Source organism: Scomber japonicus, chromosome 12 (genome assembly GCF_027409825.1).
Source record: "Scomber japonicus isolate fScoJap1 chromosome 12, fScoJap1.pri, whole genome shotgun sequence".
NCBI classification, from domain to species: domain Eukaryota; kingdom Metazoa; phylum Chordata; class Actinopteri; order Scombriformes; family Scombridae; genus Scomber; species Scomber japonicus.
This window is the reverse complement of record NC_070589.1, coordinates 27,686,105-27,758,193: the sequence shown is the minus strand read 5'-3', so window position 1 is coordinate 27,758,193 and position 72,089 is coordinate 27,686,105. Positions and strand designations below refer to the sequence as shown.

Here is a 72,089-nt window from a genome sequence, read left to right as displayed (position 1 = left end):
TGACAGCCAGCCGCTCTCAAACCTCCGTCAGGTAGCGGAGCAGCTGAGGGAGCGTCATCCCATCGTCCTTATGTATATATACAGTCAATGGTTCACATTTACATCATCTATAGTAGCTGTGAGATTTTATCTGTTCTGTCTTCTACACTGAACGACCTATCACACAATTAAAAAGGTGATGTAATCCATATAAAAGAGCTCTGTGATTGGCTGAGAGCTGGTTTGGTCAGTCCTGCTGCAGGCTTATCTTTCCTGCAGTTCTCTAATAGTGGAAAAAAAAAAAAAAAAAAACTAGAAGCAAACAGTGAACCTTTTCTTTCCGCACCTGCAAAGTAAACATTATTCTTTGGAAAAGCTCTGCTCTGGAGGTATAACTGGCTGCTAAACTGAGCCCTCAGTGGCAAGGGGGGATTTTTGGGGACTTACAAATCACTATAGCGGTTGCAGTGCATTTCCTGTCCTGCTTGCGCAACATTTCCCTTCGTTCAACTCCTCTTTTAATGTTAACGCCAACGTGTTCGAGGTAAATAACAGACCAGACTGACAGCTATGGGTTAAAGGTGATAAATTTAGACTGAAATACATCATCACCTCACATCAAAAGAAACTACAATACAAACATTTTCCGTCCATGTTGCTGCTGCAATATTGTAAATTTCCCCATCATGGGACTAATAAAGGAATATCTTATCTTATTTTATCTATGTACTCTAAAGCAGAAAACTATTTCTTTCATTATTATTAATTAATCTAGCAATGATTTCTTCAATTAATAGATGAGCTGTTTGGTCTCTAAAGTGCTAAGAAATGTCCCAAAGCCCGAGATGCAGCCTAAAATGTCTTGTTTTATCAAGTCCGACGGTGCAAAAAGCTAAAGATGCTCAGTTTACTGTCATAGAGGACTAAAAAAAAGCAGAAAGTATTCACATTTAATAAACTGAAACCAGAGAAGTTTTGTATTAATTGATTATAACAGTTTTACCCTTAACTTTAACCCTTAACTCTTAACTTTAACCCTTAACTTTAACTCTTAACCCTTAACTTTAACTTTAACCCTTAACTCTTAACCCTTAACTTTAGCCCTTAACTTTAACTTTAACCCTTAATCCTGTACTGCAGTAAAGATATCACTTCTCTAATGTGTGTGTATATGTGTATGTGTGAGTGTGTATACGTGTATGTGTGAGTGTGTATACGTGTAAGTGTGTATAAGTGTATGTGTAAGTGTGTATATGTGTATATGTAAGTGTGTATATGTGGATGTGTCCTGCCTCTTTCCCCCCTCTCATCAGCATCATACCTTTATCTTACTAAATAATACTCCAGCATTCAGTGTATTGTAAACCTGGCAGCGTGCTGGTACTGAGCTGACCCCCTGCTGGGCCAAACAACTTTTCTAGGTGAGCATTAATATCAATTTACACTGTCAAGATGTCTTTTTCCTCTTGTGAGTTAAACTGTGCAAGTCAACTAACAAGACACATATTAATTAGGACCTTTTTTTAAAAAACACTCTTATTCTTCATACTGAACAGAATTAGCAGGTTAAGTACTTGGGGGTGGGGGGCAGTTGTCTCTTTCACTTATCCTTGCTTAGATTAAGCTTCAGCATCATCAGCAGCACTGCGTTTTAGTAGACTGCACAAATCTTTAGAGTATAAGTCTGTAAAAATCAGAAGAATCGCCTTAATTTGATGTAACAGTAATAAGATTTACAGCAGGCTGCCGGGCTTTGAAGGTTGAGTCTGAAGAGTTAAACTATCTACAAGCTCCAGGACATAAAGAAGAGGCTTTTTCTTTATCTGAGGCGCTGGGACTGATGGCTGATGGGAAGGGAGATGTATGTGTGGGTCTGCTTCAACTGATATGTGGTGGAAAAATCTGCCGTTGTCAGCACATGCAGGAAACACACCCTCTCCCATTTTCTCCTGCTTCAGCAGACTTAAAAGCAACACCTTTGAAGGGTTTTTTTTTTTTTTTTAATGACACAAACGTATGAAAAGGTTTCCACTGAAATATAAACAGAGTCAGACAGAGTGAGACACGACACATGACTCTTGTTAGCAGGCTGTTTCCATCCAGATCTGGCCTGCCAGTGATTACTTTAAACGAGTTATTTTCATCAGAGAGAGAGAGAGCTAATTTCTCTTCTATAATGGAGGTATTTATAGAGAGAGAGAGAGAAGGAGGGGAAAATAGGTTGGAGAGATGGTTATCAGTCTCACAGAGCTCATTTTCAGTGTACACATTACTGCCAAGATGTCAACTTTTTACATGAATATAAAACAAAACACGCACTGATTTTTTCCCCCAGCTACATAAACCATAAATCTCACACTCAGCAGCTTTCATTGGAAATACAGTTTGCAAAAGAAACTACAGGCAGTACTTTTACCTCCATTCAGGGTCCGAAATAAACACCCACTAAGTGTCAAATGCAGGTAGACTTTCTATTTGAAGACACTCTACCAGAAAACAGTCATGTAATAAAATATTTGGTATGATGGTTTCCCTATAAAGCGTAGAAATGTGCACTATGTGGTTTTTTATGCATGTTTAAATAGCATCAAGAAACTGAAGGAGCACTTGAGATGGTCTGAGGCGAAACGAGCGCCAGCCACAAATCGTCTTGAGCTCACTGTTCACGCTAAACTGTCACTTACTGCCAGTCTGCTGCTAGTAACAGTAAAAATATGCTTTTGCTGGTGGATTTTTTAATGGATGGGGACTAAGCATGGGCCGGTGTGAGATTCTGGCGGTATGATAACCATAAGCAAAAATATCACGGTTTCACGCTATGGCGGTATTGCGATTCCAGCTCTAAAATGTTCCTAAAAGGAAGAAAAATAAAGACAGACATGTTAATTTAACCTGAATATAAACTGTAATGACAGTGTGAGGGGTCGTGATACTCTACGCTGCAGCTGCACCACCTGAGGGATTTCTGACCAGCACTTCCTGTCTTTGACCAGACAAAAAACAGCTCATACCTCAGGAACGGTATGACAGAAAATTTGGCGGTTTCGTTTATCGTGGCTTTTTCAAATCGCGGTATAACTTAAACACGCCTACAGGTGAATCAAAAAGTTCAATTCAAACGATGTCTCCTCTGTTTCAAAGTGTCAAAAAATGTCTTAAAACATCCGCACATAACTAAAAAACTATCACCATGAATAAGTGAGGATGTGACAGCCTATCATTACGGCTACAACTTTGTGTCCAAGCATATGAACACATACGAGGACAAATACTCTGAATACCTTTAATAACTTCCTTCTAAGTCTTCACTAGAAATTCCAACACAACAGCATTTCTAGTTTTGTTTGGTTTTTTGTGATTTAGGTGAACCGACCCTTTAACACGAGAAACTGATGCAACCACTTGTAACATCAGAAAGAAGCTAAAAACAGTCAAATAGTGCATTGTGACCTTCACACGTATAGTCACACCAAATATAGTTCCCCCAGTCCCCGTTTCCCCCCCGAACTGCTTGGATCCAGCACAGCCTGCCCCAGTTAGACACCTCTCACTGCTACTTTCCATGAAACTCAGCTCCCCCGAGGTCCGCTATGACTGTAATAACCACAATCTGTCACACTTCAGCACAACATGAGAGCAGTTTGAGCATATTAAAAGAGGAGATAAATGAGAGCACACACCATAAATAAAACACACAAAAAATAAAAGTAAATTAAGCTGCAAACAGTGATGACCAGGCCTTCGATCCATACGTCAGTCCAACAATGTATGTTGGAGTTATGAGGACTTCCTGTTTTTATGGCGAAACCTCAAAATTCCCCACACCACCACGCCAACGAGGTCTAACGGAGGTGAAAGATTTTCACACCTTTTCATCTACAAGGTCTTAAGATGATACTGAGTGAATTTGATATTGGTCAGATTAAATTTCTAGGAGTAGTCCTTTAAAGTACGAGGCGTGGAAATCACGAAAACGGCGGCAAAATCGAAAAACCGAATCAAAGTGGCCAACTTCCTGTTGGAGTTAGGGTTTGGGTCCAATATACTTTTTGGTGCGTCTTTACATGACAGATGTGTGTACTAAATTTTGTTTGTCTACGTCAATCTGGAGCAAGGGGCTACATTTTTTTTATTTTGCAGTGGGTGTAGTAGCAATATTTGGCCATCACTTCCTGTTTTATAGCAAAACATCAAAATTTGCCGCATTGCCACGCCCACCAGGTATGAAGGAGGCGAAAGACTTTAACAACTTTTCATCTTTAAAGGTCTTAAGATGATACTGAGCAAATTTGAAGTTGGTCAGATTAAATCTGTAGGAGGAGTTCGTTAAAATACGATGTGTGGAAATCGTAAAAATGGCGCCAAAACCTAAATGAAAATGGCCGACTTCTCGTCAGAGGTAGGGTATGGGTCCAAGAGACTTTTCTATGCGTCTTTACATGATAGATATGTGTACCCAATTTCTTTTGTCTACTTCAATCTGGAGCGAGGGGCTCAATTTTTTTATATTTGCCATTGAAACATTTAAGGATACCCATTTCCACAAACTATAAAATATCAAATGTTTCACCAGATCTGGCGTGTGTATCAATTTTCATGAGTTTTCGGGCACTTCTAGGCTGTTAAAAATGCCTTCACACTGTTGGTGCTCGGGCCCTAAAAAATGTGATGCTGTGATGCAAGTTGACCCTCGACCACAATGTAAGCCAGAGCAGAGACTCGTTTGATCCGTCTCAGTGTGACATAATCTTCCTCTCACGTTTCCCTGTGTGAACTATCCAGTCACTCACTTACAAGTAAATAAACCAGTTCACCGGCTTTAAGTCGCAAACAGGCAGAACTGTCAGCGTAGTCAAAGAGCGTCTATGATTTATTGTGCTCAAACAATCATGTGATTAGCTCACTGACAAAGAATCAGTTTTTAGAGCTGAAACTAACAACAAATGTTTTTTAATAACTTGAATCTTATAGTTTATAAAATGTCGCAAAATAGAAAATTAAATGTCCCTCACTTTTCCAAAGAACAAGGTGACATCTTAAACTCACTTGACTTCTCCAACTCAAAGTCCCAAAAACCAAAAAAATGTGTAATTTACAACAGAAAAATCCTATATTGAAGCAAATGTACTGCACTCATGTACTGTAACATATAAACATGTGTTTTATCCCCAGCAACAGCCCACAGCCCAAAGACAATCACAATCACAACAGACTAAAGAAACCAGAAAAATATTCACATTTAAGAAGCTTTTCCTTCCTTCAGTCTCAAAATGATTCATCGATTTTCAACATAGCTGCAGATTCATTTTGACCTTCACATTCTCCAATTAAGCCAATAAAAACTGAATACTTTTAGCTATGACATGACATCTCTTTAGTATCTTACAACGTCTAAGGAAGCAAATTGAATGATTATTTTCATTATTGAGTCATCTGTTGATTATTTTCTCGATTAATCGAAGTCATTTGGAAGATAAAAAGTAAAAAAGAAATAGTGAAAAAACTCACATGATCCCAGACCCCAATATGCAACCCAAAATGTCCCAAGCAACAGTCCACAGCCCAAAGACACTAACATTTAGCACTATTTCTTCAAAAAAAGTCTGAAAATATTAATCAATTTTCAAGCTAGTTGCAGGTTCATTTTCTGTCAATCCACTAATTGATTAATCAACTAATTTCAGCAGGTCTAATAACTTCTAAGCTCTCTGTCATTATTGTTTATCTTATAGGCTACTATAAACATAAATGAATAATGACTTGACCAGCCTGCCTGTGATTTAAACTACACGTTCTACAACTCTGAAGTCTTAAATCAGAAAGGAGGAACTACTAAAAATGCAATCTTGACCTTTAAAAACACTCATTTATCACTTTCAGAAGGTTAAATTATAGGTCACCTCCTTTTCCTGCTGCATCATGACAGGTTCATTTCACTAGTGACAGACAGCTTGTTAAACCTAATTTAACAGTGACTTTATAATATAAGCAGTCTCCTCATGTCAAGGCTTTAAAGTCATTGTTTTTAACACACCCCCTTGGGAGATTTAGCTTATGCCTAAATGGGATTACTTGATATTTGTGCAGCATTCCTCTGAACTTCACAACAGTGGGGAGACTTTGGACTATAAGGTTTAACTTATATCCATGTTTCATCAATCTAAACGTGTTGTTACACCTCTCAGTTATGTGTGTGTTTCTCAGGAGCTACTTTGTCGCTAACCTTTTAGCTGGCTAATTAGCTTTCTGGCTGCTACATGTTTAAAAAAAGATCCACACCTTTGTAGCGTCTCCGTATAATGTGTGTCCGATAGTCCTTAAACACACCTTCGAATGCTCCTCGGTGGCGTTCAAATCCTCCCGTAAAGTTCCCAGCCGTCGCCTTTTACCACCACTAACAACCACCGTGTCAAAGTATATGTAGTTATTTTTCCACTTGTCAGGGTTTTGTAGTGTGAGAGAGAGTGAGAGAGACTGGTCTTGGTCCTGTCCCGGCCGGTGTAATCCTTCCTCCCGGTCACTCCCTGCCTCTCTGCTCCGCCAACTTTGGCAACTACCTTCCAGAGCAAAGATCTTATGTAAAATGAGGAGGCAACACTCTGATGTCCTTTTTTTTCTCCTTAACCTTGAGTAAACGCTGGTGTTACCATGGCAACCAATGAGGCAACGTAGCTTTATTTATATAGTGCATTTTTAATCCGAGGGACAAAGGTGTAACTTTGGGTTGAGAAGTAGGGAACGACACAAAAACGACACACAAAAAGTAGAGAAACAAAAACAAAAACAAACTATAAGTTAAAAGACAGGCTTCACATCATCATCCCATAAAAAGCCTTCAGACTAAAATGAATTTAGGGACTGTAGTGATACAAAATCCAGGGAATAATTAAGTTGGTCATAATGATATATTAAGATAAGATACAATATATTTTATTTGTCATTCAGATTATACACTCTCCAACACTGAGTAGGCTACTGTACAATGCATAAATATCGCTTTATTTGAAGATTAAGAGCTTTTACGTGAAAAGCATAATAAGCAGTAGTGAGAAGTAACTAAGTACAATTACTCAAGAACTACACTTAAATATTATAAGGTATTTTACTTGAGTATTTTCATTTGATGCTACTTTATACTTCCACTCCACTCTATTTCAGAGGGGATATATTGCCCTTTCTACTCCATTATATTCATTTGACAACTTTAGTTACTTTTCAATTTAATATTTTACATAAAATAACATATTTTGATATTATACAGGTTGTTTAAATTGTCTGCTCCTTTCTTTTTTTATTTGATTTGATGTTGTCCTTACTATGTAAATCCCAGGAACGTTGCATACATGTATATAATCTCAGGAATTTCTGTATATTGCACATTTATACATTGCAGATTTATTTACACAGACATGTAGTATTTTATATTTATTTATTTTTACAACTTTTACTCTTATGCTGCTACTTTTTTCTCCATGGTACTGCTGTGTCAATTTGAATTTCTCCAAAGATACTGATACTACTGACAATCAAGTAATATCTACTACACTTAGCTAACATTTCCATTAACACATAAAAAGCATAACCATGTTTGCGTTGAGTGAAAACACATTCAGAGTGAGGACTCCTGTCTAATTTATACTCTTTGTCTGAGCCCTCAGGTGTTCAGGGCGTAAACAGGGAGTAAGCGCCACCTAGCGTTCATGACTTGGAGCTACAACTACATAGCTGTGAATAGGTGTAGTTCCTGATAGGTGGGAAGCTTGAGTTAAAGGATAGTTTCTCATATTTTCCAAGTCAGTCTTAAAACAACGATAAGGGGCTAAAATGAACAGTGAACTAGGTTTTTCTTGCTGTAATCATTCCTCCTGTTCATACTGACCATTAGACAATCCCTTCATATTCCACTTTCAATATAAGTGATGGAGGACAAAATCCAATATATATGTAAATATAAAAAATAAAAAATACAATATTACTCTTGTAAATAATGCCAGAATTATTTTATTATATATTTTTTTATTATTATTGTTGTTCTTATTCTTTTTCTTATTGCTGCTTTTCTATTTTTACTGTCCACTTGCTGCTGTAATAATGCACATTTCACCATTGTGGGACTAATAAAGGAATATCTTATCTTATCTGAAGTGATGGAGGACAAAATCCACAGTCCTCCTCCTGTGTAAAAATGTGTTTAAAAGTTGATCTGGAGCTAATATGATTCAAATAAACTAGATATCGTTCAACGTTGAAGTGTTTTTAGTGCCAAAGTCTTTATTTTTATTACTATACTTTCATCAAGGCTCAACAGGGAAACACAAAGAGAGAATTTGATGCTAAAAAAGACTGTAAATGTGTCAGATATCAACTTGATATGACTAATTCAGACTGCTGAAGCCTCACATAAGCTTCACATGAACTTTTAAATATATTTTTGCACATGAAAACTATTAATATATATATGATAAATTAATTAATGTGCATTCTTAACTCCCACACAAAACTCCACCATGATAATATTTTCGGATTGTCGGCTGTGCCATAGCAGTTTGGGGAGGAGGAGGGGCTGTGGAAATAATAGTGACTGGTTTCAGCCAGGGGGAAAGATTTTATAATGCCGGGCAGACGAAAATATTTAAGAAAATACAACCTGTTGCTAGGAAACATGCTAGATTTGTAGATTTACTCTGACATCACAAATGGAACCACATCCACCTGAATGAGACGTTGGTTGCCAGGTAACAGAATGAGGTTGGAATGAAACCCAACATTAAAAAACAAAAATTCACAATATATTTTTTAACAAATATAATATAATATATGATATAAATGTTTTGAAATCCACATTTAAAAAACCAACACATTTCTGAAATACTGTTTCGTTAACTCCAGATTAAATTTATTCATTACAGATGTGTTTTTTTTCTATTTTAACAACATTATTTTGACCTGGTTAAACCGATGACTGCATGACTTTAATGACCATGTAAAAGCTGATCTCACTACACTCGAGGACTAAGTCTTTCCAAAACCACAGACTATTCATTTGCCGCTGTGGACCAACAACCTCCTCTCTCTACTCAGGAAGGCCTCCTACAACATTTTGGATAATAATTGGAGATATTTTCATGCTCCAAATCAGCCAGAAGAGCATTTAGTGAGATGGGTTTATCCAAAAAGTGTTGGATGGGTCATTCAAGTTCTTCCAAACCACCCTGGGGAACCCACTTCATTTATAGACCTGGATTTGTGCACATGTTGAAATGGCTAAACTTAATTGTTGCCCAGTTTGAAGCATATTATCGTCTAAAATAAAACTTAACTCTCTAAAATGAAGATTTCCCATCATTAAAGTAGGTAAAGTAGCAGCATGACCTAAAATAACAGCCTGAAACCAGACATACATATTAGTGTTGGCTATATAACATATAGACTTCATTAAATAACTTTTCTATAACATTATCAATATCAAATGTGATTATGGAAAATGAAGATAACTCTTCAAAATATAATTCTACGCTACAAAATTAGCCAAAAAAACAGGAAAAACTGCCCCAAAACCAGAAGTACATATTAATATTGGCCATATAAGCTTATTTAAATAGCTTTTCTACATTAACAGTAACAAATGTAATTAGAAAACTTTAATTAATTTGCACAATACCTCTTCAAAATATAATTATATGCTACAAAATCAAGATTTCCCTTAAGTAGAGTAGGCAGCATGACCCCAAATACAGGAGAAACAGCCTTAAAGTAAATATCAGTATTGGCCATATAACACTATAACATTAACAGTAACAAATGTAATAAGAAAAAATTAGTTAATGACAATATGTCTTCAAAATATAATTTTATGCTACAAAATAAAGATGTCTCATCTCTGAAGTAAAGTAAGCAGCATGACCAAAAAAAAAAAAAAAAAGAGGAAAGACTTTAATTAATTTGCACAATACCTCTTCAAAATATAATTCTAAGCTAGAAAATTAAGATTTCCCTTCAGTAAAGTAGGCAGCATGACCCCAAAAAACAGGAGAAACAGCCTCAAAACCAGAAGTAAATATCAGTACTGGCCATATAACTTAATTAAATAGCTTTTCTATAACATTATCAATAACAAATGTGATTACTGAAAATTAAGTAGAGAGCACAATACCTCTTCAAAATATAATTCTATGCTACAAAATTAAGATTTCCCTTCAGTAAAGTAGGCAGCATGACCCCAAAAAAACAGAAGTGAATATCAGTATTGTTCATATCACATATAAACTTCATTAAATAGCTTTTCTATAACATTAACAGTAACAAATGTGATTACAGTAAATCAATTAATGAGCACAATACCTCTCCAAACCTAAATTATTTATAAGTTGGAGCTGAAGTTTGACCCACTGTGATAAAACAATGATGGAGGGAAACAGAAATCACAGAGCAGCCTGAAGTGTTTTCTCATAATTATTTAATCACACATACATTTACATCATGCAGTCAATCCAAAAACTGTGATCTCATTAACTTCCCATCTCCGTTCATATCAGAGCCGTGCTATGTTTGTGCCCCAGTTCTCCAGGAATGATCCAGTACTTCGTCCACTGATGGATCCTCAAAAAACTGTCCTTTAAAACTTGACCAACTATTACACAGTAATAAAAAAAGTAGCTACACTTTGTTTTTTTCTTCTTTTCCAAATTTAGAATTAATGCAAAAATTCAATTTAGGTTAAACACCACAAATCGTCTTTTGCTGTATTATTTGACTATTTATTTATTTTAATTTTTTTCCTCATTTCATATCCAGTTTTTTTTGGTGGGAGGTCAAAAGGATAAACATTTTTGAGGTCCATGCTGCAAAGTTTTAGCTAATCTAGATTACACAGAGGGAATAAACCATCTCGATAGACACCAAAACACTGTCCTGTCATAGATAAAGGGTAGAGAGGGGGTTAGGGGCTACTACTCCTTCCCCCCCCACCCTGCAGCTTGTAGAAAGTAATTATTACGAGTTAAATTATTAATTTTTTTGCCGTCAACAACACACAGTTTATCATTTACAGGGCTTTTGGAAACTTTCTTTTTTCCCCCTCCTCCTTCTCCTCTCCAGTCAAAAAAATAAAAAAAAACAGCCACATGTGGAGTGTTTTACTTTAGTGTGGATATTGTGAAGAAGTGCTATTAAAACCCAATTTTTTATATCGTGTTTCAAGATGACAGGTTTTTGTTTTGTTTTTTTTAAGTATGACATCTTACTAGAGAGAGAAAGTCATACTCCCCCCTTCTTCTCTGTCAAGATAGATTTGTTCCACTAGTCTCAGTGAGAGGGGGAAAAAAAACAAATTTTCAAGCAGTTTCTTAAAAAGCTGAAACATAATTGTCCATTTTCTATCTTTAATATCTACTTCTGTGCTCACATACCCATGAAATGACCCAAAAATAGATGCTTTATCGTAGAAAATGGACAGATCAAAAATTCCTTTATCGATGTTTCGGCTTTCCAGAAAGAGCAACGACTAAAAAAACCCCACTGAGAATCAAAAAGTGAAGTGAAACAGGAGCTGAGAGAGAAGTTGGAGGGGGGTGGGGTGGGGGGGGGGGCTTTGACTCCTTGTGTGGCAGGATTAGCGCTGCAAACATCACACCTGTCAGTCGAGTTGATTTGCTGCTGTTGTTTTTTTACAGTGTATTTTACAGTATATTGCACTTGCACAAGATGTTTAGTGTTCTCGTGCTGGGATATTACAATCACAACAAGCTTTCTTTTTGCAAATGCACCAGGGGGAGGGGAAGGGAGAGGTGGGGAGGTGGGGGCTTCACAGGGTTAAAAAAAAAAAAAAAAAAAAGAACAAACTGTGGGGGAATTAAAATGGGATTTGGGGGGGGGAAATAATCATGAAAAACACTCTAAAAAATACATTAAAGACAACAAAAAAACCCACAAAATAAATCCTACACCGCTGACTAAGACCTCCGTTAAATAAACCCCTTCCTCCTTAAGATGATGACAGAAGATTGTTGTGCAATTTTTTTTTAAAGACCCTGCTCTCCTGACTGGCTGATCAGCGGCAAAGGGTCCCGATCCATCGACTGACACACTCACCCCCCCTCCTCCTCCTCCTCCTCCTCGCCCCCCCTTCTATTTGAACACGATCTATGATACAGAAACTGATACAGTACATAAAACCCAGCGAAACACGTTGCTTTCTGCTAAATTACAACCAAAAAAAAAAAAAAAAAAAAAGGGGAGGTACGATTACAGGTCCTAAAATCTATCTGAAACAACCAAAAAAACAAACCAAAAAAAGAAGGGGGGTGGGGGGAAGGGGGGAAGGAAGACAAGAAAAGAAAAATATATATATATGTGTGGAGAAGCGAGGCACCCTTGAAAAGAATTCAATCAACTTGATACGGCAGGGAGGTTTACTACTACAAAATAAAATAAAAGTAGGTCCTAGATATTTGAGCGAAAGGACAGAGGGGGGAGAGGGGAGGGGAAGGGGGGGGGCACAGGTTTTTTTGGGAGATGAATGAGTGAGTTTAGGACAGGACGAGCATTACGTGTGTGCTATCTCAGTCTATAAAACGCCTTGAAGTCTATGTGCTCCGATGTGCGAGAGGAAGATATATAAATAGCGTTCCATTTAAACACAGCGTTACTTTACCACCGAGAGTAAAAACAGTACATTTAGCTACGAAGAAGCATTAGGCTATGCTTTTTTTAAAAAAGTGGAAGTGTGTCGTGTTAACCGGACCATCCTCTTCTTCATCTTCTTCTTCTTCTTCTTATCTTATCCGTCTTATTCCTCTTTCTCTACATTCTTTCGCATCCTTCCCCATGAAGTCACCAATAAACGAGTATAGGTTTTTTTTATTTTTAACTTAATGATAAAAACAATTGGCCTCCACAGGTATTTAGTTAAATACATCTACAGTACACTGTCGCACGTCTTGGCTTCTTTTTTTTTTTTTTTTTTTTAACTTTTAAATCCTTCTTTCTTTCCTTTTTTTTTTAGCCGTTCCCCCCGTACAACTCTTTCTCTCTCTCCAGGGAAGCGTGTGTGTGTGTGCAGTAGTGCCAATTTTACAATCTGTACATCAAGACCGGACAGAACAGTAGTGCTCGACGCCATCTAGTCATTTCAAAACCTTAACAATTTTATTTCTTTTTTTTTTTGTCGTTTTTTTTTATCCTTAAAGAAGCATGTAAAATCTATCCAGAGAAAAGTGTGGTTAACAACCGATAGTAGTAATGTTGAAATGTACAGAGGTTAGCCTATTGGGGGGGAGGGGTCAAGCTATTTCTTGTGGTAGGGTCTCCTTTTATTTTTATTTTTTTTGTTTCTTTTTTTTTTTTTTTTTTAATATTGGTTTTTAGGTGTTTTGTTATTTTAGTTTATTTTTTCTGGGATCTTGCTACCGTTACATTCAGCTTGGCACAGTGCAGAAACTAAACTCGCACGACGACGACAAGATGACGACAGACTGTGCAAAAAAAAAAAGAAAAAAAAATTCAAACAACCCCGAAACCGAAGCTTTTACACATTCGAGTCGTGTGCGGTTTCGCTCGCCGAGGCTGCGCTCAAGACTGCGTTTGGTTGGTTGGTAAATTAAATTTTTTTGTTTTTTTTTAAATTATATCCAGTAAGAGAGAGAAAAAAAATAGAGATAAGTCATAGTGAGAATTGGTTGGGGGGTTGGGGGGTCGTGTAGGGGAGAGTGAATGGATGGGTGGGTGTTGGTGGTAGTGGTGGTGTTGTTGGGGGGGAGGGGGAGGGGGGGATTGGAGCTGTACAGGCCAGGAATATTTATAATATATATATATATATATTTATAATTCAGAGACTCCTTCGTGGCTCCGGAGCAGCGACGAGGAGCCTGTCCGCTGTAATGGAATGACAGGTTGTCGGGATGGGCGGGGGGGTGATATTGGCTTCTTCTTCTTCTTCTGTGATGTCGTCCTTCTGTCACTCTGATCTTCAGCTGCAGATGGAGACGATTAAAAAGGTTAATGTTTAGCAAATGGTCTATTTTGTGTGATCATACAAGCTGCATAAAGGTAACAAACACAGTCGACTGGAGGAAGCTTGGATTCATAAGATAAGATTTTCCTTTATAAATCCCACTATGGGGGAAATTTGCATTATTACAGCAGCAAGTGGACAATAAAAATAGAAAAGCAGCAATAAGAAAAAAGACTAAAGAACAAAAACAATAATAGTACAAACAACATATATATAATAAAATAATCGTGACATCATTTACAATCATACAGCTGCTTTTTCCACAAAGTCACTTATCTACAAATACTGTGAATTTTATTTTGTACAGCAATACATCATCCTCTATCCTTAGACCTGTGATTCAGATGAGGAAAAACTCCCCCTAAAAAAAAAAAAAACAAAAGACAGAGGAGGAATCTCTCTCCCAGGATGAACAGACACACAACAGATGTTTTGTGTAAAGAAAACCAGAAGATTATCTCCTAATTATGGAAAAAGTGATAAAAGAAATACTTCTATGTGACATTTTAATCATTCTTTATCTCGGAGATGATTGTCTTTAATGGAGCTTCTAATATTTTCATCATCATTATTATTATTATGATGATTATTATTAGAAGTAGTAATAGCATTAATAGTCTTACTGTGTTCTCCTATTATAAACCTCTTAAACTCTGTTAACTTCAGCTTTGGAAAAGTGGAAAAGTTATTATAAATTAAAATAGTAGTAGTAAATCAGGTGCAGTAAACCATGACATGTAACGCAAGCCCACATCTGTAAAATGAAACAGATGTTGCTGTTTCTTAAACTATTATGACACCCAAATGCCCTTCATCTTGAGATTTAATCAACTTTGTTACATTATTTAATAAGAATTGATCCGAACATCTTTTTTTTTTTCACAGCTGCATCTCATTTCTTTCCACCAGTTCAGATACAGCTTTTTTTTTCTCTTTCTTCTCTAAAGATGATACATTATCTTGTTAACTCGCATTAAAAAAAAAAGTCCTTCCACTTACTTCTTGTCTGGCTTGGCTCCGCTTCCTCCCCTGATGGACACCGTCTGGCTGTTCTGGTAGAAGCCTCCTCCGCTGCGGTTGATGTTTGGGTGGGTGGGCGACGCCACGGGCTGCTGCCCAGGCCGGATGGGTTTGGCTGAGGAGGGGGAGAAGGAGAAGAGGAGAGAGAGTGAGGATGTGAAATGAAATCTTAATAGTATAGATGACGTGATTCTGGCTGAAATCGCTGTTTGTCGCTTTGTAATCTACAGTTTGATTCTTTCATTATAGAAAATTTAAATAAACTGTTGTGACACAACTTATTAGCTTTAAATGCAGCTAGATGTAAACTGCTGCTTATCTCAATGTAAAAACTTAAATTAAAGGGTCTATACACCATTTTTCCCATCAGCCACTGCGCTGTGTCACAAAGCAACCTTGTCCAATCCTCCAGTGCTCACCTATCTGGGCCGAGTGTCCCCTCCTGGCCATGTTCTTGGCCCTGACCGCCTCCTTGATGCGGTCCACTTCCTGCTGGTAGCGTTTTCGGTCGCGGGCGGCGTTCTCCTTGGCCTCCTTCAGAGCAGATTCCAGGGCCTTGACCCGCTCAGCTGTAGCCCGAAGACGCTTCTCCAGTTTTGGAAGCTCACAACGCAGGTCTGCATTATCACGCACCAGCTGCAGGGGGACGGATTATTATTATTAACACTCTGACAGTCTGACATGGGGGGAAAGAAGAGGAGGACACAGGCTCGAGGAAAGAGAAGAGTAGCAGGAAAGATAAATGTGGAATAAAGGATGGGAAAACTGTATAAACTCTTACTTGTTTGTGAACTTTGGTGAGCTGCTCAAGATTGTTCTCAAGAAAGGAAATTTTCTGTTTCTGAGCTGCACTCCCACCTGTGTCGTCTGAGTCCATTTCAGCACTCTGCACAACAAATAAAGCAAAAGCATTAAAACTGCCACTGTTAGCAATCATGTAGTTTTTGTGCCTTTAAAAAAAAAAAAAAATCCCTTTTATTGTAAAACAAGCTTTTTCTTTTCATGGCAGGTCACCTTTTTAACCCTTGTCGCGAGGTCCTGTACGAACAGCTTTCGCAGGTTGTGCAGAGTCTGAAGCTCCTTGGCCTTAAAATGAAAAAAAAAGACAAGAAATCAAAATCAGAAAAAAGTTGAGATTGAAAGAACAAATTTATGAACTCTCTACCTTTACACATCACAGAAATAAAAGGGAGAATCTGCAAAACATGATGAATAATGAAATAATCTGTTGTCATGAATATATATTTAACTCCTCACTTTGTAGATGGAGAGGAGCTGCATGTGTTTTACATTATATTACATTATTATATTTTTTGTATTAATATCATTTTGTATTCATTTTATTTTATTTTTCTTTCTTGCGGACCTCATCATGTATTTTCAGTATGAGAATGGAAGAATAGCTATTAGCATTTGTTATAGCTAATGGAGGATGCTAATGCTAATAAACAAACAGAACAAGCACAAAGTTAAACTGATAACCCTTCAGTTGGCAGATCTGTCCATGTTTATTTATTTTTTAATTGCTGTTATTATCTATATTTGTAATTATTTGGTTTGTTCTATGTCATATTATTTTCTGCAGCATTATTTAATTTGAACATTTTTTAAGTTGGAGGCTTTAAATAAGAGCATTTGGGTTTTCGGCCTCTCCCTGCTCCGTATATTATCTGTCATTTTTTGGTGTAAAGTTTAACAAAACAAAATAAACTTAACAGATGTGAACAGATGTTCCTCCTTTTTTATGCCAGTCACATTCAAAATGATTTATTAATTCCAATTTTTTTCTTTTACTTAAAAAAAAATGAAGATGAGACTTGTTTCTTTTTTTTTTAGCTCAACAATACAAAATCAATTCTACTTATGGCAAGATCCAATAAAATGAATGAAATCAAATAGTACTGGATGTGGTTAGAGACTTAAACACAAATCCAGGTTGTAGTCTATATCTAATTTAAGGTTGTAAATGTTCTTTCCTTGTATCGGGTGTCTTTAAATCATCAGTTAATTTAGATTAACTCACCACTGTCTCCTCCAGTCCCTTCAGGTCCTGTCTGGCCTGCTCCCTTCTGTCCTGCATCACCCTGAACACCAACAAAAAGTACAATTAAAAACTTTTACACATTTGAACAATACTGATAAAAACAAAAAAGTGACCAATATATGTGTGTGTGACTTACGTGAGCTCGTGCAGTTTGCGGCTCTTCTCCTGGTCGGTGGATTTGAGTTTCTCATGCTCCACTCTGAGTCTCTCCTGCTCCAGCATGATCTTCTGGTTCAAACTGAAAGGAAAAGCATTCATGGTGTTAATATGAACACACACTGACTGGATGAGTGTATATATTTTGTGTCAATAATGAATATGTGGGAGTTTTTCTTGTATTGTAGGAACAGTCCTGTATTTGCCATTGTCTTCCTTATTATTTAACATTTCCCTTTGTCTGTCTATTTAAAGTCTTTCTGTGGTAACTTCACCACTAATTAGAGGAGTGACTGAAGCCAACAGCAGCAGCAGCACGTAGAGTAATTATATACAGAGAGTGAAGAACTCTTACTCCTGCAGCTCGGTGATGAGTTTCTCTTTGTTGTCCAGCTCGTCTCTCAGGCTGCTGATCTGCCTCTGGTGAGCTTCGCGATGGGAGTGGATCTGTTTCTCCACCGCTTCCTGTAAAAACACACACAAACACAAACACACAATAAGCACTGCGATAACTGACAAAAACACATTCAAACACACGGAAAGAAACATGCAAAAATGTCCCAAATAACATAAAACAGCTACACTTGGAATTTGCATGTTGGGATTATTTACACAATATTTTACATTTCTATATTTCTATGTGTGAGAACAGACACTAATCTGATTTAACAAGCCTTCTTTGTAAAACTTTAGTGTTCAGTTATATCCTGGTTAAAAAGACTGAGGCACGTACCTTTACTTCATTGGCCGTCTGGATCTCGTTCTCCTTCTCCATTGCGTGAACTTTCTCTGTAAAAACACAAACATGATTCGCCGTCAGTATCCACTGAAATCTGAGATTATAAACAGTAGTTAGGGTTGGATGTCGATTACAAAAATGATGTGTAAGAAAAGAAGCCATGATATATTTAAAGTGTTAAGTGTAAAGATTGAGGGTGTGAGATTATAAATCATTTTTTGGCAAATTTGTGATTTCTGATATTGGGCCCTAATAAAAGTCCAAATCTCATATATGAAACTCTTAAGGACTTTTCATTTTAATTTGATACAGGAAGTAGTAGTATTCAGCAACTAATGGTGTCACTTCGTCGCTCACTCAAGTCTGTCTCTTGGGGATTTTGGTGTTTACACGGCCCTAAAGTTGCAGTCCTGCCAAAACAGTGACTTTATTGGATGTTATTCGCCCCCAAAACTTGCTTAAGTCCTCCATACTGCAAATACTACACTGCACTTTCCATTCACACACTGTACTTCATTTTCAGGAAGCAACTGGAACAAAAAGTGTTTCCAACTAATCTCCAGTTCTTATAAATTTTGGAAGCAGAAAATCTCTGCTTGAAACCAAACACATCCTTCAAGTTGGCTGACGTTGTTGAGGTTAAATTAAATCCCTAACTCTAACCCTAACCCTGTTTTTCTTTTTATTCTACAGCTCGAATTAGGATTCATTGTAAGGCTGCTCAATTAATCGAAATTTGATGATTACAATCAATTTAGGGGCCAAACGAGTTAAAAACTAATAAAATCGAGGGGAAACTATTTTTAATAATAATAATGAGATAGTGCTCGATAAGAAAGGTTTTATTTTGAAAAGCTAAGACCGGAAGCTGCTGCAGAAGAAGCTGAAACACACAGCGAAATGTTTTAACTGTAAATAAAAGTGCAGAGTTTCCAGCCTGCGTCAGACGATGCTGAGTTTACTGACTAATTATTAAAAACCAGGAAGTGTTGTGTGAACTGTCGTCATGGTAACCAGCTCAGCTCTAATATCTCTGCACATTTTCTGCTGTGTGTTGCGTTAAGCGGCAGATAAAAGGCTGCTGCTGGGAGAGAAAAATTAATTAATGCAGCATGTTTCTAAAGTTAAAAAAAATTGTTTCAATAATCGTGATTATGAGTTTTTCCATAATCGAGCGGCCCTAATTCATTGCCTATTAGTATTTGAATGGAGTTTCGTGGCGTTGTACCCTGAGCGCTGAGCTTGACAAGTTCCTCATTCAGAGAGTCCACGTTCTCCTCCAGCTGCCTCTTCTTCTGCTCCACGTTCTGCAGATACTCTGTCAGCGACTTGATTTTAGCCTCGTGCTGGAAACAGAAGACATTGTGTTTATTAATACTTTTTATATGGATACAAAAATAAAATGATTATTTCTGTACACACACACACACACACACACACACACACACACACACACACACACACACACAGGAGGATGAGTTGTGTTACAGTTAGAGGTCACGGTGTGCTTGGTGGTTCATTTCCTGCGTACCTGAGAGATGCGCAGCTGGCAGGCGGCCAGCTCTTTCTCGTTCTCGTCCATCTTCTTGTTGCTTTCTGACTGGGTGCCCTCCAGCTGCTTGCAGCGTTTCACCATGGTCTTCACTTCTGATTTCATCTTACTGATGTAGAGACGAGCCACCGTGAATTCCTCGTCTATCATACCGCTGCCGCCCTCGTGTTGCTGGAAGGACAGAAGAAGAGAGTTGAAACACAATATGGAGGAAGAGATGAGCGGGAGGGAAGATGAAGATCAGAATATCTATTTAGTTGTTCATGCATTTTCTAATAAGTCGTCTATTCTCCAAATAAGTGCTATCAAAGTTATTCTCAACATTTCACCAATTTTAAACACTTCTGTCTAGGTTCCCAGGAGCTTAGGAGCTGGTGTTGCTACGGTAACGCTGCAGAAACCTTTCCAGTACCTTGATATCGTTGCTGCCCACAGCGATGCCGATCTCAGCCAGGTCTTTGAGCAGTGAGGACATCATCTCCGTCACTCTCTTCTTCTGGTGGTTGGACATCTCCTTCAGCTTCTGGAGCTCAGAGTCCAGGGATGACAGGATGGACTGTGGGGGAAGGAGGAGAAGATTTTACCACCAGATACAGATAATATATTCTTCTACTGTTTTGTATACTCACACTGCTCATCTTTCTCTTTTACTTTATCATTGACACAGGTTGACATAATCCCAATAGCTACATTATTATGTTGTGTCTTCATATTCTCTGCTTTATCCAATAAAAAAGGAATTCTCATGAATCCAGGACTCTTTTTTACCTTTCTACAATCAAGTGATTTATTATTTCTTGCTTAACTAGTTTGACAAGAGACACATCATGAGAATGAGGTTATATAATAAACCGCAGCGTCCTATTTTACTTTACAGTGAATGCCAAACCTGGACTGGTTTTAAAAAGTGAAACAGAAAAAAGGAGCTGTAGCAGCAGTAGATGTGTGTACGTGAGCATGGCTGCATGTGAAGCAGTCATCTTTAATCCTGCAGATTATACAAGTTTAATTATAGTGGTGCATGTGTGAGTGCTACACTATAACGCCGCCAAAATAAAAGGACAGACAAAGGACACATGGCCAAAATTAAAGCGCAACAGTGTCTTCGGGCATGCTGACATCTGTCCTCAGCTCACCGATTTCTGGCTGAGTTCCTCGCTGATGGCCTCGAACTCCTTGGTCTTATCCTCCACCTCCTGGCTCTTCTGGTCGTAGTTGACGGCCAGCTCCTCCAGAGCCTGAAGCACCTCCTTCACCTCTTCCTTGGAGGCTTCGTTCTCCGCCTGCAGACGGTTCAGCTCTGCCTGGAGGTTCTCGTGATCGCGGCGTGAGGAGGCTAGAAGCTGCAAGCCAGAGAGAAGAGGGTAATTATGTGATTTGCTTTTTGAGTGCATCAGTGCTGCGGCAATTTGGATATTTACTTTGATTTGTTGTGCTGATTTTTCTTTACATTCTAAAATTGAAGGATGCACACACCACTGTAGTATAGCGTGGGAGTAAATGATATATATTTAAATATAAATACATATAGTGTGCACATGACTGGCTTTGCTTATGGAAAACACATCAAGTCCAGCAATAACAACCAGTGAGTAAAATGTGACTAATGGACATAATTATTAAAGAGGAACTACACATGATTCACATGATCCCTCCTTCCGCCTCCTTCCAGCACGGACAGAGAGTCTGACAGCAGCTGTTCATGATTGGTTATCGACAACCAGCTCTACACTGCTATTAAACTATTAAGCTATCCTTTAAAGCCTTAATCCTTTAAATTAAATCAAACTTCACAGTAGAGACGGCAGCTTCAAAGCAACACGACTGGAAAAAGTAAAATCCACACACAACCTGACTGTTCTGAGAGCTTCATGTGTTAAGTCTCCTCACACCTCTGAGAATAGAAAGATCAGAAGTTTACGCTGCACATGATACACCCCCCCCCCTCCCCCTCTCCCCCTCTCCCCTCCACCAACCCAAACCTCTAGTACTCACCTCCTCCTGGTCCAGCATCTGCTGCTTCAGCTTCTCTGCCAGCTGGCTCTGCTGGTTGATCTCCTCGTCCTGTACAGAGCAGAGACACACAGCAATATTAATATTAACCTCAGGTCTGAGTGACTTCAAGGAACAAAGTGAAGTACTGAGTTCAACTTTAGCAGCCTTGAGAAAAAAATAAAGGGATCATCTATTACATTAATAATTCACTGTTTGGGAATTGTATGAGCATGGAAATATGAAACAAAACTCAGAAAGAATGAGGATTATTATGTATTAACCTTCCTGTCGTCCTCCCGGGTCAAATTGACCCAGTCTGTTTTGACTGTTCCTTCTTTCCTCCCTTTCTCCCTCCCTCCTACCTTCCTCTGTCCTTCCTTTCTCCCTCCCTCCCTCCTACCTTCCTTATTTCCTCCATCCTTCCCTTTCTCCCTTCCTTCTTCCTTTCCTCCCTTCCTTTCCTTTCCTCCATTCCTTCCTCCCTCCTTCTTTCCTATTTTCCTTTCTCCCTCCCCTACTTCAATGTGTAAGAAGTCTCTTTGTGACTTTGTGCAGACTCACCGTTTTAAATCCGCTTTTACTGTTTGATTGTTTTTCTATTTTTGTTTCTTCTTCTCTTTATTGCTTTTATTGTGATTGTGTTTTCAGTAAATCTATATGTATGGTTTTATTGTTTTGTCTTTGATTCTGTAAAAGCGGCTTTGGGCATTGTTAAAAGTGCTCTATAAAATAAATGTATTATTATTATTATTATTAAAACCAGCCGATCCTGGTCTCCTCCCCACCTTATCATCCAGCTGTTTGTAAAGCTTGGCCAGCTCAGCCTCACACTTGTCCTTCTCCACGTCGGTGAGGCGGTTGCCGGGTATGTTGGGCGTGGTGGCCGGCTTCTCGTTGAGGATGTTGTCCAGTGCCAGCACCTCGGCGTTGGCCTTCTCCTTGTCGAACTGCTCCTCCACCGGCACGCTCTCGCCTGAGGTGGGAGGAGAGAGATCGCACATAGATATTTAAGAACTTCCAAAAAAACCAGTGCACAACCGGGCGGGGAGTTCTGGTCCTCTGAAATGAGGCCAACGCGGAAGTAAATTAGAACTGCATTCTAGCAAAAGGCCACCAGGGGGCGACCGTTTTGGTGTCAAAAGGACTTCCGTCTCTATACAAGTCAATGGAGAATTCACCAACTTCTCACTTGATTTCTAACCTCAGTAAACGTTTTCAAAATGTGTTTATGGTCTCAATCGCTAGTTTAAAGCCTTCTTCAATGCAGTATGATGTTCATTTGTGACATTTTGGCCTCCCTGATTTTATATTTGACGATAAAGCAGGGTATGCATTAGGCTGTGGCTACATCCTGATTGACAGGTTGATTGACCAATGTCCTCGAGATCCAGCCCTCGCAACCATAGCAACCTCCCCGCTCCGCCTCATGCCCATATAAGTACAATCCGTGTTTTTATTTTTCCCAGCATGCACTGAAATTTTCAAGATGGCGCTGCCTAGATTCGAAACTATTGGCTTCGGAGCAGCAGTCCACAAACCAATGGGTGACGTTACGGATGTTACGTCCATTTCTTTTATACAGTCTATGTGCACAGCGCAGGTAGAGTCGGCCAGGCTCACCATTCCTCCAGCGGTTGAGCTCGTTCTCCAGCCAGGTGACGGTGTTCCTCAGGGTCTTGTTCTTCTCCTTCTCTCTCTCGTACTTCTGCTTCCACTGCTCCGCCGTCAGCTCCACATTCACCGTCACAGTGTTCTTGATGGTCTTCGCTCTGAATGGAGAAGAAAAAGAAAGGAAAGGTTTTAATCACATTGACAACTGAATTAATTAGATCATTATTCCTTCAAAAAGCTGCAAAAATGTACCAAACTGTGACCATGATTATCAATCCATTTCTGTGTTAATTATTTTCTACTATTTTCCCCATCTTTTCTATCTCATTATTTCTCATAATAAAGTTTTCAGGATTAACATTACCTGAACTAATTAGATCATTATTACTTCAAAAAGCTGCAATAATGTACCAGCAGCCAAGCTTGAAGCATCACATGACAAACTGTGACAAAGATTATGGATCTATTTCTGTGATATTAATTATTTTACTTTTACATCTTTTCTATCTCATTATTACTTACTTAAGTCAAGTTTTTTTTTGGTTTTTTAGATTTTCAGGATTTTCATTACTCGATGAAAGTGATTAAAATATCAATTAGTCTTTATTTATATAGCACCTTTCATACAGGTTAATGTAGTTCAAAATGCTTAACAGGTAAAATAATAGGTTTGAGCGAAATGGATAAAATCAAATATCACGATAGTTTCCTTTTATACCTCGATATCGATATTGCAATAATATTGTAGAGATGACTGTTGGTATTTTCACAAAGTATTAATAAAATGGGATTTTTGATAAATAATCATCACTAATGTGGATATAATTAAAGCCTGACCGATATAACAGTATCATCGACTATGTAGTACGATATGTGCTGACAGTTTTTTTTTTATATCTCAGTTAAATATAAGCAGCATTTTAAGTATGTTTGCTCCTTTTTCCTTCATTCAAGCTTAATATGCTTTGTTCTATACTATTTAATTATTAGAGTCCCAGCTGAATTTACTGCTTCAGAGCACTGATGTCATTATATATGATAAAGTTTATTGTTAAACAGTAAAATATCAATATATCCATTATACATATACAGTCAAGCCCGAAATTATTCATACCCCTGGCAAATTTTGACTTAAAGCTACTTTAAGTCAAAATTTAACTTTAAGTTGTTTTTTTGACCGGAAATGACACAGGCGTCTCCCAGAAGACAATAAGACAATGTACAAGAGGCATCATTGTGGAAAAAAAAAATTTTTGTCAGTCATGTTTGACATTTGAACAAAAAGTGGCATGTCAAAAAAAGTCAAAAATTTGCCAGGGGTATGAATAATTTCGGGCTTGACTGTATATCGAAGTCACAAGTGATTAATAACCACAATTGAGGGATCACTGCACAAAAAAAATGAGTGTTTATGTTTATATTCTGTACATATAATGTTATCAGCCCATATTGTTTTGCTGCCTAAAATCCAGCATATCCCTACATATAATGACTAAGTGTGTAAAGGCAAATAACTTTACCACGATGCAGCCGTTAAACACAGAAAGAAACACCACCTATGCCATATCATAATATCACGATATCAACAAGCCATCGAGTCTCATATCACAGTATCAATAAAAATATATTGCTGCACTTATAAATAAATAAATTCATTAATAAATAAGGTATGCAGTCGGCTAATTTTAGATAACAGCAGTGCGGTTGTTCTCTTTCTTCTTGGTCTACCAACCTTTGTCCGAACATGAGGGTGGATTTGGTTTCGGCCTCGTTGTAGGAGGAAGGCGAGGCGCAGATGACGATGGTGGTTCGACAGTTACCTCCCAGCGAGTCCTGCAGGATACGGGTCATCTTGCTGTCTCGGTAGGGGATGTAGGCCTGGTGTGCAGACAGACACAAATACAGTATAGTTACACCATTTGACATTTGACAAAGGAGCATTCAGTGTTACTTTTGTTTTTTTTAAAGTGAGGCAGCATTTAGTGACTATGCTCCTCATCTGTGGAACGAACTTCTTGTAGATCTGAGGTCTGCTCAAACTGTCAGCTCTTTTAAATCAAACACTATTGTTTACTGTCGCTTTCTCCTAAATTCAATACTTTTTTTTTTTTTTTTTTTTAGGTATTTTGGTTTTTTGGGGTTTTTTTCTTTAAATCGTATCTGTTCTTATCCCAATGTTTACTTATTTATTTACTTGTGTTTTATTTATATTTATTTTTCTTTTCTTTTTTTCCTAATAAATAATGTTTAAATGTTGTATTTAAAAAAAAAAAAAAAAAGTATGATGTGTTTCCAGCTTTAGTAAAACACTTTGAATTACACAGCGTATGAATTGTGCCTTGCCTTTTAAAAAATGGTGCAAATATCATTTCAACTGATGTAAAACCAACAAAAATACAAAATATACATTTGAACAAACCTGATGCTGCTTTCAAGACAATTCTTTAAAAGATATATTTTAATTGCTCATCTTGCCAAACTTTATTTATCACTGACCCATATCCACATTACTGATGATTATTTATCAGAAAGCACCAATATTCATTCCTACAATATTGTCCAAATATCGATATCGAGGTATTTGGTCAAAAAATATTATTATATTCATATTCTGCTCATATCACCCAGCTCTAATACTAAGATGTTCTCTAAGCTGGTATAATGCACTTTAACATGCTGCTGCTCCTCTGAAACTGAAGAAGACAGTCTGAGGTTTCACCAGCACGGAGCCAACAGGATGCAACAGCTTCAATTACACTTCTCATGAGTTTACAGAAAAAAAGAAAGAAGAAGAAAACTTGATATATAAATATGTTGTTAGTATTGACATAAAGAGGCTAAGCTGTAGCAGTTCACTGTAATATCTTGAGACAGCACAGCACACACAGTCTGGGAGTAAGTCATGTCTGTACAATAGCTCATTTGTTTTAGAGCGTCACATCAGCGGCTGTCTGCCTCAGGTTGTTTACAGAGGGACGGCTCGCTAGAACAAACCCATCCGTTTATCCCAGTGAAAAAAAAAAAGTGTGAAATGGCTATGAAACAGCTGAAGATAAACATTGCTCCGAGTCAAGTTTTTATCTGCTAAAGTTATTTCAGCAGCACAGAGGACCTGTAGATGTTTGTGAAAGCGGTAATTTCACAGTGTGATGAGTGATAAACATGATACACACCTAGCTTCGGGGGGGGGGGGGGGGTTGAGCAGCTGGTAAAGCAGACCGCTCCCCTTCTGTCAGATACATTAGCGGTAATGTCTCATTTCAAATTTACTACAAAAAAAAAATAAAAAATCATCACCTGAGGTTAAATCAACACTTCTTGTGCTGACGTAGGCTACATGATAATGTGGGGGAGAGGGAGGGGGGACACACTCACCTCATTAGACTGTTGGTCTTTTTTTTTTTGGCCTAAAGCGCTACTCTGGTTATCAAAACATTTTCAACTAATGGATTTCCATAATTGCACCAACTGGCACATTTCAGTTTCTTTTTATTTTTCTACTTCATTTATTATATATTTATCTTTTATTTTCTCTTTTTAATCTATTTTAACCTAGTTTTAACTCTAACTTTTAATAAACCATTCCCCTTTTCTCTCCTATTTTACTTACTTATTTAGTTGTTTTATTTATTTACTTATTTTATTTACATTTTCTAAACATTTCCATTCTTATTTTCTCTTGTGTGCATTGGTCTCAATTTCTGTCTTTTAATTTGTTCTTTATTCTCTTTTTTAAACCCTAGTTTTAGTCCAGCTTGTATTCAACTTAATCTTTTATTTTACTTTTATTTTGTCTTTTTAATCTAGTTTTTACTCTTTGCTTATTTATTTAATCATTTTATTTATTTACTTACTACTTCTTTTATTTTTTTATAATTCTTATTTTCTTTCTACTCTGTCTCATTATCAGCTTGTCAATTAATCAGTAAAGCACTTTGAACTTCACTAGTCTGTATAAACGGTGCTATATAAATAAAGTTTGATTGATTGATTGATTGATTGATTGATTGATTGAATAATTACTGACCGTTCCTTCAGCCAAAGCGGAGATGACGTTTCCCAGGGACGACAGAGACTTGTTGATGTTCTTAGCTTCATCCAGCACGGCTCCCTCTGCTCCTGTTTTACTGACCTGAACATCAAAGACATTAAGCTCAGTAAAGAACAGACTTTATTTTATTATATATATATATATATATATATATATATATATATATATATATATATATATATATATATATATATATATATATATATATATATATATATATAAAAACTATTACAAAAGAAACTCCTCTGGTACCTTTTCACTACCAGCCAGATCCACCAGATAGAGTTTGCCGCTGAGCTTCTGTTCTGTCTGAGTGTTTTCCTGTTTGACGTTTATCAGGAAGATACTGTGACTCCTGGAGCTGTGCTCGTTCATGTCTAAAAAAAAAAAGGGAGAAAAATAATGATTTGATCAATTTAGTCAAAAAGTAGGGCTGGGCAATTCATCGAAAAATAATCGAAACCGACATTTAGAAACTCTAATGGACTTAATCTTGCTCATGTCAATTAATGGTGGTCTTCACTGTTGCCATGACAGCAAAGGTTGCATATCTTTAAGGAATTTCAAAACTTGTCTCCAGTGATGATTTTAACCCAAACCATGATCTTTACATAGTTCTAATCAAGTCAACTAGACATTAACCACAGCTTCACACTTTAACCTTCCTGTTGTCCTCGAGTTAAGGGAGGAAGGGAGGAAGGAAGGAAGGAAGGAAGGAAGGAAGGAAAGACAGAGGAAAGAAGGAAGGAAAGGAGGGAGGGAGGAAGGAAGGAAGGAAGGACAGAGGAAAGAAGGAAGGAAGGAAGGACAGAGGAAAGAATGAAAGGAGGAAGGAAGGAAGGAAGGAAGGAAAGACAGAGGAAAGAAGGAAGGAAAGGAGGGAGAGAGGTAGGGAGGGAGGAAGGAAGGACGGAAGGACAGAGGAAAGAAGGAAGGAAGGAAGGAAGGAAGGAAAGAAGGAACTGTCAAAAACAGACGGGGTCAATTTGACCCGGGAGGACGACATGAAAGTTAAAACATCATTATTTTCACTCCCTAAAGATCCTCATGTGTTAAAATATCACCAAAGAAACTGTGTAAATACATCATTGTTCATCAAGGGTGGAGATCATCGTTCATTAATCGTAATCGAGGTTAAAAGTTCAATTAATGGTGATTTAGATTTTGCTATAATCACCCAGCCCTATCAAAAAGCATTGGCCTCACATGCAGAATATATATGAACAGATATTGTAATGAGAACAGGATCTTACTTGTAACTGCTACATGTCTGTTAGATTTGCCTTCATCAATTGTATCCATGACTTCCTCTGGACTGCAGACAAACCGCTCAGTACAGCCCTAAAGAAAAGAAAAAAAGAAAAAAGAAAAACATGAAGTGAGATTAATGACCCACACTAACAAGTTTTACCAGGTTGTTTTGACACGTGAAAGGAGGCTAGTTCTCACCTTGACGTAGGGCACTCTGTTTTTGTCTTCATGCACCGACAAATTAGTCTTTGACACTGAAAACAAGAGAAGAAGAATGAGTCGGGGCGTTTCACTTTCTACTCTTCATGCATCATGGCTTATTGTGGATGCACGGCTTTACTCTTTAAAGCTCTTAATGAGTCAAATTTAAGCTTTTTAAAAAGAAGACAGGAGAAATGTTGCTGAGTTTATTTCTAACTGTTTAAATGATGCTATTTTATCATCCTTGTACTACAGCAAGGGTGTCAAACATGTGGCCCGTGGGCCAGAACTGGCCCGCCAAGAGGTCCAATCGGGCCCAGTTTCCTTCCTTCCTTTTTTTCCTTCGTTCTGTCCTTCCTACCTTTCTTCCTCCCTGTCTTCTCTTCTTTTCCTTCCTTCCTTCCGCTCTTCTATTCCTTCCATCTGTCCTTCTTTCCTTCCTTCCTTCCTTCTGGTCTTCTTTTCCTTCCTTCCTTCCTTCCCTTCCATCTATCTTCCCTCCCTCCCTTCCTTCCTTCTTTCCTTCCATCTGTCCTTCCTTCCTTCCCTTCCATCTATCTTCCCTTCTTTCCTTCCATCTGTCTTCTCTTCCCTCCTTTCCTTCCTTCCGGTCTTCTCTTCTCTTTCTTCCATCTGTCCTTCCTCCCTTTCTTCCTTCCATCTTTCCTTTCCCTTCCTGTATTCTCTTCCTTCTCATCCCTCTTTTCCTTCCTTCCGTCCTTCCATCTTTTTAGTGATCTGGCCCACATGAGATCAAATTGTATGTGGCCCTTGAGTGAAAGTGAGTTTGACACCCCTGCACTACAGCAATTCTTCACCATGTTTATATTACTTGTAATAAAGGAACAAATATACTTCTTACTGTGCTGCCTTAATATATATAAGACAACTAAAACAATAACTGGTTTTCAAGTTCCTGCACTTCATTTTTACACTGACTAATAACAAAGTTGGTGTATTTACAGCTAACACAGATGCTCCATCATTTTGTCCAACATCTAAGGCTTTTAGCAGCTTGTGCAGTCACGTCTGTTATCACACGTCTGGTACAATTACAGGACGAGGAGAAGGTTACAGTGTTTACTCCACAGTCACAGTCACTTACCGTCCAGAAGGTCCCGGATCTTGTCTAAGTAAATTTCAAAATATGAAACCTGTAATCAGAGAAAAACAATTTCATTATTGGGGATGATCCAGCTGAGAGGTCGGACCAGAGAGACAGATCAGGATGTTTCCAGACATAGATTTTTATCAGCTGAGTCACAAAACAGCAGAGTCACAGTAATATATTATTAAGTTAAAAAAAAACATTAATAATACAAGATGGCATTTCCTAATTATTACAGATAGGTAAGGTAAACAAAACTCACACTCACCTAAAAACAAAAGCCATATGTATAATATAATATAATATAATATAATAGTGTTTTTTATTTTCCGACTCTCTTCTTGAATAATCTAATTTATTTCCAGACAGTCAGACATTTTAGATAATGTTGTAAAAACACTGCAGCAAGTGACGCTCTCACCATTACATGTTTAAACATTTCATTACATCCGTCACTCCTATCGGTACGAGCACAGTGAGAGTAAAAGATCAACGAACATATAATAGGAAGGAAAGGAAGCAAACACGCTGACTCACAATGACAAACAGAAAACGTGCAAAACTGAAAGTGTGTCGTTTGTTGTGAGTACAAACAGTTTGTGTTTGACATTAGGACACGGAGCCACATATATCACATTTTAAAGCTTATATCTGAACTTAAAATGTGATTCTTGAAGATCAAAAATGGCTCTTCTACTTAGTGTCTCTACTCACTTTGATATGAAACTCCAAATTTTCATCCATGGAATAGATGTAGTTGAAGATGTCTTGAACTATCCTGGGGATGATGCCCATCGAATCTGTGTCATGGAGGTTCCCCTGACAAATTGAAAAGAAAATTAATATCATATAACGATGTGGAAGATTAAATAGTATTCAAAAACATGATGCAGTCTGGATCATCTGGGAATAAACAGCTGTTGTCAGAAGTCATCCTTTAGGCAAGGCAGTTTTATTTATATAGCCCATTTCATACACAATGGCAACTCAATGTGCTTTACATAAAACAGAAAAACATGTAATTTGAGAATACTAAAAATAAAACAAACACATGGAAACATTAAAACATACAATCAGCCCCCACACTAATAGAGAGAGAAATAAAATACTAGCATAGAGCATTAAATGTAAGATATATAATATCCTTTACCTCCATGGTGTGTGTTTTGCCAGATGACGTCTGCCCATATGCAAAAATTGTCCCATTGTATCCCTCCAGAACATCTACAAGACACAGCACAGGACTTATTAGTGTTGTTTAATGCTTGGATAACATTATCTTCATAGGTCTGATGTGTAAATAAACTGATAACATAACAAACAGATATGAGACCTCACCTTTTACAATCTTCTGGGCGCAGGCGTTGTAGACTTGTTCCTGTGTTGTATTTGATGCAAACACTCTGTCAAACATGTACGGTTTGCCCTGAAATAAAAGAGAAGAAGAAGAAGAAGAAGCAGCGGAGTGAGTATTGGCTACGACACACTGAAACCGAACCCATTGTCTTGCAGCCTCTCTGGAAAATGATCATGAGTGACACGTTCAGTAAACAGATCCATCTGTGCTGCTCTGTTTCACCGGCTGACAAACACACAAAAGAGATTCAACGGGAGTTTAACGGCCAGAAATACTCTGCATGTATCTCCAGCAGCAGGAGGTTTAGTTTGTGTTATTGTTTTTGGGTATTGGTAGAATTTTAGAAAAAAGAGAATATGCCTCTAAAGCAGGTAAATATTCTATCATTTGTATATTTTCAATTTAAAAAAAAAAGAGCATTAGCTTCAGATCCAGTTGAAACTTCATCAACTTAAATAAATAAGGAGACATTGATGTTTGAATCCATTTTTAGAAGAATGAGCATTGTGTTTTGTCTACTATAGGGGTGTCAAACATGTGGCCCATGGGCCAGAACCGGCCCGCCGAGGGGTGCGATCCAGCCCACTTTCCTTTGTGTTCTTTTCCTTCCTTCCTTCCTTTCTTCTTTCCTTCATTCCTTTCTTCCTTCCATCTGTCCTTCGTCCCTCCATTTCTTCCATCTGACCTTCCTTCTTTCCTTTCTTCCTTCCTTCCTCCGTTTCTTCCATCTGTCCTTCTGTCTCTCTTTCCTACCTTTCTTCCCTCTTTCCTTTTGTCTGTTTTTCCTTCCTTCCCTCCATCTTTTTAATGATCCGGCCCACATGAGATCAAAGTGGTCTGTATGTGGCCCTTGAATGAAAATGAGTTAGACACCCCTGGTCTACTACAATAGTCTTCCCTTCTATTTTTTTAATATGTTGCTTTATGGGTGCTTTTTATTACTGTTCAGGACTAAGGTCAAGGTGTTTTCTTTTATGTGCTTTATTATTTCATTTGTCTGGGATCTCAGTCTTGAACTTGAACCCAGATCGCTGCGATTATACTCTGTGTGTTAAACGTCTCCACCAACCAGGACGCCCCTAGCTGTCACAATTTGAAAATGAGCACCAGCGTCTCTCTCATCCCGTTTGGAGCTCTTCAAAAAATTCTCCGCACGACATTTACATGAACTTAACTCGACCTCGGCTGAGCTTTTTACCGCAGGGAAGCCGAGTCTTGCTTCAAACGAGCGGACTGCGGCTGATTTTTTGACATCCCGTTTGCAGAGTTAGAATCTAGAAACACGATTTAAATGAGATAGCGATCAATAGCTGGATTTAAGAAAGCAACCTCAGGGGAAACAAAAGGGGGGAGGGGGGGGATGATGATGCTAGAAGCGATTTTGAGGTTCGAGTGAGATGGCATGTTGTCTTCGAAGGTCTGAAATCCCAGCTGACTCATCCTGTCTCTAATGGGTGTGGTTCTTATGTGTGTGTGTGTGTGAAAACTTTAAGAAGAGGGAAAACACATCGAAATCTGATACTACAGGGTACAAAACATTTTATTTTCATTACATCAGCTACTGTCGGGTGCAGTTTAAAACACCTGTGAAGGCCTCAACTCATGTTTGGAAATGTGGACAAGCAGCTCCCGTCGCCTCGGAAACGCTACGTAAAAATAAACACCTCGAGGTGAATCCACACATATGTCACTGGTATTTAAAGCAACACCGGCGGCATTTAAATGAATCATTCTACCACTTCTACTGCAGCTGAGATGTCCTTAATTTGCAACCCCTGGCTCATAATCCCCCCCCAACCCCCCCACCCTTTCCACTGACAGACTGTGTTACATCTAAAAAAACACAGACAGACCCAGCAGCATCTTAAGACGTTGTTAATTCACTCCCAGCTAGTAGCCACATCCTGGAAAATTAACCTTGCCCACTATCTTACCCCTCAGATGCTGCTCCAGAGTCCTCATCGTTACCTACACTTCTTCTCTCTAATGGGGATTACTTGCCTAAAAACATAATTACAGCTGTTATACAGTATTCAGAAGTCCTCTATCTGGTGTCCCTGCTTCCTGATGGCTTTGTTATGATACTTCGCCTTCCCCTCGTGTTGAAGCTATTCAAAGGAGGAGACAGCAAAGCACCACACAGTCCAAGGTTATATTCTGCAGCATCCACATGATTCTTGTTGAATGATGCATGAAATCTAATTGGATTTGTGTTGCTAGGCAAAATAGGTCACTTATTTGTGGGTAAAATGTGTGTTAAATGTTTCTAGGTTATGATTTATTAGTTTACTCATCCTCTTTTAATCCTTTTCCTGACTTTTATCTAAAAGTAGCTCAAAGTTGTGTTCTTGCCAAGTCTTTGCCGTGTCACTGTATGCAAATAGGAGATGTGTGTGACGTCGAAAGCACGGCACGAGGGAATGACCTGATCTTTCTTTTTTTCTTTGCACAGGGAAAGGGGAAGTGACAGGGAAGGGAAGGGAAGGGAAGGGAAGTAATGGATGCATGAATAATTCACCTGCTGCACGCTCGCTCACACTACACTGGCAAACCTAGCAGGGCAACAAAAAGAAAAAAAAAAGGAAAAAGGCTAGTGCTGTTTCATCTAACTAACTTCATCTTCACTTCAAAGGCGGGCAGGGCAGGCCAAATTTGCCTTTTTTTTTTACATTTGGAAGCTGTAAAAACACCCTATACACTGGTATTTTCCTAATGTCACTCACAGTATAGCAAAAAAATAAATAAAATGCATCTGATAAACATTTGTATATATTCAAATGTACCAATTTTACCTTTGTTTGTTTAAAAATCGGCTTTAAAACATGTTGTATTCATCATATTCTATAAATGATTCTCCTGGATCATAAAATAGTGTGAATGTCTCTTTAATCAAACATTTATTAATGACTGATGAGGGGATTTTATGAATGTGAATTGGTGTAGAGACTAATTATGAGTCAGCATATGAACAGTATGTGAGGACACTCGTGCTGCTTCATCTGGAAACTTAATCTTCACCTTTTTTTTCTCCCTCCAGCAAAAACGGAGGCAGACAGAGGCTTAAAAAGTGAGCCAAAGCCGAGTTGGTGAGTCTCTGTGAATATCTGAGAGCGTCATAGCGTCACTGAGGCCTGTGAAGCTGCGTGCCAGGAGTCTTTTATAAAAAAAAGGCAGTAGCTGAGCGATGAGAAGCAGCCCTAACACAAAGTCCACACCCTTAGATTGTTGTAAAATGGATAAAAATAAGAGTTAAAGTGAATGACAGTGAGTGAGTGAGTCGGTCATCCTGTATCCTGGATAAGAGCATCTACAAAACAAAGTACATCACCATAATAATTACCCCCCCCCCTCCTCCCCCTCCTTCTCCTCATCCGGTGAGATCGCCCCAGCGCCTGACCAACTGCCTGCTGTGATTGGTCGAACAGCTGGTTACCAGGAGAGAAAACACAGGGGGATTACCCGGCGAGGCCCGTGCTACCACCGCCGCCACCCGTGCCGCCGCTGCTGCCACTCACTCAATCACTCCTGTTGCTTATGGGCACAGTGTGGAAGTGAGTGAGTGTCAAAAAAAAAAAAAAAAAAAAGCAGATGCACCCAGCAGAGAGAGAAAGAGAGAGAGAGAGGAGCAGAGGCTAGTGGGGCTCTGGACTGCAACACTTGCGTCTTTCACAATGTGTGTGTGCTGGTATTTTGGCACTATGACTGGCACTCTGAGCTGGTCTGGACTGGGATGGGCCGGGGCCGAGGCTGCACCATGCCTGACGGGCACAGACAGGACAACACGCTCGCCAATAGATTATAAAAACAAGGCTTGAAGTCAGGATGGACAGTTTCAGTCAGTTTATTTATCATCCATGTCCTCTGAATCATCATGCTCCTAACAGGTTTTATATATATTGGCATTTTAGTGATTCTTTTAATCCTGATCAGTTAGCCTTGTGAGCACCTGCCCATGTCTGCCTTCGTGGTGTTTTAACTGTCTGCTGTCACTGAAGTTTGTATGTATGTATGTATGTATCTGTTTGAATGTTGTGATGCCCTCTCCTGAAACTATAAACCAGATCTACCTTGGGGTATTAATGAAGTTACCTTGACCTTGAAGTCACCACGGTAGAAAATTAATAGTTTTAGAAGTTAACCCTTAAACAGGCAGCGTGCACCAAGAGATACATGGGTCAATGATGTGATGTAACCCAGTGTCAATTGGTGTAACCAGTATTTCTTCATAAAAATCTGATCATATATAAAGGAAAATAGATGTGGAATATAAATAATCAATCTTTAGCAAAGCAAGGCTAGGATATGTCCTGCTCAATATTAGTTACACCATTTGACATTTTCAGGAGCATTCAGTCTTACTTTTGGTGCCAAAATGGTGCCAATGTTATTTCAAATGTACATTTTAACAAACATAATGCTGCTTTTACTTCGGTGCAAATGAGATAACTACTAACAACAAAGTACATAAAAAGAATAGTTTCCACATCTGATTTTCCACTCCTGCCTGTTTCAGGGTTAAACTCCAAAAAAATAAAGATATGTACTCAGCAAAAACATACAACTTTGTAGATGTGAAAAAAAACAGTTTCTATTGCCTTGTAAACTCTTTAAGAGCTGTCTTTTCATTGGTCGGTGTACTGCAAGGGCATCAAAGTCCACAAAGAGCGTGATCGTTTGCCACAAAGAGAACCTTAATGTTTAACCACGTTTCATTGTGAGCGACACGCCATTGCCTTCAGCTTGTTTAACATGTACATGAACACAGTCTCGCTTTCTTAATGACTCCAGTGGCATTGTGAGGCCGACCCAACCCTTTTCCGTCTAAGAGTGATTTTTTAATCCCGCCATCGTTTCAATTGTGTAAACAGTGACTCTTAAAAAGATATGTGTGTGCGCCAGCCAATGATGACAAAGCATCAAGTGCACATCGCTTATAAAAAGCTAAGACCTAAGGGCAAATTCTCCGTCGCCCCATTACAGTGGCGGTAACACGGCATTAGTGAAAAGGCATTTCCTTCTTTTGTGTGCATGAAAACTGTGCCTATATACCATTATCCTTATCAAATGCCAGAGGGCTCTATGTCTGAGTGTGTGTGTGTGTGTGTGTGAGACTAAAGGGCTAATTACACTAAAGACAACAAACTTTAGATGGATCCCATTGTGAAAGTCCTGATTAAAAGACGATAATAACCCCTCACTTTACATTGAGTTGAACATATAGTGATATTAACACTGTGAAGTGAGTGAGTGTCCAGTTACTGAAGGTAGAGGACATCTGACCTGCATGCAATTTGACATTTCTGTGCATGTTATTGATATCATTTGGACGTGTCCTACTCTTTAATTGAACCATGTGTTAATTATGTAATAGATATAATCATTTCTACATGGGTCAACAGAGAAAAGGTTGTACGTAAAGCCAAAGGTTGCTGTCTTATGGCTGGATCCCATTGTGAACGCCCTAATTAAAATCATTTGAAACTTTAATTGAACATGTGGTGTTATTACGCATGTAAAACTATCCACTGAACCTGCATAAGCAATGTGACATTATTATTTGTCCTATTCTTTTAATTAAAGCATATTTATTCAAGTCATGTCTATTTGGGTCTGCACAGAAAGAGATTGATCATGTGTTCATGCTGCTGGTCACATGTAATTAAGGCCAAAGTTTATTGTCTTTAAATATCTTTTAGTGTATAAAAGACAACAAACTTTTGGCTTGATCCCATTGTGAACATCCTAATTAACATCACTTGAAAACTTTAATTGAACATGTGGTGCTATTAAGCATATAGAGTATCCACTGAACCTGCATAAGCAATTTGACATTCATATGGATATCATTGATATTATTTTGAAGTGTCCAATTCTTTCATTGAAGCAAATGTTTCATTGTATATTAGCTTGAGTCATTTCTACTTGGGTCTACACAGTAAAGCCATGGGTTGTTGTCTTTTGACAGGATCCCATAGTGAACATCCTAACTAAAATCATTGGTGTTATTAACCCTCTAAACTATCCACTGAACCTGCACAGGCAATTTGACATGTCTATGGAAGTCATTGGTATTATTTTGAAGTGTCCTATTCTTAAATCAAAGCATATATTTTTGAGTCATTTCTATTTGGGTCTGGACAGAAAAAGGTTGATCATGTGCCCATGCTGCTGGTCACATGTAATTAAAGCCAAAGGTTGTTGTCTTTTGGCAGGATCCCATTATGAACATCCTAACTAAAAATCACTTGAAACTTTAATTGAACATGTGGTGTTATTAAGCATGTCAACTATCCACTGAACTTGCATTGACACTGAATTTGACATTTCTGTACATGTCATTGACATTAGTGTCCTAATCTTAAATTAAAGCATATTGTTTCAAGTCATTTCTACTTGGGTCTACACATAAAAGGGGTTGATCATGTGTGTCCAGCTGGTCAGATAGCTAATATTACCTCTAATTAAGCAGCAGCAGTATTATAAACTAGCCCAGCTAACCAAGGCCAGGCTAATCTGTCACCTACCAGCTGGCCTGTGTGTAGCCTCCTCCTCTGTTAGCACTCAATCAAAGCTGGCTTACACCCTTTTTTATGCTGACTCGGAACTAATCATAACTTAATACCTTTATCTTAAACACATGCACTGCCACGTACTAAAAATCACCAGTGATAATAATCTAGTTAACATTATATAGATATGGGAGAGATACGGAGGTGATATGATATTATCCACCTGTGTGTGTGTCAGTGTTTGTGTGTGTGTGGCTTTGTTGAATGACAGAGCAGCAGCACTAGCTAGTTAATTGGTGATATTAACACGGTGAAAAGGGTTAAAATGTTAAAGTAACAGCTGCTGTCGACTTGTGCACTACGTAGGATTTTAATTAAGTAGATTTTAAGGTGTTTGTGTGTCACGAACAGGTCAGGCGTCGGCTAACTATGCTAAGCTAAGGTTGCTAACTCACCGTGTTAAAGCTATGAGACAATCAAACATGGCGTCCTGAGGGCCCCAGTCATTAAACCACAGGGAAGGAGGGGAGGCTAGCTAACGCCCTTCAATAAGATAAAATATTTAATATAACTCACCGCGATTACGACAGTGTCCTCCGCTTGAAATTTGGGTATGTATCTGTCTCCTCTGGTCACCTCGGAGCTGTTGAGTGGCCTGAAACGACACATCACTTTGATGGTGCACTCCGCCGGGTCGGCCATCTTCCACCGTTTTTCACGAACAGCAAAGATTCAACAATTAAATGCTATAAAACAAGACTTATCCTGGATCCTGTGTGGTGTTGTTTGAAGAGGAGGGGGGCAAAAAAAGAAAGAGAGGAGCCCAAAGCCCCTCACTCCCGCTGTCTTAAAGTTGTTTTGTTTTTTTTAATCCTTGTTTTTGCTCTTCATTCACTTCCTCGGTTAGGAAGCCATGATACCGGCGGATCAGCGGCTGTGTGTCCACCTCACTCACTCACTCACTCACTCACCCCTCCTTCCTCCCTCCTCCTCTTCCTCCTCCTCCTCCCGTTGCTGTGTGTGTGTGTGGGGATGTGGATCACCATGACGTCACCCCGCCTCAGTAAGTGTGTGTTTGTGTGTGTTAGATTGTGTTAGTTAGAGTGTGTGTGTGTGTGTGTGTGTGTGTGTGTGTGTGTGTGTGTGTGTGTGTTATTGTAATGAAATCCTCAAATAATCTGTGTTGCATAGACACAAAAAAATGCCAGCCTGCAGTGTGGTTGTTGTGAAAGAGAGAAAAAGAGAGAGAAAGTAACTAAACACTGGCTATGTATTCTTTTTTTTTTTTTTTTAATTATTATTTATTGTAAAATTGCCCATGCCAGACTTTTGACTTGTAACATAAAATATATTTATTTTTTAAGATAAGATAAGTCTCACAATGGGGAAATTTGCATTGTCACAGCAGCACATGGACAGGTAATAGAATATAAAAAGCAGCAATAAGAAAAATAATAAAGAACAATGAATAAGTACCAAAAACCCCTATAAGAACAATAATAGTAAGAAATATGTAGTAAAATAATCATGACATTATTTACATTATTTACAAGATTTACAAGAGTAATATTGGTGTTGAGTGGTAATATACCAGATATTCTTATTGCACAGATTAAAGTGAAATAAATATATATGTAGCCTATATTATATGAATATTGCACACAATTGAAATTATTAGTATTGTGCATATACATGAAATATTAATATTGCAGAGATTATATTCCAAAATCTACATGAACTAATGAATACATTTTCAAATGAGAGATAAATCTTGCTTTATAAGAAGTTATCTCCCTTATAATGAAAACATGAAAAACAACTGAAGTTAGATTTTTAGTGCTTAACGGGAACATTTACCCTAACAGCTGAAAACATTGGTTAGAAAATTAGAAAAGTAATCAACTTACTTATTACATTTTAAATATGGTAACTAGTAATCGGTGTGTGTGTGTGTGTGTGTGTGTGTGTGTGTGTGTGTGTGTGTGTGTGTGTGTGTGTGTAATGAAATCCTCAAATTGTTGGTATTAATGTTGGACGGGAGTATTTAGTTAGGGTGGATTAGGATAATGTGGGACACTTTTACATTATATCAACATCTAATATCATTATGAAATCCCTGAAATGCCTCCTTGTTAAATCAGAAGACAGATTTTTAGATATTGTACTTAAAAGAAATGTCACATATATTAATGTTCCTTGTGTCAAATCATTTCAGAATGAGTAGATTTTGTAATATGGGACATGATTTTTTAGGTTTAGAAATACTTTCATTGATACAAAGCAGCCTTATCTGCCAAAACTTTCTGAAATGTTCAAACCCATTTGTGTCCTCCTCACCCCTCCTCCTGCTGCTGTGGATGTGGATCACCATGACGTCACCCCGCCGCTCCTCTCCCCACCCCTCTGTGTGTGTGTGTGTGTGTGTGTGTGTGTGTGTGTGTGTGTGTGTGTGCATGTGTGTGTGTGTGTGTTATTGTAATGAAATCCTCAAATAATCTGTGTTGGATAGACACAAAAAATACCAGCCTGCAGTGTGAGAGAGAGAGAGAGAGAGAGAGAGAGAGAGAGAGAGAGAGAGAGAGAGAGAGAGAGAGAGAGAGAGAGTAACTAAACATTGTTATTATATTGTTGGAGGGGGAGTAACTAGTTATATTAATTTTTGAAACACAAAATAAAATGTAACTGTAATCCATTCCAAAAAATGTGAAAATGTAATTTCAAATAACATAAAACCAACAAAAATACAAACAATACAAATGTACATTTTAACAAATCTGATGCTACTTTTAAGATTTTTTTTTATGATCAATTTTTTTATTATTCATATATTTGTCATTTACCCCCAGTACTCCTTCTATTAACCCTCCAGCCCCTGGCAAAGTAAGCCAGGGCAATATAGAGTAAAAAAAGAAACAAACAATAATAATTTTTTTAAGACAATTTTTAAAGATATTTTTGAATTGCTCATATTGCCAACTCTTATTAGTCACTGACCTATATACTGCTGCCTTTAACTCTTTGACAACAACATATTTTTAAATTTTTTTTTTAAATAAACCATGATGTGGACCTTATTCGGAGCACACATGGGCTTAAATAGTGTTACAGTAGGGCTGGCTGGACGATATAGATACAAATCAAATATCACAATATTTTTGACCAAATACCTCGATGATGAGGATGGACCTGGGATGACTACTGGTGCTTTAACAAAATATGTACACAATGAGATTTTTGATAAATAATAATCAGTAATGTGGATATAATGTGGATAAAGGTAAATAATAGAACAACTACAGTTCAGACAATTACATCATTTTATTGTAATGCAGCTTTTAAAAACAGGAAAAGACACCACTTCTGCTTTATCACAAAATTATCCAAATTCAAAGATGATATCTAGTCTCATATCACAATATCGATATAATATCGATATACTGTATATTCTGTTACAGTGAGCTACTGAGAAAAAAAAAGTGATTAAATGAAATTAAAGTTATTTATGAAAATGTTGATGTTAGAAAGAGGGTTACATCTGAAGTCAAGGGGGGGGGGGGGGGGGGGGGTTCATTCATTACATTGCGTATATTAACTTTTTTTATGGACTCAGCATAAAATTTCCACTTTTAATAAATTTTGAGTGAATATATTAGAGGATTATGGCAAAAATGTCTAAGTGGTGTAACCATAAAAACTTTGTACTAAATCATACATAATCAATTTAATACTTAAAAATACTAGATTGTCAATAAAACACCATATCAACTAGTTTGGTATGATCTTACATTATACATTTTTATATTAAATAAAGGTAATGGAATACAATCGTTTATTTAATTTAATTATAAAGGCTTTATTTAATGCAAAGCCACCATGTTAAAAAAAAAAACCCAATTAAACGTAAAACTCCTTGAACTCTTGAACTACAGTAAATTAAATGGGAACTATTTTGATATCTGATTACTTGTTCCAGTCATTATTATTCAAGCAAAACATGAATAGGTTCCAGCTTCTCCAATACAAGAATTTGATGATTTATATCACTCTGAAAATTATTGTAGAAAATATTTATCAAAAATAGATTGGGATATCTGCTTTGGGCTAATTACTTTACAAAATTGCCAAATATTTGATTTGGAATAAAAACTTCAATTTGAAAAGTGGTTCAGTGTCAGTGTGTAAATATTTGCCCTGCCTTCTCTTCTTCCATGTATTACCCCATAGACCTATTTTCTAACAGTCTGTGGTTAAAACCCATAAAACTAATTTGTACCTAAAATCCCAGAGTTTTCCAGGAAGCCAAATATGTTATGTGAATGAAATGAAACACAAGACAACTCAAATTTTCCATTTGACTCGCAGCCTGAAAAAAAAAAAAAAAACTTCTTATTTTTTTTTAAATAAATTAAATAAAGCTTAATTGGAGCACTGGGGCAAACTAACACAGGGTATAATGTCACACAGTGTGGAAGATGTTTCATCTCAGCTGCTTTAATGGAAATATTATGAACACTTATGCTATTGTTATACCCCAAAAGAGGACATTACTGCAGCCTGTGACTCAGCTGTCTTTTACGAGCGTGTGCTGTGGGAGCTGCAGCTGTGAGACCTCCTCCTAAATAAAAATGCATCATGTCTGACCTCATTCAACAGATGCCATAATGGAGCAAAGCCATGGAAAACACTAGTCGCTGAACACATTTTCTAGCCACTCCCTGGAACAGTGAAGGATATCCTTTTACAAGTTACAGTGCATAGCTAATACAAAATACCAGTTCTTCTGGCCCTGTTGTGTGCTCACTGTGGGAGTGAAAGGGCGTGGCGCTGCCGTTTGAGCTAACAGGGTAACTAACTTGTTGTCTTTTGAGCGACAAGTCTCCAAAGACCACATTGTTTGCTATTCATCCTCAAGGGACTATAGTAGAATAAAAGCAGGTTATTCAGTAATATGAGCTGGTTTCCTGTTCTTTCTTTATACATTCTGCTATTTTTCTTTAATATAATAAGAAAGCAGACTTAAGTGATACTTTATATGAGTTATTTATTTGAAAACCCCTCACCCCTCCCTCCCCATCCTGCTATGTACCAATGGACTCAGCATCCAGCTAAGCCTATTAGTTGACAGCTGTGTCTTGGTTATTACAGTCTTGTGTGGTGTGTGGATTTACATTCATCATTAATCCATTAGGCTGCAGGGCATTGATGTGTTTGGACAAGAAAAATGCATGAATTCAAAGCACCAGTCAAAAGTTTGGACACATTTTCTAATTGAAGTGTGTCCAAACTTTTGACTGCACTGTAGTGTGTCTTTAATGCCTGATTAGTGCTTACAAATGACTTAGGCTGCGTTCAGACTGCAGGCAAATCTGATTCAAATCTGATTCCTTCTCAAATCAGATTTTTAGGCCTGACTGTCCACACTGTTTTTAGCAAGTGTCCAAATCGGATTTGGCTCTGTTCAGACTGGGCCACATTAATGACCAATCTGGCAGGTTGCTGTGGCAACGTCGTCAGAGCGGAGGCGTCATCTAGCGTATACTGTATTGTGTGATGTCATATAATTGCGACAGCGACAGCAACAAAAAACCCTCAAGGTTCACTTAAACGGAGCCATCTCCCCAAAGATTAAGAATATGGTTTGGTCCTCTGTCCATGGACTGATGTTTTCGACGTCCTCTGTTGCCTCCAGTGATATCACCTAGCAACAACAACTGGAATAGGCGTGGGTCTGGTGTCGCATATAGTGATGTAGCGTAGAGACGTAGAGAGGCGTCACGGACAGTCAAATCCGATATGAGTGTTTGGAGCTGTTCAGACTCAGACACATCTCCCAAAGGTGATTTCAATCTGGTTTGCAAAAATCGGATTTTGGCTTGCAGTTTGAACGCAGCCTAAATGATATTTCCATGTCATTCATATTATTTTCACTGTGCTATTCATGTAGGGAAACAACACCATTCAATATGTAAAATAAATAATCTCTCAAAAAGTCATGCAATTAATAAAAGATATTAGAGATAAAGATGTAGAATAGATCATTTGTGAAGCTGGGGATTCAGTGTTTTCCCAACTTCAACAGTGCAGGTGCTTATATGAGGATGGGTAGCAATTAAATACAAACCAAATGGGACTATAAAAGTTTAACTGCAAATTATTTATACTGCATGGTGTACAGTTTTAGTTTGCCCTCAGTTACATTCATTTCTACTCTCTTCTGTTTGCAGACTCATGAAACATTGAGTGGTGTAATCCATCAAGTCTGCATTCATTTTTGTGAGTTGATTTAAAAGGTCAACATTGCATTACATCACAAAAGTAATCAAACTTTAACAAAGGATTTAAAATGAAATCAAGCTTGACATGAGAGAGTGGTGGATAACATCGCTCAGGCAAGTCTATAGGATCGTATAATTGATTTTCACATGCTGCATACATTTAAAGGAACTAGTACCTATAACAGTAGGAAACAAAGTACATTCAAATTTAACTCAGTAGACGCCATGCAAAGTATGAGCTTTGAAATACATAGATTAAAACATGCAAAACCACTGGTACTGTATAGTCACTCACAATGCATCTACTGAACTTCATGGAGGGCTCAGAAACAAGTCTTTATGTTATGATTAGATTTCAATTTATAGATCCATTAAAAAGCTCTGTTGTTCAAATTCAGCTGCAGCATGGACTTATTTAATTGCTCAGGGTAAGTGTGGTGAGAAAGTAAAGAACCCGTCTTTTATTTATTGGATATAAATAGAAAACTGGTGCAAATGTCCCATCATACATATAAACTGAGGGGTATCCACAATTATTTAATGTAATGATTAACCCTCGTGTCGTCCTCCCGGGTCAAATTGACCCCGTCTGTCCTTTCTCCCTCCTTCCTTCTCTATTTCTTTCCTTCCTCTCTCTTTCCTCCCTTCCTTCTTTCCTTCCTCCATCCCCCTTCCTTCTTTCCTTACTTCCTCCCTTCCTCTTTTCCTTTCTTCCTCCCTCCGTCCTTCCTTCTATCCTCTGTCCTTCCTTCCTTCCTTCCTTCCTTCCTTCCTTTCCTTTCCTTTCCTTTCCTTTCCTTTCCTTTCCTTTCCTTTCCTCCCTCCCCTTCTTCCTCCCTTCCTCCCCTCCTTCCTCCCTCCTTTCCTTCCTTCTTCTTCCCTTCCTCCCCTCCTTCCTCCTTCCTTTCCTTCCTTTTTCCTCCCTTCCATCCTTCCTTCTTCCTCCCTTCCTTCCTTGACTCGAAGACAACAGGAGGGTTAAAAGCTTACATAGTATATCACATTTTAAGCAATTTGACTCTACAGGTCTGCTGCATAACTATGATGAAGACACTCTCAGCCTCCATATCCCTTCTCTTCCTGGATCTTCAGCAGGATGACAGCAGATGGACAAATGTTGGATCCAGGAAATAAAAGGTTGAAGGAGTAAAGCTTTAACATGAATATGAAGTTCTCTGTGTGACTTTCTTGATATACAACTTTAAAAACATAATAGGATTTTGAATATATAAATATTAGCTTGGCAGTGTGCAACAAGGAAAATGTATCCAAAGCTTTTGGTTCACTTCAGTTTCTTAAAGGACCATATGTTAAAATGCACTTAATATAAACTCATATAACTAATGCATTTTGCCCTTAATTACAGGTTTATTTCCATCTTGCAAGGTACCTACCTGTACTGAAACTAGATGAAGACAGTAATCCAAAAACCAGACAGCTCGTTTTAAGGTCTAATGGCTCTCCAAGGAGGCATAAAACTGTTGTTGAAAACCCTGACCTGCCTGAAGGTGGCTTCTGGCTAACACAGCTGTTCTTTCCACAGTGGCACCACAGTAAGAGAGAGGAGAGTGTGTGCACCCAGTCGATGATCCTGAGGTGCTTGTAATGAATGAGGTAGAGGATAAAGGAAATCAAATGAAAATAAAAGTGCATTTTATAACATTTTCATCATTAATGGGTCAATATTTACAGAGACAACTGACTCATTATCATCCTGTTGTCCTCGAGTCAAGGAAGGAAGGAAGGAAGAAAGGAAGGAAGGAAGAAAGGGAGGAAGGAAGGAAGGAAGGAAGGAAGAAGGAAGGAAAGGAGGAAGGAAGAATGGAAGTGAGGGAAGAAGAAAGAAGGAAAGGAAGGAAGGAAGGAAAGATGGAAGGAAAGATGGAAGGGAGGAAGAAGGAAGGAAGGATGGAAGAGAGGAAACTGGAAGGAAAGATGGAAGGGAGGAAGAAGGAAGGAAGGAAAGGAGGGAGGGAGGAAAGAAAAGAAGGAAGAGAGGAAGGTAGGATGGAGGAAGGAAGGAAAGAAGGACAGAGGAAAGAAGGAACGGGGGAAGGAAAGGAAGGAAGGAAGGAAGGAAAGAAGGAAGGACGGAACAGTCAAAACAGACAGGGTCAATTTGACCCGGGGAGGACGACACAAGGGTTAACACATAATTGTCAAATATAATGCTAAACCAATGAGCAAAGAGGAGAAAACCAAACCATAACATTTGAATTCAGCTTGTATGTAATGTATTTGAGTTATTGAAAGGATGTGAGGCACTCAGGAGGGTAATAAGTACTTGCCCTTGCCTTAATGGCTGAAAAGTGCATGTTTTTAACTATGAAAGTAGCCATGAAGTATTAAAGGCTTTTTAAATTTATTACCCTCTTAAGTGCCTCACATCTTTTCAATAACTCTACACTAGAAATGCATCCCAAACCGAAGAGCATCATTGGGATACCTTTCTACACCCAGCAGCACTATATGCATCTCTTGTTTTATTTAATAAATATTTAATTTTTATTGTCATGAAATTTTCTACAGATGTTCATGGTCAGTAGAGGATGATAACCAGACCTTTTCTTCTGGGACCTGACATTTCTAAACAAGACATGACAAGAATCTGATGGGTTAGAGAGTACACTGTAAGAAGAAGAAAAGGAAAGAAAATGGAAGCGGAAATAAAATTAATTAAGTAAATCTGATCTTCAGTGTGTACATATTGGATTTTCTTTTATTTTTTATCTGTTTCTTCTTCTTTTTCCTCATAAATCTGACCTTGGACTGAGATGAATGAAATATTTCAATTGGTAGCACATTCAAAATGGTCAAGTAATGTTTTTTCCTTCCTTCCTTCCTTCCTTCCTTCCTTCCTTGCATCCTTCCTTCCTTCCTCTTTTCATCCTTACTAATTTCCTTACTCCTTTCCTTCCTTCCTTCCTTCCTTCCTTCCTTCCTCCTGTCCTTCCTTCTGTCCTTCCGTCTGTCCTTCCTTGACCTGTGGACAACAGTAGGGTTAACAAAATACCTCTTTAGGGCTTCTCTGTGTTTTGCAAATCAAAAATCTTAAAACCAGAATGACTGGCTTTGTATTGAAAACTATCTCTGACTCTGAGATGACTTTTTATTCAAATTAGGAAAAGACACATAATAAGAGGAGCCCAGATCAGTTTTGGCAGAAGTTTGGGATCATCACAGAAACACACAATGGATGAAGTTCCTGATCTTGACATGAAGACAGAAAGAAGGAGAAGAGAGAATCAGAGAGGGGAAGGAGACAGAGGACAGTGGGCCAGTAAAAGAGAATATGTTCTGGTTGTTGCAGGAAATGTGGTCGGCTTGGGCAACGTTTGGAGATTTCCTTACCTCTGCTACAAGAATGGAGGAGGTAAATCATATTCTGAATTCAGTAAAGACTTGATTGCACTAAATTAATCTGTAATTTCCATGATCATACATATCTGTATTTCTATAGGAGCCTTTCTGGTGCCATATGGTGTGTTAGCTGTGGTGGTTGGGATACCTCTGTTCCTACTGGAGAGTGCAGTCGGTCAATACACCCAGGAAGGATTCATCACCTGTTGGAGGAAACTGTGTCCACTGGCACAAGGTGAGTTGATTTATGTTGAGATAAAAATGTGACAATCAACAGATGATGAAAAAATATTGAACTTTGTACATGAAACGAAAGGAATCAAGCTGTTTGTGTCTAAAATCAAAGATATAGATCTAAGGATATATAACTATTTTTTGTTATTGCTTGTTTTTCCTTGTTTTAGGAATTGGATATGGACATTTTGTGTTGAAGCTTTATGACTTCATCTACATTTTAATCCAAGTGTGGGCTCTCTTCTACCTGATGTTCTCATTCAGGTCCCAGCTCCCCTGGGCCACCTGTGATAACACCTGGAATACAGGTAAATGTTTGACTGTGGTTTACTTATAATTATGTAAAACCATTAGAAAAACAATACATTATAATAGTCAATATGAGGTTGAATAAAATGATTTAATGGGATGAAACAGCAAATGAGGACACACTGTCACTGATAAAAATAAAAATAGAGGGTTACATATTTTTGGCAAACATATCCTGTTCTTCTGTCTACATCTACAAGTTTAGAGAGGAGAGATTAGTTGCAATTAAATAACAATATAAAAAGAGGAAAGTGATTAAGACCATAATTGGTGATGAAACTGGACCAATAGTACAGTAAAAGTAGCAACTTGCATGAATAATAATAAGAAAAAAACATTTATCATTCTCATTTGTTTGTTCTCTAAACCAGTGAACTGTATCGGCCTTCAGATTTCGGATTCTGTGTCGACAAATCTGACGTCAAATCAGACCATGTTGACCAACGCCACCTCTGCTGCCACTGAGTTCTGGGAGTGAGTCTAAGTACCTGTTCTTTGAATGTTCCTTTAAAGTTGCTTAAGGTTTGTGAAATGACCTGTGATTGAAGTTTGATGATGTGTGTTTGAAACTTGGGGTTGTGAAGTATGAAAGATGTGAATATACAAATAGGCAAGTAGATCCTACTGAAAGATGCTAATCTTCTGGGTCTGACAAGTGAAGCCAACGTGGAAGTGACTTATTTTCTCCACTGGCTCCAAAAAGAAGCCAGATTGCATTGAGGTCTGTGGGAAAATGACCCTACTTCATTTATTGCAGTTCCTTTAATTTTATGGTCTCAATCAATATTTTCAAATCCTCCTGAAATACTCATTTAATGTAAAGTAGATGATAGAGCAGCCTAGGCTTTAGGGTCTGGCTAGATTGCGATGGACTAGTTGCTACCGTACTGTTAAGTAGATTTTGTTTTAATGGTTTTAAGCCTGTTTTCTGCAACAACAAAAAAAGAGCTGGCATTAGCATTATCACAGTTAACCATACACTGTAAATGCACTGTGCTAACAAAGGTGGCAGCTAGTCTAAGGTTTAGCTCCATCCTCTCATCCAAATATGGTCACTTCTGGCTCCAAAAGTGCAAGGTGGTGACGGTCAAAATGGAAAACTCAACAAAATTGTATCTACTGATTTATTAACATCTCTTTCACAATGCAAGTCTATGTGAAAAAATAATTTTAGACCGAAACCAATAGGTGTCAGTGGCTACATCTATTATTTTCGCAGTCTATTGCATTATGGGAAATGTAGGCTTCATGGTTTTTGTGCTATGATTTTCACCTCTCTTTTTTCAATGTCTTTTCAGTTTTATAAAACTGCAGAAATATATTACAAATGTGCACATGACCTTCACTTTTTGTCTGTTTGCCACCAGCCAGTGTATTAAACAGTGTCACATTATTTTAATGTGTAATTTCTCCTCTCCTCAGACGGAGGATGCTGGCCATGTCTGCAGGCATCGAGGACCTGGGCAGTGTGAGATGGGAGCTGGTTTTGTGTCTTCTGGCCAGCTGGGTGTTCACATACTTCAGTATCTGGAAAGGTGTCAAATCCTCTGCAAAGGTGAGTTGATATTTCATCTTAACCCTAACCCATCTTCTTGTATCCTTGTTTCACTGTTTTATCATGTTTCATAGGTTTAAATTCGAATTATAATCTTGTTGGTTAATACCTTTTTGTTGAAGACTTTGCAACACTGTTTAGAAAAGTGCTTATATACAGTAAGTAAAATTATTATCATCAATAGTGATTCAGTTATGATAAAAAATAGTTAAAATTATGTTTTTTTAAGGTGGCGTACTTCACTGCCACCTTCCCCTACGTGATGCTCCTGATACTTCTCATCAGAGGATTGACTTTACCTGGAGCTTGGGATGGGATCTACTACTACCTATATCCAGATTTAAAAGGCCTGGCTAACCTAGAGGTATTTTATATCTATGCCATGTACAATACATTGAGTTATTTAAGGTCATGTGAGAGAAAGACTGTCCAGACTGGTTGGTAATCCGCCAGTGACAGCTTTTATTTCTAACTTGTGTGTCCAATTGTTTTTTCTGGATCCAGTTCAAGAGTTTACTGAGACATTTTAATGTTCATCCAATTAGTTCATGTATGTATTTGAATCTATGACGAGAGCTTGGCTACAGGAGACGTCAGGCTAGGTGACTATTGATGTCATCCAGGTATATGCTGTGTTGCCTGCAGGAGCTCACTTTAGAAAAAGACTCACTAGAGAATGAACTGGATGTGTTACTTTTAATCAGTATGCAGAACTTCCTACCATGTATTATATTTATTTGTTACATTACAGGTCTGGATAGAGGCAGGATCTCAAATATGCTTCTCATACAGTCTGACCATAGGAACTCTCAATGTTTTGAGCAGCTATAATGATTACAAGAACAACTGCTACAAGTAAGCATAAGCTGCAAAACACAATAAGTTTTATAAGAGCATTTTAACTCATCTGTGTCTGATTTTTAAATAAGTGAAAGTAGAAGTTAGAGTTAAATATCACACATAGTTCACAATGTATTAATAATATAAGAAATAACCTCTCACATCACTATTTATATAACTATCACACCAATTCAAATGTCTCTCTTTGACATGGTATTCTGTCTCATTGCGGCCTCTAGGGACTGTTTTTGGCTCTGTCTGCTGAACAGTGGGACCAGTTTTGTTGATTTGTCGTCTTCTCTGTACTTGGATTCATGGCTCAGAAACAGGGCGTTACTGTCGACGCTGTGGCCGAGTCTGGTACATTCAAAGATTTTTTAAATCACCTAGTTCAACACTATAGTCTCCCAAGATTTCAAATTACAGCCTCAAGATTGTGCACTCGTTGGTTTGGTTTGTTTAGAAATGGCTTCAAATACAAAAACTACATAGATTATTTCTCAGAGAGCTTCTATATGATGTCAGGATGTTGTGTTGTGTAGCAGAAAAAGCTCTTGCAACTAAGGGTGTTTTCAGACCTATAGTTCGATTGTTTTGGTCCGCAGCAGGAAATACATTGTTAAGATGTGGCATATGGCGCTTTTCCACTACACAGTTCCAGCACGACTCGACTCACCTCGGTTCACCTTGCCTTGGCTCGGTTCCAGGAACGACCTTTTCCATTAAAAAGAAGTACCTATTCAACGTGGGCGGGGTCATCATAGCATGGCTCGTGACTTCGTTTTATACGCGACACAAACACATAAACAATGTGTGACAATGAGGACATGGAGGCAGTGGTGTACTTGCTGCTGTATGTGGCTTTCTATCACACACAAAGCAAGAAAACTGAGCCGTATGGCTCTCACACTGTTACCAGTATTTAAAAATGGCAGGTTTGATTCTTGTGTGGGACGGCTCATGACTCTTCCAGCGACAACTCTTCTGACCAATCAGTGGCCGGCAGTCTGTTGACGTCATATTTAGTATCGGCTCGGCTCGCTTGGAACCTCAGCAGAGCAGGTACTAAAAACCAGGTACTATCCCTAGTGGAAACGCAAAAAAAACAGTCGAGGCGAGTCGAGTCGTGCTGGAACTGTGTAGTGGAAAAGCATCTATAGAGACTTTGGTACGGTTCGGTTTCACGGACACATATTTCTAAACGAACCAAAATACATAATAGCTGAGCTGGCTACTCCTTTTTTTGATGACTCAGCAAAACGAAAAAAGTTTTCGGCACACACAATAGGATCGTTTTCCTCTTTCATTAACAACCTGCACAGAAAAAAAAAATCACTGGACACAGTCTAGTTTTGTTGAAAGCCAAATTTCAGACAGAATATATATCACTATATGAGATATAAAATATATATATTAGGGCATTTATCGTGATGAGATTAAGGGCCGAGCATAATTCATTATTCGCTCCTCACTGACTCTCTGACTCACATCGACCTCTGTAAACTGTGCACAGTGGACTAGGAGTCTTCTTCCTGCTGTCATATTCCTGCACTGTCTGAACACACTGATGGGACTTTCTTTGTCAGTAGAGGATTCTGATATGAGCAACCGCCCAGGGCTAAAAATGAGATTGCTGTTTCTAAACAAATTAACGTGATGAAACATGTCACCCAGTGCAGCGGTGTGGCTCAGTTACATGCTTTTAGTAGTTTTTGGACAACAGCACAGGTCTTGACCACAGAGGATAGATTAGGCTTTGGTACACACACAACACATCAGCACATACGATTTGCTGACAATACATGAAATGTAGAAAATTGCCAGCCTTATCTTTTAAAGATATTGAAATGATATTATTATGTGTTCAATGATGAAATCCAGCTACAGCTAAATAATATACTTTCTAACTCATTTATTTCTAATCTACAGGTCCAGGTTTGGCCTTCATTGCTTATCCTCAGGCTACAGCTATGATTCCTTTCCCACAGCTCTGGACTGTCTGCTTTTTCCTGATGCTGATCTTCCTCAGCGTTGACACACATGTATGTTATTTTATTTTATTACCAACTAATTAATACATAATGCCCTGCATGAGGAAACTAATATTGTGGTTTACTGATTTTATTTTGTTCCCAGTTTGTGACAGTTGAGTGTTTTATCACCTCAATAAGCGACGTGTTTCCGAAGCTGTTTCGTAAACCAGGAAGACATGAGATGTTTGTGCTCGTCATTTGTTCATCCTGCTTCCTCATACATCTGATTTTGGTCACTGAGGTAGAATAAGTCCATGAAAACTCATTGAAACAACACAAAATATGGTAAAAAAACTATTTCTTATATTGAACTCTTGTCTCTTCTGACTCTAGGGAGGAATTTACATTTTCCAGCTTATTGATTATTATGCTTGTTCCAGAGCTTTTCATTATTTCATGGCTTTATCTGAGTGTCTGGCTCTGGCTTGGGGTTTTGGTAAGTAAAATTGTTTTTTATTATATCCTGTTTTCATGATATGGGTACAAACTAAAGGAAGTTAAAAATAAAAGTGTCTTAGTAAGGTGCTGGACCACCACGTTCAATCACAATAGCTTCAATGCACCTTGGCATTGAGTCTACAAGTCTCTGAGCTTGATGGTGGTGGTGGAGAGTGTCGGCCCAACATCTCTGTTTAACTGGGTTGAGATCTGGAGACCATAGCATATGATTCATGTCATTTTCATACTCATTAAACCATTTAGTGTCCCTTTATGGATGGGGACTAGGCATGGGCCGGTATGAGATTCTGGCGGTATAACCATAAGTATTGCGATTACAGCTCTAAAATGTTCCTAAAAGGAAGAAAAATAAAGACAGACATGTTAATTTAACCTGAATATACACTGTAATGACAGTGTGAGGGGTCGTGATACTCTACGCTGCAGCTGCACCACCTGAGGGATTTCTGACCTTTGACCAGACAAACAGCTCATACCTTAGGAACGGTATGACAGAAAATTTGGCGGTTTCGGTTATCGTGGCTTTTTCAAATCGCGGTATACCTTGAACACGGTTATCATCCCATGCCTAATGGGGACATTATCATCCTGGAAAAGACCACTCTCATCAGGATAGAAATGTTTCATCATAGGATAAAGGTGATCACTCAGAACAACTTTGTATTGATTTGCAGTGACTCTTCCCTCTAAGGGTTAGGATTAGGCATAACAGAGCCACCAGATCCCTTCACTGTAGGAGTCAACATTCAGGCCTGTACTGCTCTCTTGGTGAACATGCACTAGCTTACTTACTGAGAATAAGATAAAGGATGACTCATCTGACCGTATCACACCTCTGTAGACTAGTGGTTTTTGCACCATTGAACTCTCAAATGTGGGTTGTAAGGAGGGGTTTATGCACTTTAACGTTATTTCAGTACAATTTCCCTCTCTATGTAATTATTGACAGACTGTTCTTGCTGACACAGTCTGATCACATCCTGCATTGACATTCTCAGTCACCTAAGGAGGAACTGCTCTTCTGTTTTTCCTCACATATCGCACTAATGCACGAGCATCACCGTCAGCAAATACATGACCTATTTACTGATGTCTTTCTCATAGATCTCAATGCAGACGTCACTTTAGTCACTGTTCCTTTTGAAACAGCAGCTAGTTGAATAGTCTGTGTGACTGAAGCTCCTGACTTCAAATCAACTGTCTTTTAGTCACAGATCTACATCTTATGCCATCTTGATACAAATGAGAATCAGCTGCATCTGCTCAGCATTTTTATACAAGACACAGAGCATGATTGGATGTTAATTGCTTAATTGTACCATGTATAGTGCAATCATGTGGAAGCGTCTGTTGTCACATTTATTCAGTTTTAATTTGACCTATAATCACGATATAAGATGTATAGGAATGCTTTGAATTAGAGTGTGTACTATGATTTGATTTTAGATAGCTTTGGCTAGACTGATTGCATTGCTTGAATGTAACCAAAAGTTTTAAAGTCACTGCTTTTCTGGTCCGTGTTATTCACAGTCATTCACATTTGAGCTACAATTTCCTGCAATATTGATAAAAACCTCCAAGTGACTTTGAAACTTGCGAGAGCTCAACACACTACAACTTAAAAAACAGGTCCAATGTAGAAACTAGTCTAATGAACAGTCTGACTTCCCATCAGGTGCTGATCGTATTATTAACATCATTGAGGACATGACTGGACAGAGGCCATCTGTTTTCTTCAAAGTGTGCTGGAGATACATCATTCCTCTGCTGTCACTGGTGAGTCACAAAAGGTTTCATAGACTGTATTTAGTTTCATTAATTGGTAAAACTCTCAACAGCCTGTTTTCACAGTCACGCATTTTGTGTTGTAAACCATTGGCTACCTTTTAAGTGTTTATGTAATTTATTAATATCTGAAAAAAAACTCTCCATACTTTCCTAGATTTCCTTTATCCTGTACCTGGTTGATTACACACACCTCAAGATTAGCGACAGGTACATTTACCCCGACTGGGCGTACACCATCGGCTGGACCATGACTCTCTCCTCTATTCTCATGGTGCCGCTTTGGGCAGCTGGACAGATGTTTTTGACAGCAGGCACCTTCAGACAGGTCAGTGTTTAAAAGAGTGGATGCCTCAATAAAAGCTTCTTTGTCATCCCAATGATTACTGTTGTGTTTTAACTTACATACTCATCTTTTTTTCTCTCAGCGTTTGTCTGTCCTTCTTCATCCTGTTGAAGACCCAGTCTCACAGAGGAGAAAAATGGAAGAGGATGGGTTACATGTGGAGCTGAAGACGTCTGGAGAGACAACTTAGTGCCATCTAGCTAGACACTTCTGCCATTGTCTATGTTTGTAGTATTCAGGATGGCTAAGATTTACTTACAGATTTTTGTGCTAAAATGTTTAGTTGATGAATTGAGGACTCATTTAAAAATATTTAGGTCAAACAGATTTTACTTGTTCCAACATCTTAAATGTGAAGATTTACAACTTCTCAACAAATCAATTAATTCAATGGCTCTTTTTCTAATCATTTTAATGCTTTTTTAACAATTAATCAATTATAGAATGACACTCAATGACACTTTCTCTAGATGATTGTGGTGAGGATATGTTGTGTTTAGATCTGTACTGATATGCTGACTGGGTGTTTTTTATTTTACATTTTCAAGTGTAAAATAAAGACTTACATTCAAGACATATTAAAATTCCCACTGAATTATCTGTGGAGTTAACTCAAGGTTTGGACAGAGTGTATCCACAGTCATTTCTAGTGAGTGAACCAAGTAAAATATTTTTTTAAATGGTAAGCTGTCACTGCAGGATTACCAACCAGTCTGGACAGTTATTCTCTTGGCTCTTGGACTTGGCTGCTATAGCAACACAATCAGAGTACCTCCTGTTCTCCCCAAAAGGAGCAGACTCACTGCCTACTACTGTCTCAAGGGGAGACAATGTCTTCCAATCAAGATTTGGTGCAAGCTTGCGATGACGACATGGTCTAATTCGACCCAGTGTATGACGTAAAGGATGGAAAATTCCCTAACATTGGTCATAACTAGACTGAATGAGAATTGCTAAAATGTATAATTATAATTTAAAACTATGATACAGAATAAAAGAGTAAAACAAAGTGCAGCATATAAAGATAAAACAAACATTTCAATAAAAGGCTTTTGAATGGATAGAGATCTGTTATGTAGGACTAGATATTGATATCCCCTATTACATACATGCTTGAGGCACCAATGAGACTCTGTGGGAAGGTCAAGTGAATGATGGCATCCTTGGGTTATCAAGTGGGGCGCCCTCCTTCTTGAGTGTTTCGCTGATAGACCCTCGACACCTCCAGAGGGTTCAGCAGTGAATCCCAGTGTCCCAGGTTCACCCCCTAGATGCCATCGACTCATTTGAATGGATACCCTAAAAATGTTGTTTATATACTACTAAATTTCCCCCCACATACAATACATAAATCAACTAGAGGTACAGCGGCACAGTACTATACATTTGTTATATAACACTGGAGAATAACATTTTGGAGGTTAATGGTTGTCTGACTTTTGATATGTGCCATTACTATGACCAGCATCTAGTTTTTAGTCTGTATTCACCTCACAAATCTATATGTTTCCACAAGCTCAAGTTATACACAGCATCTTTAACCATGATTATGTGTATTACACTCATTTACACTGCTGAATCACTGAAATTAAAAGTGTGTATGATAATATAAGTTTATGTTAGCAGGTTGCAGTTACATATTTTTACGATAAAACCTGATTATAAGATGAATAAAATGCCTCTTTAAGGGCTCCTCTGTGTTTTGCAAAAAAAAAAAAAAAAATCCCTTAAAACCAGAATGACTGGCTATATGTTGAAAATGATTGCTGGCTTTGGGATATAGATCTATTCAAATTAGGACAAGACCTATAATAAAAGCAGCACAGATCAGTTTGTAGTATTTTGGGATCATCACAGAAACACACAATGGATGAAGTTCCTGATCTTGACATGAAGACAGGAAGAAGGAGACAAGAGAATCAGAAAGGGGATGGAGACAGAGGACAGTGGGCCAGTAAAAGAGAATATATTCTAGTTGTTGCAGGAAATGTGGTCGGCATGGGCAACGTTTGGAGGTTTCCTTACCTCTGCTACAAGAATGGAGGAGGTAAATCATATTCTGAATTCAGTAAAGAGTTAATTGCACTAAATGAATCTGTAATTTCTATGATCATACATATCTGTATTTCTATAGGTGCCTTTCTGGTGCCATATGGTGTGTTAGCTGTGGTGGTTGGGATACCTCTGTTCCTACTGGAGAGTGCAGTCGGTCAATACACCCAGGAAGGATTCATCACCTGTTGGAGGAAACTGTGTCCACTGGCACAAGGTGAGTTGATTTATGTTGAGATAAAAACGATAAGGAATCAAATTGTTTGTACTAACTCTAAACATGTTGCTCAAATGAATATCTGACCTTAGACCTAAAGATTTAAAACTATTTTAATTTAACTATTTTTCCTTGTTTTAGGAATTGGATATGGTCTTTTTGTGATGAAGCTTTATGGCTTCAGCTACATTTTAATCCAAGTCTGGGCTCTCTTCTACCTGGTGTTCTCATTCAGGTCCCAGCTCCCCTGGGCCACCTGTGATAACACCTGGAATACAGGTAAATGTTTGACTTATAATTATATGAAAATGTTAGATAGACACGACATATTAATAGTCAATGTGAAGTTAAATACAATTATGTAATGGGGTGAAAAGGGAAAACTAAAGATCAAATGAGGACACACTGTCAACCAAAAACATATTGCCCTGTTCGTCTGTCTATATTTGCAAGTTCAACAAGGAGAGATTCAATAATAATATAGTAAGAAGAAAATCAATTTGAGCATTGGTGATGAAACTGGGCATTTTATTTTGTAGAAAATGGACATTTTATACTTGCTATTATCTGTTGGTTCTTTACTGTTTGATTTATTTGTTGTCAAATGTTGTCTGTTAACTTGTATGAACAGTTCCTCACATTTATCATCTTTGTCTGTTTATTCTCTAAACCAGTGAACTGTATGGGCCTTCACATTTCGGATTCTGTGTCGACAAATCTGATGTCAAATCAGACCCTGTTGACCAACACCACCTCTGCTGCCACTGAGTTCTGGGAGTGAGTCTAAATACCTGTTCTTTACATTTTATTTTAAATCTGTCAAATGATTGTAAAATGTCTTGTGACTGACGTTTGATGATGTGACTTCAGGTCATCTCAGCTCAGTCTTGGACAAAGCAACATTTATAACAGAAAGCCTGTGTTTCAAACTTGGGCTGTGGAGTATAAAAGATGTGAAAATGAAATGCAAATGTGGCTACTTCCATTATTCTTACACAGTCTATGATTGCATTATGGGAAATGTAGGAATCTGTGTTTTTATAGTGTGACCTCTCTTTTTTTTCAATCAGCCTTTTCAACTTTATAAAAGTGCTTTCATACATTATGCAACTGTGCTTCACCTTTTTGCATGTTTTCCACCAGTAAGTGCAGCAGGTATCACATTATCGTAATCTGTAATTTCTCCTCTCCACAGACGGCGGATGCTGGCCATGTCTGCAGGCATCGAGGACCTGGGCAGTGTGAGATGGGAGCTGGTTTTGTGTCTTCTGGCCAGCTGGGTGTTCACATACTTCAGTATCTGGAAAAGTGTCAGATCCTCTGCAAAGGTGAGTTGATTTTTTAGTAGATACAATAGAAACTACTGTTCATATTATTACTTTTAATGTAACTGTGTAATACTGTTAACTTAATTAATTAAAATCAGTCAGTTGTTCGCCTCCAACTCCCTGTGAATATTTATTTAAATATCAAGGCTTTGCATGATCAGGCTGCTAGTTTTATCATTGATATCTCTTATGAGCCACAGAGCAGCCTGAGATTCCTCATTTTTACAAATGTAAATATCTTTTTATCCTGTTCTCATTTTTATCTTTGTATGCTCCTCCTTGTTTAACCATTTTATTCTTTGTTATAGTTTTAAATTTTAAATACAATATACAGTATACAGTATGTTTTCCCTATTCACTTTGAAACAGTGTGTAGAAAAGTGCTACATACTGTGAATAATATTATAATTATTAATAGTTATTCCTGTTAACTCTGGCTATGACTGTTATAATCATGTTAAAATCATGTGTTTTTTTTAAGGTAGCGTACTTCAGTGCCACCTTCCCCTACGTGATGCTCCTGATACTGCTCATCAGAGGATTGACTTTACCTGGAGCTTGGGATGGGATCTACTACTACCTGTATCCAGATTTAAAAGGCCTGGCTAACCTAGAGGTATTTTAAATGACTTAATATTTACACCATGTACAGTCCATTGAGTTATTTAGGTCACATGACTGGTTAGTAATCCACCAGTCACAGGTAATATTACTATTCTGGATTCAGTTCAAAACTATTTTATTGAGTTAATTTAGACATATTAAAGTTCAACCAGTTAGTTTATGTATGTATTTGAATCTGTGATGAAAACTTGGCTACAGGAGACTTCATAATAGCCTAAAAATGTCCCATGCTTCCTGCAGGAGCTCACTTTGTTCAGAGAATGAACAGGAAGTGTTTCTTTTAATTCAGTATGCAGAACTCTTCATCACGTTGATATGATATTTATTTGTTACATTACAGGTTTGGATAGAAGCAGGATCTCAAATATGCTTCTCGTACAGCCTGACTGCTGGAACTCTCAATGTTTTGAGCAGCTATAATGACTACAAGAACAACTGCTACAAGTAAGTATGAATGGCAAAATTTACAATACATTAATAATACAATAAATAATCAGTTCACTCTAGCTAATATACCAATGCAAATGTCTCTCTTTGACATGGTATTCTGTCTCACTGCGACCTCTAGGGACTGTTTTTGGCTCTGTCTGCTGAACAGTGGGACCAGTTTTGTTGCTGGATTTGTCGTCTTCTCTGTACTTGGATTCATGGCTCAGCAACAGGGCGTTACTGTCGACGCTGTGGCCGAGTCTGGTACATTCAGTCTCCCAAGATTTCATGTTAAAATCACAATAAAAGCATTTTTCATGAACACATTCACATACTCACACACAACGTTATACTGATAAAGGATGTGGCTGGTGATTTTTTTATATTTTTCTTCTTGACAATAAATCTCATATTGATGTAACCTTATGTATTAAGCTTCATATATTTTATCCCTCTGTGCCGTAGACCTTGGTTGTTGTCCAAAATCTATTAAAAACCCGTCAGTGAGCCCCACCATTGCATTGGTTGACATGTTGCTTCAGCCTCAAGATTATGGTCTCCTTAGTTTGTTAAGAAACAGCTTCAAACACAATAACTACATTGTTAATTTCTCAATGAACTAAAGTACAAAGTTCAAGATGGTGCGTTATGTAGCACAAAAAGCTTTATACTCTGTAAATGTGACTGCATTTCCGCACATGCTCAGTAGTGTCTGCTGTACACTGGATACTGAAAATGGGATCACTATTATTCATCTTTGGAGCTAAAGTAAACCATCTATTCTAGACAAAGTAATATGTCATCCAGCGCAGTGGTGTGCATCAGTCACATGTTTTTAGTACAACACAGGTTTATGGTACAGAGAAATTAGATGTCAGGCTTTGGATACACACACAATACCTGTAAGTATAGGATCATTTAAGTTGTTGATTTTGTTGACAATAAATAAAATGTATATCCTTTAAATATATTGAAGTAAAATGCCGTGTTCAGTAATGAAATATAGGCACAGAAAAAAAAACTTTCCACCTTGCCTATTTCTAATCTACAGGTCCAGGTTTGGCCTTCATTGCTTATCCTCAGGCAACGGCTATGATTCCTTTCCCACAGCTCTGGACTGTCTGCTTTTTCCTGATGCTGATCTTCCTCAGTGCTGACACACATGTATGTTATTTTATTTTATTACCAACTAATTAATAACTAATGCACTGCAGGAAGAAAACAATGTACTGATTGTATTTGGTCCCCCAGTTTGTGGAAGTTGAGTCCTTTATCACCTCAATAAGCGACGTGTTTCCGAAGCTGTTCCGTAAACCAGGAAGAAATGAGATCTTTGTGCTCATCATTTGTTCATCTTTCTTTCTCATACATCTGATTTTGGTCACTGAGGTAGATAAAATAACTCCTCAAAACACATTGAAACAACACAAAATATGTTAAAAAACTATTTCTCATATTTAAATCTTGTCTCTTCTGACTCTAGGGAGGAATTTACATTTTCGAGCTTATTGATTATTATAGTTGTTCCAGAGCTTTTAATTATTTCATGGCTTTATCAGAGTGTCTGGCTCTGGCTTGGGGTTTTGGTAAGTAAAAAAACATTTATATATCCCATTTTCATTTTAAGACCTGACTGTTTGTATACATCTGTGATTCAAATGTTTTTGTTTTCAATAATAAGTCATGTGATTATATCTATTTTTTTATTTTGCCATGTCACAAGACAGGACAACTATATATCCTTCTAATTTGAGTGTTTTCTATTATTTGATTTGATAGCTCTGGCCCGACTGTTTGCATTCCCTGAATGTAACCAAATGTTTTAAAGTAACTGCTTATCCATTCACATTTTAGTTTCAGTACCCTACAACACTGATACAAACCTCCATATGACTTAGAAACTTACAAGAATTCAACACACTGCAACTTAAAAAAGACTCTCAGGTCCAATGTAGAAACGAGTCTAATGAACAGTCTGACTTCCCATCAGGTGCTGATCGTATTATTAACATCATTGAGGACATGACTGGACAGAGACCATCTGTTTTCTTCAAAGTGTGCTGGAGATACATCATTCCTCTGCTGTCACTGGTGGGTCATAAAAGGTTTCATAGACTGTATTTAGTTTCATTAATTGGTAAAACTCTTAACAGCTTGTTTTCACAGTCACTCCAGCAAAAATAATTGCTTGTTTGAAAAGTGTTTAGCAATAATAACACATGGCATTGTGTGTTGTAAACCACTGGCTACCTTTAAGTGTTTCTGTACTTTAATAATATCTGTAAAAAAAACTCTCCATACCTTCCTAGATTTCCTTTATCCTGTACCTGGTTGATTACACACACCTCAAGATTAACGACTGGTACGTTTACCCCGACTGGGCGTACACCATCGGCTGGACCATGACTCTCTCCTCTATTCTCATGGTGCCGCTTTGGGCAGCTGGACAGATGTTTTTGACAGCAGGCACCTTCAGACAGGTCAGTGTTCAAAAGAGTTTCCTTCAACTGTGGCTGCCTCAACAAAAGCTTCTGTTCCCTTATCCAAATCCTAGCATAGGGTTCAAAAAGGTTTTGTTGAGTGTCCCAATGGTTACTGTTGTGTGTAAACTTTACCCACTTATCTTTTTTTCTCTCAGCGTTTGTCTGTCCTTCTTCATCCTGTTGAAGATCCAGTCTCACAGAGGAGAAGAATGGAAGAGGATGGGTTACATGTGGAGCTGAGGACATCTGGAGAGACAACTTAGTCCCATCTGCAAAGTCATTGTCATTGTTTAAAGGGGACCTATTATGCTAATTCCCAGCTCTATATTTTTATCTTTATGCTGCTCCTCAGTTCAGTCTCTGTCTGTAACAGGCAGTCTTAGCTCCTGTCTCTTTAAGGCTGCCCTCCCAATGACCCTATTATCCGGGTTTGGGTAGTCGTGTTAAGTTACCGTTGATGCAAACCCAACATTTCTTGCTCTATTTCATCAAATTGAAAGATTTGAATAAATAAATACCTTACTTGACAGTTTTAACATGAGCATGCAACATTTTAACATTATGACTGAAAATACGGAACAGCATAACAGGCCCTCTTTAAGCTTACAGTTTTCAGTGTGTTTAAGCTTTATTTAAAGATAGATTTTTGTACTGAAACGATAAATTGATGACTTAATGGATGGTCTATCATGTAAGGCAAATGATTTTTGCTTGTTCCAACATGTTAAATATTACAGTTTTTAAAAGTTTTTGTCAGCTTTAAATCAATAAAGCCAATAAATAAAATAGTTTGTAGGCTCTGTTACTGTTGTAACGCTCACTTAAAAACCTTGTTTTTTTATTAAACATTTAATCAGTTATAGACTGACACACGGAAATCATAAAAGTTTCATTAGTTTGTAGATCTATGATTGTGGTGAGGTGGGTGGGTGGGTGTTTTATTTTACATTTTCACAAGTATAATAAAAACTACCATTGACGATTACTGAGGCACATATTAAACTTCTCACTGACTTATCTATAGAGATAACCCAAAGTTTAGACAAAATACTATATATATATATATATATATATATACATATATATATATATATTCAATACGGATAAAATATGTCTTCTACTTCCATAAAATCCATTCTGAAAATGTTCCACATCAAAAATGTATAAGTTGCATACTAGACCTTGACCTTAAAACGAGTTGTGATGTTAAAAATCATCCTGAATAAATTTGAATTAAACTCAAATTTATGGTCATCACAAAGAAAATCTAATATAACATAATTCTGCACAGTGAAGCTCAAACAGTCAGTGAAGTAACAACAATAACACATTCTTATTTATTTATTTATTGGGACTCTGCACAGTGTTAAACATAGATGTCTCCATGTTTTATTCCAGAGTTATAGCTAATATTCATCTGCAGTCCCTTTGGTAGGTCACAATTAAAACATAGAGAGGAAAGACTGGAGGAAAAACTTACCGTTTGTCTTGTATACTTTAAACTCAAACATGATCAAGTCAATGTGTGAACCTTTTCGGTGCAGTTGTTAGTTTAACAGCTGCTATATCAGCTGATTTTGCATGTGTGTATAGAACAGTGTCATCTGCATATATTTGCACTTCTACAGTGTGTCGCACACTTTAACAGACTGTATCCTGATAGATATTCATGAGTGGAGGAGGGCTGCATACATAATGTGACAAACTGCTCACTGCTGACAAATAACCATTGGTATTATATGGAAAATAGTAAATGTAATTTGACCAGTTTAAGATGACTGCTGTTTTACTTTTCAAAATGTCATTATACCATGTTATACTTGTTGGGGACTGACACTTAACATTTCTGTGGATACATCTTGTCCAATCCTTGAGTTAAATCTACAGATAATTCAGCAAATTCATCAACTAAACATTTTAATACAAAATCTGTCTATAAGTAAATCTTAGCCATCTTGAATACTACAAACCTAAACAATGGCCGAAGTGTCTAGCTAATGTAATTCTTCAGATGGGACTAAGTTGTCTCTCCAGATGTCTTCAGCTCCACATGTAACCCATCCTCTTCCATTTTTCTCCTCTGTGAGACTGGATCTTCAACAGGATGAAGAAGGACAGACAAACGCTGAGAGAAAAAAAGATAAGTGGGTAAAGATTACACACAACAGTAATCATTGGGATGACAAAGAAGCTTTTATTGAGGCATCCACTCTTTTAAAACACTGACCTGTCTGAAGGTGCCTGCTGTCAAAAACATCTGTCCAGCTGCCCAAAGCGGCACCATGAGAATAGAGGAGAGAGTCATGGTCCAGCCAAGAGTGTGCGCCCAGTCGGGGTAAACATACCTGTCGCTAATCTTGAGGTGTGTGTAATCAACCAGGTACAGGATAAAGGAAATCTAGGAAGGTATGGAGAGTTTTTTTTTTACAGGAACACTTACAAGAAGCCAATGGTCTTCAGCACGAAATGTAATTTACTGTTGCTAAAATACTTTCCAAACTGTAGAAAAGCAAGATTATTTTTGCTGGAGTGACTCTGAAAACAGGCTGTTAAGAGTTTTACGAATTAATGAAACTAAATACAGTCCATGAAACCTTTTGTGACTCACCAGTGACAGCAGAGGAATGATGTATCTCCAGCACACTTTGAAGAAAACAGATGGCCTCTGTCCAGTCATGTCCTCAATGATGTTAATAATACGATCAGCACCTGATGGGGAGTCAGACTGTTCATTAGACTCGTTTCTACATGATTGACATGGAGCAATATGAAAAAAGATATAATCTGATGATCTATTAAAAACAAAAACATTTGAATATAAAGCATTTTTTCTTACCAAAACCCCAAGCCAGCGCCAGACACTGAGATAAAGCCGTGAAATAATGAAAAGCTCTGGTACAACCATAATAATCAATAAGCTGGAAAATGTAAATTCCTCCCTAGAGCCAGAAGAGACAAGATATGAATGTGATAAATAGTTTTTAAAAATAATTTATCTTGTTTCAATGTGTTTTTATTTTATTCACCTCAGTGACCAAAATCAGATGTATGAGGAAGAAGGATGAACAAACGATGAGGACAAAGATCTCATGCCTTCCTGGTTTACGAAGCAGTTTCGGAAACACGTCGCTTATTGCAGCAATAAAACACTCAGCTGCCACAAACTGGGGACAAAATAAAATCAGTATACAACCGCATTGTTTCTTCCTGTAGTGTATTAGTTATTAATTAGTTAATAATACAATAAAATAACATACATGGCTGTCAACGCTGAGGAAGATCAGCATCAGGAAAAAGCAGACAGTCCAGAGCTGTGGGAAAGGAATCATAGCTGTTGCCTGAGGATAAGCAATGAAGGCCAAACCTGGACCTGTAGATTAGAAATAGGCAAGGTGGAAAGTATATTATTTCTGTAGCTGGATTTCATCATTGAACAAATAGTAAAAGATGAGGCTGGCAATTGTCTAAATGATATGCAATGTTGGCAAATCTTATGTGCAGAGCCAAACTAAAACATTTCATGAATCCTACATACAAGTGTTGTTGTTCAAAAACTATTAAAGACTCATGATGACTAACGAACATCGATGCATTAGATGAGATATTGTTTACATTAGTTTAAAACTAGCTAATAATAGAGATCCATTTTCAGTATCCAGAGAGTTGTTCAGTGTACGGCAGACACTACTGAGCATGTGCGGAAATGCAGTCACATTTATAGAATTTCAACCTTTTTGTGCTACATAACACAACATCTTGATTTTGTATTGTAGGATCTTTGAGAATTTAACAATGCAGTTATTGTGTTTGAAGCTGTTTCTTAACAAACTAATGGCGCTTTTCCACTACAAAGTTCCAGCACAACTCGGCTTGCCTAGACTAGACATGGTTCCAGGAACAACCTTTTCCATTATTATTACAGAGAAGTACCTACTCAACGTGGGCGGGGTCGTCATAGCACGGCTCCGCGATACTACGTGACTTTGTTTTATACGCGACACAAACACATAAACAATGGAGGACATGGAGGCGATGTGTTGCTGAAAAGCAAGAAAATTGAGCCGTATGGCTGTAACGCTTGTTGCCAGTATTTATTGCCGGGTTTGATTCTTGTGTGGGACGACTCGTGACTCTTCCAGCGACAACTCTTGTGACCAAGTATCGGCTCGGCTCGAAAAAAGTACCAGGTACAAGGTACTATCCCAAGTGGAAACGCAAAAAAAAACGAGTCGAGTTGAGCCGAGTCAAGTCGTGCTGGAACTGTGTAGTGGAAAAGCGCCATAAGGGGACCATAATCTTGAGACTGAAGGAACTTGTCAACCAATGCAATGGTGCAGCTCAATGACATGTATTTATTGGATTTTGGACAACACTCACAATCACCAGCCACATCCTTTATCAGTATAACGTTGTGTGTAAGTATGTGGATATGTTCATGAAAATGCTTTTATTGTGATTTTAACATGATATCTTGGGAGACTGAATGTACCAGACTCGGCCACAGCGTCGACAGTAACGCCGTGTTGCTGAGCCATGAATCCAAGCACAGAGAAGACGACAAATCCAGCAACAAAACTGGTCCCACTGTTCAGCAGACAGAGCCAAAAACAGTCCCTAGAGGTCGCAATGAGACAGAATACCATGTCAAAGAGAGACATTTGCATTGTATTAATTATACTACCAATTTAAAATGGTGAATTGCATAAGATATTTAACTCTTATTCTACTCATTCAAACACATTCACACAAATTAAAGAGCTATTATAAGACTAATTATGTTTTGGCGCTTATACTTACTTGTAGCAGTTGTTCTTGTAGTCATTGTAGCTGCTCAAAACACTAAGAGTTCCTGAGGTCAGGCCGTAGGAGAAGCATATTTGAGATCCTGCCTCTACCCAGACCTGTAATGTAACAAATAAATATAATACATACATGGTGGAGAGTTGTTCATACTGAAATAAAAGTAACACATCCAGTTCATTCTCTAGTGAGTCTGTTTCTAAAGTGAGCTCCATTTGCATCTCCCCTGCAGGCAACATCACCTAGATGACATCAATTGGCGTCTAGCCTCCTCCAAGTCTCCTGTAGCCAAGCTCTTGTCACAGATACAAATATATACATTAACTAACTGGATGAAGATTAAAGACTGTGTAAAGTTAATTCAGACATTTTCTTCTAAACACATTAAATACTGTAGGTCATAAATGTATTTCTAAAAAAAGGTGTAAAAAGCATTTCAACCATTTAGATTTTAATTGTGGAGCTAGGCTTCACAAACTGTGTTTCAAGATTTCTGTGTTCACGCCCCTGTTGCTGTAGAGGAAAAATATATTCAGCGCACACTACGACTACTACAGTCTACAGTTAGCTGAGCTAGCCACCGAGCTAGCAGCCGAGTTAGCAGCAGAAAGCTCTCAGAAGTAGCGTCCATGTTTCAGGTAGAGGTAGTGACTTTGATTGACAGGTGACACTTGGTAGGGGGCGGGGCTTCAGCAGACTCGGCGGCCACGCCCACAGCGTTTGGTAGCAGAGAAATAGGCTGATTTTTACACAACTTTGAAGCCTAATTTCATATATTTGATATATTTCATTCAAATTTGGCAGGGTGGTTAATAACACTTTTCTGTGGTATGTCAAACTCAGAACATATTTATTATTACTTTACACTGACTTTAATATGTTGAAATAAACTAAAAACTGTTCAAAACTGTTGTGAATTGTATTCAGAGGGTCAAATTGGACACACAAGCTAGAAATATAAATTGTCCCTGGTGGATTACAAACCAGTCTGGACAATCTTCTCTCACATGACCTTAAATAATTCAATGTACTGTACATGGTATAAATATAAAATAAAAATATAAACCTCTAGGTTAGCCAGGCCTTTCAAATCTGGATACAGGTAGTAGTAGATCCCATCCCAAGCTCCAGGTAAAGTCAATCCTCTGATGAGCAGTATCAGGAGCATCACATAGGGGAAGGTGGCAGTGAAGTACGCCACCTTAAAAAAAAACATGATGATCTTTTTTTGTCATAACCAAAACTTAACCAAACTTAATTGTAACTACTATTTCCTAAACAGAGTTGCAAAGTGCACAACAAAAAAGTAAAGCATGCTATAACTAACGATTACTTTAGAAACTATAACAGAAAGAAATTAATACACAATAAAAACATTTGCGTCAAGTTTTAAAAAAAAGAAAGAATGCACAGTCCTCTCGAAATTACATTTATATACAACAAATTTTTTTTCCTGCTGTGAAATTTCAGGCTGCTCTGTTGCTCATATCAATGATATGACAAGGGTCTGACTTGCAAAGCCTTAAAGTTATGCAGTTAAAGTAGCTGTATGTAACAAATATATTCCAAGTAATCATAATATTGCCCTAAATGTCACCAGACCTTAAGGAATCATGTTAATTTCAAACACTGATATCACTGACAGTAGTAGTCCAGCCAGAATATTCACATTTGAAAAACTCAGTTGCAGCCCTCAAGTAATGTTTATGTTGTCATTCTGTGTTTTGGCCTGATGCTCCACCCACCACCTAGCTACCAATCACCAAGTCAGTACTGATGCGCCACCCACCACCTAGCTACCAATCACCCAGTCAGTACTGATGCTCCACCCACCACCTAGCTACCAATCACCAAGTCAGTACTGATGCTCCACCCACCACCTAGCTACTAATCACCAAGTCAGTAGCGTTTCAGCATCCAGGTTGCCAGTTGCCACTGAGCTGCAGCTAGGAACACTGCAGATAATTTCTGATGTTACAAAACCAAAAAAAACTCATTATGACTTTCAAATACGTTGTGACAATCTGAGAAACAAAACAAGGGGATGTATAGGAGATGCCTTTGAAACATGGAGACGGTTACAGCGTCGTACAGCACTCAGCTTCACTCGCTGATACGGAGGAGGATATGCAGGATCACGTCCAACAACTGGCAACCCGCGTGAAGTAGACTCTGGCAGGGAGGGGGCGAGGAGTAACAGCTCTCTCCAGTGTTTTGAACAGTACCATTTCTAAACGCTTGGTGTCAGAGTTACATACTTCAACTTTAACCTTAGAATAAAATATCAACTTACCTTTGCAGAGGATTTGACACCTTTCCAGATACTGAAGTATGTGAACACCCAGCTGGCCAGAAGACACAAAACCAGCTCCCATCTCACACTGCCCAGGTCCTCGATGCCTGCAGACATGCCCAGCATCCTCCGTCTGTGGAGAGGAGAAATTACAGATTTTACTACACTATTTGGTGTCAAGTTGTATTCAAGAGGACTTACATGTCGACTGAGACCATACACTCATTAGAAAATGGTTTACTGAGGCAATAACTCAAGTGAGAAGTTGTTTTATTTTCCCATAGACTGATATGAAGTCAGTGGAGTCAGTCCATGATGACCATCCTATAGAAAAAACAGGTTTAAGTCACTTCTGCATTGACCAGTAACTATCCGCTTGAATGCAGTTGATTAGTATCTTTCATTAGAAGCTACTTGGCTCCTTGTTCAAAGGTTTCAAACACAGGCCTTCTGTTAATCCGTTTTGTCCAAACACGAGCTCGAGTGACATCAAGCTTCAATCACAAGACATTTTCAAAACCTTAAACAACTTTAAATGAACATTAACAGGTATTTAGACTCACTCCCAGAACTCAGTGGCAGCAGAGGTGGTGTTGGTCAACATGGTCTGATTTGCCGTCAGATCCGAAATCTGAAGGCCCTTACAGTTCGCTGGTTTAGAGAACAGATGAGAATGATCAATGTTTTTAAAAAAATATTATTCATACAAACTAACAGAGAACATTTCACAACAGGCAGCACACAGAATATCTGAATTTCAATCAAATAGTGAAGAACTGACATAAATTGTTACTGGTGAGAGCTTTTGAGGTAGTTTGACTTTCTTGTTTCTATATTGGTATTTAATTCCAATGAATCTCTCTTTGTTGAACTTGTAGACTGGATGTGAAACTGTCTACAGTCAAACATTTACCTGTATTCCAGGTGTTATCACAGGTGGCCCAGGGGAGCTGGGACCTGAATGAGAACACCAGGTAGAAGAGAGCCCACACTTGGATTAAAATGTAGATGAAGTCATAAAGCTTCAACACAAAATGTCCATATCCAATTCCTAAAACACAGAAAAAGGTTAAGTTAAAATAGTTTCATATCTTGTTTAGATATTCATTTGAGTAACATGTTTAGAGTTAGTATTACACACAAACAATTTGATTCCTTATCGTTTTTTATCTCAACATAAATCAACTCACCTTGTGCCAGTGGACACAGTTTCCTCCAACAGGTGATGAATCCTTCCTGGGTGTACTGACCGACTGCACTCTCCAGTAGGAACAGAGGTATCCCAACCACCACAGCTAACACACCATATGGCACCAGAAAGGCACCTATAGAAATACAGATATGTATGATCATGGAAATTACAGATTAATTTAGTGAAATCAAGTCTTTACTAAATTCAGAATTTGTATTATTTACCTCCTCCATTCTTGTAGCAGAGGTAAGGAAATCTCCAAACGTTGCCCATGCCGACAACATTTCCTGCAACAACTAGAATATATTCTCTTTTACTGGCCCACTGTCCTCTGTCTTCATCCCCTTTCTGATTCTCTCTTCTCCTTCTTCCTGTCTTCATGTGAAGATGAGGAACTTCATCCATTGTGTGTTTCTGTGATGATTCCTAAATACTGCTGAAATACTGCCAACACTGATCTGTACTGCTTTTTATCACAAGTCTTTTTTTCCAATTTGAATATATCAATATGTCAAAGCCAGTGATCATTTTAAATACAAAAACCAGACATTCTGGTTTTTTATGTACATTGACGGCTCCCAATGTGTACACACTTACGATTTGCTTACAATTTTATTTCTGCTTCCAAAGTAAATGGGTTTCATCCTCTAGTGACTATAGACATATACAAAATTACATGACATTATATTCAATAATTGAGATACGTCAACCAAAGTTGCTGTATAACTGAAAAACTGCATTCACAGTCCAGCAAGGAGTTCACTTTTCTATTCTTGGTTTTTTCCATTTGTTCATTTGTTCATTTGTCTAAATGTAGACCCATTACTGGTGAAAATGGTATAAAATGCACAAATTAACCTGCATTAACAACTCTGATTTGTATTTTAATTTGATCTCCTTTATCCTACCCTTAAGTTTAGATTTTTATTTTCAATTGTGAGTGATGATGGGATATTTGCACCAATTTTGTATTTATATCCAACAAATACAAAATAGAAAATGGACTGTACATATATTGTCACACCTCGCTCTGTTAGTTACTTTTTGTGTCTCCTAGTGTCTCTTGTCTCATGTTTCATGTTTTATTTTGATACTCACCTCTTGTCTCATATGTTTCCTGCCTGTATGATTACCTTCCTCGCCCATGTAGATGGGAAGAGCCGGGAATCAAACTACTGATTGGTGGGGCTCTACCTCTTAAACCACAGCCCCAAAGTTGGGGTGTGGGTTATTTACTATCTTATCTACAATGGTGAATTCCTAGACAATCACCCCAGTTTTTGTTGGACATAGTTTTGCTTTTGCAGTTACGCTGTACAGTTACCAGCGAGGGAGGACGTGGATTCAGGACAGTATGATCCTAGGTAATATATGTAACATGTAACAGGTTTCAGTAGCAATAGCAGACACCATGCAATGACAGATCATAAGAGAAATGATGTGTATGAAACTTATTTACAGAGATTGAAATTAAACTGAGAAAGCTGCAAAATTGAGTAACTACAAGTATATCAGGGTATGGTAAGCAGGTTGTATTTACATATTTTCACCACTGGAGGGCGACAGACTCCTTCACCCAAAGTGTGTTACGGCGCGATGTCGCAGGTCCCTCTTCTCTGCAGCTGTTAGACTGTACAATCAGCACTGCTCCCATTAACTTCACCCTGGCTTTGGATATCAGGATTAGGATTAAGGCTTGCACCATGGTTTTAGAGGAAACATTTATTTTGTCTTGTATACTTTAGACACAAACATAATCAAGTCAATGTGTGAACATTTCAAATGCAATTGTTAGCTTAGCAACTGCTTACTCAGCAGTTTTTGCATGTGTGTATACACCAGTGTCATCTGCATATATTTTCATTTCTACACCATGCCACTGTGATGGGGG

General features: G+C 38.0%; 3 protein-coding genes and 1 pseudogene across 3 annotated transcripts; 2 read left to right on the top strand and 2 right to left on the bottom strand.

The window, feature by feature from the left end:
* Nucleotides 1-13,463: 13,463 nt before the first annotated feature.
* LOC128369404 (kinesin-1 heavy chain) lies at nucleotides 13,464-38,511 on the bottom strand. The gene is made up of 26 exons (XM_053330441.1): nucleotides 38,161-38,511; nucleotides 31,057-31,144; nucleotides 30,869-30,942; nucleotides 30,433-30,537; nucleotides 29,716-29,764; nucleotides 28,608-28,663; nucleotides 28,412-28,499; nucleotides 27,411-27,535; nucleotides 27,135-27,239; nucleotides 24,840-24,985; nucleotides 23,117-23,265; nucleotides 22,282-22,469; nucleotides 21,497-21,565; nucleotides 20,638-20,844; nucleotides 19,914-20,057; nucleotides 19,481-19,672; nucleotides 19,178-19,295; nucleotides 17,944-17,999; nucleotides 17,566-17,675; nucleotides 17,191-17,292; nucleotides 17,034-17,094; nucleotides 16,025-16,096; nucleotides 15,792-15,896; nucleotides 15,430-15,646; nucleotides 14,990-15,125; nucleotides 13,464-13,949 (listed from the first exon to the last, which is right to left on the bottom strand). Exons 1-26 carry the CDS (start codon nucleotides 38,284-38,286, stop codon nucleotides 13,946-13,948), a joined length of 2,892 nt encoding a protein of 963 aa, XP_053186416.1. The 5' UTR covers nucleotides 38,287-38,511; the 3' UTR covers nucleotides 13,464-13,945.
* A 6,802-nt stretch (nucleotides 38,512-45,313) lies between these two features.
* LOC128369724 (sodium- and chloride-dependent betaine transporter-like) lies at nucleotides 45,314-54,970 on the top strand (annotated as a pseudogene).
* A 1,676-nt stretch (nucleotides 54,971-56,646) lies between these two features.
* LOC128369723 (sodium- and chloride-dependent betaine transporter-like) lies at nucleotides 56,647-62,176 on the top strand. The gene is made up of 14 exons (XM_053330802.1): nucleotides 56,647-56,827; nucleotides 56,915-57,049; nucleotides 57,191-57,328; nucleotides 57,724-57,826; nucleotides 58,245-58,377; nucleotides 58,859-58,993; nucleotides 59,342-59,445; nucleotides 59,570-59,694; nucleotides 60,482-60,594; nucleotides 60,682-60,819; nucleotides 60,914-61,016; nucleotides 61,421-61,521; nucleotides 61,740-61,910; nucleotides 62,069-62,176. The coding sequence occupies exons 1-14, from the start codon at nucleotides 56,647-56,649 to the stop codon at nucleotides 62,174-62,176; spliced, it is 1,788 nt and encodes a 595-aa protein (XP_053186777.1).
* A 1,754-nt stretch (nucleotides 62,177-63,930) lies between these two features.
* On the bottom strand, nucleotides 63,931-70,603 carry LOC128369722 (sodium- and chloride-dependent betaine transporter-like). Its single transcript, XM_053330801.1, has 14 exons — nucleotides 70,423-70,603; nucleotides 70,197-70,331; nucleotides 69,920-70,057; nucleotides 69,570-69,657; nucleotides 69,007-69,139; nucleotides 67,780-67,914; nucleotides 66,711-66,814; nucleotides 66,403-66,527; nucleotides 65,171-65,283; nucleotides 64,940-65,077; nucleotides 64,750-64,852; nucleotides 64,522-64,622; nucleotides 64,141-64,311; nucleotides 63,931-64,038 (listed from the first exon to the last, which is right to left on the bottom strand). The coding sequence occupies exons 1-14, from the start codon at nucleotides 70,601-70,603 to the stop codon at nucleotides 63,931-63,933; spliced, it is 1,773 nt and encodes a 590-aa protein (XP_053186776.1).
* Nucleotides 70,604-72,089: the final 1,486 nt, after the last annotated feature.

Bases quoted from the DNA above. Each gene is read 5' to 3' on its own strand.
- LOC128369722 (XM_053330801.1), bottom strand. From the start codon at position 70,603: ATGGATGAAGTTCCTCATCTTCACATGAAGACAGGAAGAAGGAGAAGA. The intron at 66,815-67,779 runs GTTTATATTTTT...GTTACATTACAG, and splicing joins AAGGCCTGGCTAACCTAGAG to GTCTGGGTAGAGGCAGGATC. The intron at 65,078-65,170 runs GTATGTTATTTT...TTTTGTCCCCAG, and splicing joins TCCTCAGCGTTGACAGCCAT to TTTGTGGCAGCTGAGTGTTT.
- LOC128369404 (XM_053330441.1), bottom strand. From the start codon at position 38,286: ATGGCCGACCCGGCGGAGTGCACCATCAAAGTGATGTGTCGTTTCAGG. The intron at 28,500-28,607 runs GTGAGAACTAGC...TCTTTTCTTTAG, and splicing joins ACAGAGTGCCCTACGTCAAG to GGCTGTACTGAGCGGTTTGT. The intron at 27,240-27,410 runs GTACCAGAGGAG...TTTGATGTTCAG, and splicing joins ATCTGGCTGGTAGTGAAAAG to GTCAGTAAAACAGGAGCAGA.
- LOC128369723 (XM_053330802.1), top strand. From the start codon at position 56,647: ATGGATGAAGTTCCTGATCTTGACATGAAGACAGGAAGAAGGAGACAA. The intron at 58,378-58,858 runs GTGAGTTGATTT...GTTTTTTTTAAG, and splicing joins GTGTCAGATCCTCTGCAAAG to GTAGCGTACTTCAGTGCCAC. The intron at 60,595-60,681 runs GTATGTTATTTT...TTGGTCCCCCAG, and splicing joins TCCTCAGTGCTGACACACAT to TTTGTGGAAGTTGAGTCCTT.